The 72,089-nt window shown below is 35.3% G+C and overlaps 5 protein-coding genes across 5 annotated transcripts; 3 read left to right on the forward strand and 2 right to left on the reverse strand.

The window, feature by feature from the left end:
* Positions 1-10,745: 10,745 nt before the first annotated feature.
* On the reverse strand, positions 10,746-10,919 carry K441DRAFT_583394 (uncharacterized protein; the record flags this gene model as incomplete). The annotated part of the gene is made up of 1 exon (XM_067644496.1): positions 10,746-10,919. A coding segment is annotated over one exon (174 nt), but the record flags the coding sequence as incomplete, so codon positions are not given.
* A 961-nt stretch (positions 10,920-11,880) lies between these two features.
* K441DRAFT_667428 (uncharacterized protein) lies at positions 11,881-13,000 on the forward strand. Its single transcript, XM_067649832.1, has one exon. The coding sequence runs from the start codon at positions 12,102-12,104 to the stop codon at positions 12,735-12,737; it is 636 nt and encodes a 211-aa protein (XP_067499070.1). The 5' UTR covers positions 11,881-12,101; the 3' UTR covers positions 12,738-13,000.
* Positions 13,001-25,360: 12,360 nt separating this feature from the next.
* Positions 25,361-25,576, reverse strand: K441DRAFT_583567 (uncharacterized protein; the record flags this gene model as incomplete). The annotated part of the gene is made up of 1 exon (XM_067644502.1): positions 25,361-25,576. A coding segment is annotated over one exon (216 nt), but the record flags the coding sequence as incomplete, so codon positions are not given.
* A 3,908-nt stretch (positions 25,577-29,484) lies between these two features.
* Positions 29,485-31,447, forward strand: K441DRAFT_667430 (uncharacterized protein). Its single transcript, XM_067649833.1, has 2 exons — positions 29,485-30,839; positions 30,900-31,447. The coding sequence occupies exons 1-2, from the start codon at positions 29,583-29,585 to the stop codon at positions 30,978-30,980; spliced, it is 1,338 nt and encodes a 445-aa protein (XP_067499072.1). The 5' UTR covers positions 29,485-29,582; the 3' UTR covers positions 30,981-31,447.
* Positions 31,448-47,088: 15,641 nt separating this feature from the next.
* On the forward strand, positions 47,089-48,003 carry K441DRAFT_619285 (BTB/POZ domain-containing protein). The gene is made up of 3 exons (XM_067645868.1): positions 47,089-47,145; positions 47,191-47,317; positions 47,373-48,003. The coding sequence occupies exons 1-3, from the start codon at positions 47,099-47,101 to the stop codon at positions 47,916-47,918; spliced, it is 720 nt and encodes a 239-aa protein (XP_067499073.1). The 5' UTR covers positions 47,089-47,098; the 3' UTR covers positions 47,919-48,003.
* Positions 48,004-72,089: the final 24,086 nt, after the last annotated feature.

The following is a 72,089-nucleotide window of genomic DNA, read 5'->3' on the forward strand; positions in this document are numbered from 1 at the left end:
GGCAACGGATAGGTTACTATTAAGCTTTATAGCAGTAAATTAAATATAAGACCCTATAATAAATTATTTAGGGAACTTAGAGACTATTAAGAGTTATAGGACGCGTATATTTAGCGTTAGAAGTAAAGCGAACATTATAGGATAATTAAACGTTTGCCTTAGTGCACTCTAAATAAGAAAAGGGTTGTTAAGATAAAGGACTCGCTAACGCAATATAAACTAATCCCTCTTTCGTATAATAAGAATATAGAGATAGCATTATTTTACTAAGCGATAATATTACAGCAACAGTGCGGGCACGACGTTGCGCTTATAAAGAAGAAGAGGCTTTAGGTATTATAAGTAACAATATTAACTAAATTAATTAGATAGGTATTACACCTCTAGTAAATAACTTAGAGATATTAGGTATCTTTAAGGACAAAGATAGAGAGAAGGGAGATAGTATTATAAACGCTTTAAGTATAATGTTATAACTACTTAAAGAAGAGTTAGAAGAAGCTAGTTAGTTAATATAGGCATAGTCTAGGATAAAACTCGTGGAACTATATAACGAAGAATGGTAAGTAAGTCACGTGATGTTATACGTAGTATATAATATATATAATACGTATAATATATATATTATATATAAAGAGGATTTTATAGGAGTACGGTTATATATTTAAGGACCCTTAGTCCCTACCTAAATAGTTCCTTCCTTGTAATAATTCTTAGAATATAATTAGAGTTAATCTATTAGGCAACCACTCCACTAGTTATTATTATGTTGTTAACTTACTTGCAATACCTATATACCTAGCCCATTAACGAGTCCACCGTAGTTCCTACTATAAGGCTCCATTATAGATACGCTCTTAAGCTCCCTTATATATTTCCATCTTATATATAAATTCTTAACTAGATCTAGATCTAATTACTCTATAACCTTACCGTTTATAGGCTTAAACTTATATTCCTTTTACCAAAGCTTTTACGCAGCCTTAATTAATCGCTTAATTATACCCAAGTGGCGCTTATTAATTATTTTCTAGCTCTTATTAAGATAGGCCTTTTAAAGCGTTAAATTAAGTAGTAAAGCTGCCGCGTATACTAGAGTTTTATTAGTTAAGGTATAGTACTTATTAAAAGCAAACCACATCATTAAAAGAGACGCTAAGAGGTAAGCGTTAGAGGCGTACTCCTACTATATCTCTTTTATATATTTAATAAGGAAATCTATACTCTAAAGAACCTTATCTAGAGTTATTAAATCGCCTTCTAAGGCCTTTATTATATCTTTAAACAGTAGCAGGATCGCAATCATCTCACGGATTATATCCTATTCGTCACAACTAAGAGTATTAGCACTTATCTCTTTATAATATAGATCTAGAAAGACTTAAATTATAGTCTTAAGTTTAATTGCTAACTCTAGCATAAAAAGCCATAAGTTCCACCTTATATTATTGTCGCGGTTTAGCATCTTTTTAGCTAGCTTTAAAAAGGCTTAATATCGCTTGGTCAAACGCCTTAGCCACACGGCGATATTATATATCTTACTCAGGGCTCCAATCTCTCGCCACTTCATCTGCGTGGCTTCGTCTTAGCTATACTTATATTCCAATTTAAGATATAGTTATTACTCCTCCCGCTAGAGTTCCTCTACTACTCAAATTGTAATTTTAACGGCTTTAGTATCTTTATAGAAAAGGAAGGCTTATACTATAAGGTTAATAATATAGCCAATGCAGCGGATTTAGTACTGCGTGGCGTTCTAAGTAGGGAAGCGCTTTTATAGAATTCAACAGAGCTTATTATTGCTGCCGTAATTATTACCTAAATTAGGTGTATTTAGTAGAGAACTTAATAGCAGGAGAGGCAGGAAGTAAAGCTTACTAGTAAGATATCCAATTTAACTCTTAAGAATCTCATACTCCTTAATTACCTTAATCATTACCTCTGCCTACTATTTACTTTCGTGCACCTCTTTATACTCTCTTAACGCGATTATCACTTTTAATAGCTAATTAAGTTTATTTATAAAGTAAGCAGTAACTACTTAATAAGCTGTCTTATTTAGAGCTGTCTAGCAGTCGGTAGTAAAGTATATTTTTAACTTGGCTTTTTTAAGCCTTAACTTAATGCGATCCTTATAAATAATAAACGTCTTACTAATTAGGACCGGTATACTCCTACGTAATTTATATAGAGGCCCACCCTTATTAGTTAATATATAGTTATAGATTTATAAAAAGGCTCTAAACTCTAGTCACTTAATAATTATATAAGGAAGATTTTGGGTAATAATTAAGTAAATAAGGGCATTTATAAAGGCCTTTTTATTAACTGCTTCTTATAGGATTCTTAACGTTTTTAGATCTTGCCTAGTTACTATAGCTTTAGCCTGCTTATTAAACAATACGGTAAGTATAGCTTTAGTATTAATATTAACTTCAAATTGCTTTAGTTAAGTAAGGATTCTATATAAGTTTCTTAGGTAATAACAGAAAGCAGTAGCACTAGATAGAAATTTTATAACACCTTAATCTAAGCACCGCTTACAGTAGAAGAGCTCTTATTTAAATTTCCCTTTTACTAGTAAGCCCTTTAGAGCCTTATTAAGCGCGTATAACCAAAGAGCATCATCCTTACGCTCGCGCCGTCGTTTTATAGGTAGTGTACCAATCTCGTGGTAAGAATCCTCGCGGGCAGCCGTTACATCGTCAAACTCGCGCGAATCGTGATTACTTAGTGTTGAACTAGTAGTGTCTGCTTCTCGAGGTCTCTTTTAGGTGGTAGTTGGCTCGCAGGTATTAGCTTAGGGGGATATAGCTTAGGGAGTAGGTGGCGAAGATAAGGCAGATTAGTAGTAAATAAAAGGGTAAGGGGGGTATCACGACGCGTTATATATGCTAGATCTTCTATAAGCCCGCACAGACGTATATTATATATATTTTAATTAGTTTAGCGCCAGGCACGGATATCTAGAGCACCCCTGGCGATAATCGCCAAAATCCAGTTCTTAACACCAAGTCTCTATCACCACTACATAGTGGTCTTACCGCGGGTGATTATATAGTTATATCTACATAACATAATCACTAGGTGCGATTATAATTAGGTTAGTTATGTTCCTATATAATACAACATAATCGTAACTAACTAACTGATTATTGCCATCACTACCTACTTGTAATGGCTAAGTGCAGAGGCGATAGTAGGGAGCCGTCGCAGCGCGTATAGTGCACTGTCGTTGCGGCTCTGTGGTGTTGAGCCCACGACGTGTACGAAGCACCGCCCTTAATAACACCAGAAGTCTTCCTGCCCCCGCTTAGGGTTCCCGTTCTACTATCTAGGGGGGCAACCAATTAATAGAAACTAGGATATGAAAACTACCTAACGTATAACTACCTAGCTCGTAGCTAGGGCCGAAACTGGTCTTATTAAGCTAGCGGATATAGACGTGTCCTAAGCGTACGATAGAACACCCTTAGGCTTATACTAGCTCTAAGATCATAATAGGAACACGGTAAAGGCGTAGGGAACCTCTTCTTATAAGAACTTATTAAGGTTAACGCGTTATAAACACCTTATATAAAACTTATTAAGGCCTTAAGGCTACCATAAAGAACTTATTAAAGCCCCTTTATAAGGGCTTATCTAGTATAACTAGGTAACTTAAAAGAGGGTCTTAATAGGCGTAGTACGCGCGACCTAGATAGTAATAGTAATAGCGATAGCAACTAGATGGCTTAACGAGGTAGGTTACCGTAAGTAGTAATACGGGTAAAGCTCTAGGTAGTAGAAATATAGGCTAGCTTTAACGGCCCTATAGCATTAAGGGTGACTTATAAGAGGGTTTTAATAGGTATAGTATACGTAACCTAATATATATATATATATATATAAAGAGGAGGCTCTAGAGGAAATATAGGTAGTTAGATAAGAACTTAATAGTTAGAGATATAGGCTAGCTTATAAAGAAGGGGGATATAAGCTTAGTTAGTAGAATAGGGTAGAGTAGGTCGCCTAATATAGAATCTAATCTATAGCCCGTTTTACAAGATATAGTCGGCCTATTATAAGGGGACTTCTATAGGTAACGCGAAACGGGAGCTAGTAGTATATAGGGTATTACGCCCCTATATTACTACTAGCCTCCTATAGAGCGTAGTACGTAGTAGCTACTACTAGTTTTAAGGACCTTGCCCCTTAACTAGGCTCCAACCCTTAGTATACCTAGTAGGTAGATAGGATTACGTTTTAGCTAAACAGACTACTACGTAGCTCGAGAGAACTTCAATACAGAGTGCGATAGTGCAGATGCTTCTATAAAGAACGTCAATTTAACTACAAAGCAAGACAAAGATTCGGCTGCCATTTCGGAACGAGGGTATACAATCTAGCTCTCGGAATATTATTTATTGTCTGTAACGTTTGCAGTCAAGGTTCCCTTGCAACGGTACAATTCGTCCTACTGTTATCGATAAAATTCAGCCGAATGGAACCAATTGAATTAAGTTGGGATGGGGGTCGCAGCTCGGCAAGGTCACGGAAAAGCTCAGCGAGGTCACAAAGTTCAACGGGGTCAGAACTTTAAGTTTGACTTTGTGACCCTGCTCAACTTCTAACCCTGCTTAGCTTCCGACCCCGCCGAGTTTATGCATATACAGCGCATATACAAATAAAAAATTTAATATATAGAATTTAAAGTATTTAAAGTATTTAATAAATAACAAATATAATAAAACACTTAATATGCATATGCAGAGCATATATATACCCTAGCTGTAGTATAAAATACGCAAGCTAAGTTATTAAAACATGGCCCGTGCATACGCGTCGTATATCCATAATAACAGTAGTCGCACTATAACTTCTCCATAACACCACCACAGCATATACCACAGGTATGTCCTATATAACCTATATATAAGCGTTGCATATGCTAACATAGTGCTAGTTAAATTTAACCACTAAACTTTATTCTTGTATACGCCCTACTTACGCTTACTATAAGCCTCTTAATCGTTAATTTCAACAATCCGCAGGTGGCCGGCGCTAATAACCCCAACACCTTCGGCTACTACCATAGTAAGCATATATTTTATATATGCCTATAAGAAGCATATACTAATAGAAGTATATAGGCCTAATCCCTAACCCTAACCCCGACTAGGTAACACTAGGTTAGTTATAAAGAACATATATATAAGGTATATGCTTATAATAGACAAAGCACGCGCCGCAGCTTTAGTAGCTGGTGAAAGGCGTAAGTAAACTAAGCGCTGTATATCTATAGCATATGCTAACCTTATACAGCCCCAGCTGTAATAGTATAGGATAATGTAAGTAGGTGCTAGAAAAGCTTAATATAAAGAGTATATATATACTAAGCGTAAACTAGACCCACCTAATCTTGCGTCCGTGTTGTCTGCTGTTAACTCTATAGTGTAGGTCGCATATCTATACCTTCTACATAGCATATGGTAATAATAAATATAGCTGCGATATTACGGTGAATGGCACGTAGATATACGGCCAGGTCTTTACCGCCTAGCTAAGCGTATATTCCGCATACGCATAGCATCTGCTTTATCCACTAATATAGTTATAATACCGCCGCTATATCCGCAATAAGCACAGCGGTGCCTGTACGTATTACCGTATAATAGCAGCTAAGGTATACGCTCACCATATGCAGTAACTAACCCTCCTACCACTAATATGTTAGCCGCGGAGCTAATTACGGGAGAGAAGTATATGCCTAGTACATACTATGTATATACAACGCTAATGCAATATAGCGCCCTAAAGTGTTTTGTTCTCTCTGGCGGCTGGCGGGATGCTAGGTACCTATATAAGCCTAGGTAGGTTATATATATATAATATATATACAGTACTAACACTAAATATAGCCGTGGCCCTTTAGGGTTAAGAATTGCGGAGTATATAGACGCCTGCACTTTAATTGCGTATGCTTACTCTATACCTAGTATATACCTAGCCTAAACTAACTAGATATAGTACCTAAGACTAGGGGTTTACCACCTAATATAGCAGGCAATTCTATTATAAGGTAAGAGTACTAGTATAGCTTCTATATATGCGCACCATACCCTAATATATCTATCTATCTATATATCTATATACTTATTCCCCCTAAGTTTAATTTTAGACCTAATGGTACTTATAGGCCTAAGGGTAGCGTATGTGAGGGACAACTACGGCCACTACTGGGACTACTGCCCGATTCGGAAATGAATACTTATCTCTATATTTAGGACACTAGCAAAGTCCAACTTTATATAGGCCCTACGCATACGTTACCAATACTACTACTTGGTTATATTACTAGCTTATACGCGTATATACTACATATATGCAAACCCCTAATATCTTCTACTAACTATAGATTAATATATGCTTATACTAGGCGTATACTAATATAAGAGAAATAGCGTATTGGCCCGTCTACCCCTTCTACCGGCTTAAAGCGCAAGGTTAGTATTTTACCTATATATATTCGGCATATACTAACTATATACGCAGCGTGGCCCGACCCCCCCGGGCGACTGCGAGGAGTCTCCCTTACTATCCACCCGCTGCTAAAAGGGTAAGTTTTCCTTGCATATACCCTATATATATACTACTAATATTTAGCAGCAGGGGGCAGAAAACCAGCCGGCCGTTATTATAGTAGTAGTAAGAGCTCCGGTAAGTCTAGTTCCTTCTATTGCGTATATTATGCTTATGCTTTATATAAGCCACGGGCAGAACCCGCTAGTTATCCCGCCTCTTCTATATAATGCGGAAAGCTAGTCTTAAACTTTAAGTCCTAGTATACGCTAGGCCTATACACTATATGTGTAGTATGCAGTACATATAGTTAGAGTTTTAGTAAAGTTTATTTAGCGGATAGGCTAGGCATATACCTAATATAGGGCACGGGCCGATAGGCCTATATCAATTAATTCTTTATTTATGGTTACAGAACTCTATGTGACATTTACTATATATATACCTTGCATATACACCTATATACTAACACTATGCTCCTATGCCCACTTCTTAAGCTCTGCTAGTTCCTTTGCTTTATTATATACGTCTTTAGCCTATTTTAATTCGTTAATTTATCGCTCCATATTTTCTATACGTAGCGTATATACCTCCTTTTCTAGCTCCTCTATAAATAGGTAAGACCTATACCTCTTACCCGCAGCCTAGGGTGTTTAACTTTAAGATATTAGTGGTGGCATATACGCTATATATGCGGTAGACACGCGCAATATATCCAATACTAATGCAATATCATTATCTACTGTACTTATCTATAATATATTCTGTCTACTAAATATAGTAGGTTTAGGGGTGTTAAATAGGTTCCGAGAATTCCAGGGAAGATTTAGCCCAGGATTTCTAGCTCGCCGCTTAGCTGCTTTCCGCTATTTCTACGCTGCCTAAGCTTAGTATATACTTTATATTTATATTATATATATATATATATTGTTTCCGTAGCTATACTACTATCCGCTTTAAGTTGTAATAATTTTTCTATATATTATCTATTCCCGCCTCTTTATATAGCTCTTATATATTAAACATTTCTTATATATAGAGTTTAAGCCTTTACCAAAATATTAGAATATGTAGTGCATATATAGAGCGTATACATTTACCGTAGCACTACGGCAAGTATATATAACTTTCGACCGGTAAAGTTATTATCTTAAAAGTAACTACTTTTACCAATTCTAGTATACTTCCGTGCATATGCCCACCACTTATAAGGGACCTTTAATTTTTCCTTTACAAGCCCGGCTAGTATCCATATTTTCTTCTTATTGTTTATTTAAGACGTAAGCTCCGGATATAGTGTACATATACTTTATATACGCGCAATTAGTATCTACTTTATCTCCGCTTCCTATATCTGCTCTATAATATATCTTGCTTTATAAGTTAGAAAGCGCTTAGCAAAGTTCCGTTTAACGTATACTAGGCAGAATACAAGCATATACTAAAGGTGTTCATCCTATTTACGGGATGGGTTAAGTGTATATAGGTAGTCCCTAAAGCCTATATATTATAAGCATATACTAGGCGTATATAAAGCGTATACCTAATATATACTTACCGCCAGCTTATTTCTTACACATATCAACAGTAGCTATACAAAGTCCGGTTCCGTAAATATATGCAAATTATATAGATAATTAAGCAGCATTACCTAAAACCTTAAATACTAGCTCAAATATCTTTACGTACGCAGCACGTGTTTCTAGGTTAAGAAAGGCGTATACCCACACCTTAATTCCTATTATCAGTATTAGCGTATATATAGCATATGCGTAATATAGGGCATACATACATTTAGAATTCTTATCCTATCCTACAATTAAGAATAAATTCATTTTACCTTAAACTATCTTAAATAATAGGTCCATTTCCATACATATTACGCGTTAGAATGCCTTAGCTTACGCGTACGTACAACATACGATAAGGAAATGCTCGTCGTTAAAGTTATAAATTGCCCGAATCTATTACTCGGTATTCTCTTTATGTTAATTAATAGAGAACTCGCGTAGTACACCTACTCTGCTTAGTCTTTATATATGCTTAGCATATATCTAACCTATACTCACCTATATATACCATCCCCTCTAGGAATTATACCATCCTCTCCTTTCTAATTAGAGTAGTAATTCAATCCTTAATATTAAGACTACTATACACTGCACGTAGTGTCTGCACCCTATACTTCCTATATAAAATATAGTACTGCGGTAATAGGATAAATCGACCTATATAATAGTAAGTGTTTTATTTACATATACTATACATATACAGGGCATACGTGTAGTAAGGCTTAGGACTTCCACCTGCCTTATCACCTCAACTACGTCATTAGCAAGGTCAATTAGTAGCTTTATTAGGTACGGTAGATAATATATATAAGAATTCCGTGTAATAAGGCAAATATAAGGATATTGTGTTATATTAACAGGAATATAACAATCTAACTATACACCGCATGCGCGGCCTACTACCCTACCTTAGCCTTACGGGTGGTCAAATCCTATATATACTTAGCATATATATAGTATATACAACATATATACATTACTTACCACAATATTTTCGCTTTAATGTTGCATATCTAATATAGGTACATTCTCGTTTAATTTCCTAAACTCTATATTTAATAAGTAAACAAAGGTATTAAATATCTACCTAGGCAGTCGTCGGTAATAAAGGCCAGGCAGTATACTATGCTTTAGTATTACTGCTGCTAGAACAACCGATAAACTCTACCTGTATATAATAAGCATATATTATGCATACGCTAGCCATATACGTACTCTATGCCGAAAAAACATTATTAGTCTGCTTTCACTATATACACGTTCTTATATACTAGGGTATATACACTACCGCCATAATTGTAGAATACTATAGTAGTAGCTATATATTATAAGCATATGCCTAATATACATAGACGACGCTTACTTCTCTATACTTTACTTAAGCTTTTTATTAATTTCTACTGCCTAGTATAAATGACTACTACGCTTTTAAAGGTCGTTAATTAATTTAAGCTTAACCTAATTATATACCGAGTATATACGGAGTATATCCTTATAGGCGTACTTACAGTGTCTAATGCCGCTATATTTAAATGCTTAATAAAATGCTTTTCCACTCTCCCAATTATTGGTTTCTCTAAGGAGTTATAGTTGTATAATCTTAGTATTACCAGTTTAATAGAATAAAAATTAAATCTACTAGAGGTATAAATACGGCATATGCCTAGCATATATATGGCTTACCTTTAATATATACTGCTTAATAACATCGCGTACTATCTCTTTATCTACATCTATAGATAGTAAAGGTGTTACTTTATAAATAAAGTATACAATTCCTTTTTTTCTGGTTACTGGATATTCTAGCATTATAATATAGTCTATTACCTCTTAGATAACAACTTAATACTTACCATTAAAGCTAATAAGTGCTCTATAGTCTCAGAGTGTGCTCTAGCTATTCTAAGCATATGTATAGCCTATACATAGTATCGTACATAGTCTTACCTTAGAGAGACCCATATAAAATAAAAGCCGCTATTACATACTATCTTAACCCTCACCCTCCTCAGCTTCCTTATCTTCAATTCTCTCTCTATTAATTATATCATCTTAAGAACTATCGTCTTCGTATTCAATATTAGGTATGCTCTAGAGTACCTACATATACTTAGCATATACGTAGCATATAGTAGTGCAAACTTACTAGTAAGCCGTTTAGCCACGCTGCTATACTCTCGTTTGCTTTAATATTGTTTTTAGTTATTATTAATATAGCAAGGCGCATATAAATGCGCGTTTATATACGTATATGTGTATGTATATATTTATATATCTATATATCTACATGTCTACGTATCTGCGTGCGTATGCGTAGCATATGCCCTAGGTATTTGGTTTATGCGGTCGCTTAAGTTAAATATGGCTACCGATGCGCGTTCTGTATGGGTAAAAGTGTGACCCCGCCGACCTTTTGCCGGTGGTTCCATCGGTAACCCCGTTCAACTTTCGCCGACCCCATCGGTGACCTTGTTCAACTTTTCCGTGACCTTGGTCAGCTGCACCCCGGTTGGGATGCCCAATTGTTATTTTGCCAGTGCACGGATCACTTGATGGTAAGGCGCTACGGGATACCCAGATTAGATAATTGGCATGCTAAGTACTGTAGAGGACCTAGAGCAGTCCAATCGCAATATCGCCCTTTATCTTCGCAATAACCCTGATATCTGCTTCCAGGTCTATCTTAATATGGATTTTGAGACTACCCTTCACTTCCTCACTGGACCCCGCCACTTTTTTGCTGGTTTCATTTTTGCTGGTTTCATTTTTGCCGGTCTCATTTTTGCCGGTCTCGGAGAGAGCGTTCACATCAGGATCTTTGGACACTAGCGTTCCATCATTGGGAGTGGCGTCTTTGGTCTGTGATAAACGACCACCTAGAGCGTTCTCGGAGGCGACATTTGAATTCGAGCTGTATTGTTCTGTCAGAGGAAAGGACGGGGACAATGACTACGAGATGCTCTTACGCGCCAGGCATGCTGAATTCTTGCTTCCTAATCCCGATAACAGGATAGCAGTTTTACCAAACCCTTGTAAAAAAAAAAGCTTGCCGGAATGACTAATTTGCCAAATCTGCACCAATTTCATCAGATTCCTCTCAATCATGACTCTCAGTTACAACTTAAAGCTTGTTTGCGTATTGAGGCGTAGAAGAGTAAACCAAGTTGTAAAGAGAAGCAGCATTTCACTTACGACGGAAGATATGCCTAAAGAGAGCACTCCGTAGACTTTTTCCCTTAATGACCCGCAACGTTCCAGGTATCCAAGGGTATCTCCAGCGCTGCTTTTGTAGCTGAAGGCCCAGCATCTTGAGTGTCACGTGAGATAGACATAGCTTCATAGTATGACGCAAAGTCCTCTTGAAAGAAACATGACAATGCACGCAATTCACAGACCTGCAGCATATTGCACTACTTCAAGTAAGTTCCGACAACCAAAACTCCCCCACCGTGCAGCCAGAGCCCGTAATGGGCTGCCTGCGCGCATCTAATTTGTGCTAGGATGAAATCTTGGAACCGATTGACAGCTGGTCGACGATCCGTTAAGCGAAGTATCGGCATTCACCAGGCATACGTAACCTGGAATTACTGCTGATCCAGGACAGAAACAGTGATATTTCCGGGTGCTCAGCGGTTCTTTGGGTCACAATGCCCAAAGACTATTAAAACGCTAACCCAACAGACCATGAAGTTTTGCCCAATTCATCCTGGAGATGCTCTACCCGAGATGAGGGAGGTATTAAGTAACATTTGCCGGCAATCCCTGTACAGCATCTTCGATCTTGCGTCGATCTTCTACCAGATACCGGAAACCTTGGGGCTGGGTGAGGGTCTATTAACCAGAGTCTGAGTTTGCGGATTTGTCTTGGAAGTTTCACAGTTGTGAAAATTATAACTATCTTCCATTAGCTGAATACCGCCCTGTCAGATTTTCCTCCTTGAACGCGTCTCCTCGGCTACAGTCTACGCAATGGTTCTAGGTCTCATTTCTCTCGCTGCTATGGTGCCCCTCACGGCAACTTCTGTCCTCTCACTTCAAAGCCAAGCCGAAACACGCCGAAGCCAGGGCGTGGACAATGCGTGGAAGACGAACAAATCTCATCTACGGGCTCGCGCATCCAATCGTACCCCGAAAGACAGGAAACCACTGTTCGATGGCAGCAAAGTAGTGCTTCATGACGGGTTACTCTATGTTGAGCTCCAGTCAAGTGCGGTGAAACGTCATCCTTTCACCGGCTACTTCCTGGCTTATCCCGACTCGGACTACGATGGCCTAGTTAGTACCATTTCAAAGGAGCCACCCCAGCTTAACTGGATCTTCCTCGACACATCGAGCCTACAGATTCGGCACGGCCTGCGAACCGAGGCTGAGACAGGAATTACCGGTCCCTTTGGAGCGGTTATGGTGGCGCCATCGGAGGAGAGGAGGATTTTGCTGGAGGGTTGGGAGGGCTTTATTGCGGTCGAAAGCAATCAGCCGGGATTATGGGGTCTGTATTTTGATCGGTATGATGACGCCTTGAAGGGGAGGGTACCTGAAGGGCGACGCACTGTTGAACTTGAGTTGGTCCACGAAGACATTGAGGGAGACTCGCAGCAGAGCTAGAATTGGATGGAAGCAGTTAGAGGCAGAAATGGGGGTATTCAGCTGACCAGGGGAGAAGAAGAGCAACAGCAGCTGCTTTTCGCGCTGTGAAAAAGAATTTGCGGATCGCCAACGACCAATCGTTCATAATCTTGTGGAGTTCAGGGACAGCTGACATGGATTGGATATAGAGTAATGTCGTGGCTGGCATGGTGGCTGGCATGGTGGCTGGCGGCGCTCTTCCCAAGAGGATTGGCGCGACCAACAACCGCGCAAAATTTGACCGCATCTTCTCTCTGAAGTATTGATCGCCGTACTCCTCCTGCAATTGCCAGAGCTTAATGCAGCATGATGAAGCCTGGTGGAGCCTGACGATACTCAGTAGCCTCTTGGAGCGACGCGCGTATTGAGATTCCAAAGCCGTCTGATTTCCCGCGTTGAAAGCCGTCTTACCACTCCGCTCTCCCCCCAACCCCACGCATTCACACGCTCAGCAGATCCACACTAATCGAGATCGTTCATGCAATAAATCTCACGCCGTACCGGGACCGCGGTATGTTTTGCGGACCCTGACTAACCAATAATATAGGCCAATTCAGCCCAGCCTCAAACCTTTCTGAATGTCCGGCTGCTATGCACCGTGACTGTCCCATACGCCGCTGTACGACTTGCAAATACGGAAACTATCAGCAACTCTACCACTTAGGGTAGATAAACGAGGATGATTTGAGAGCTATGACCAATCTCATAGTAACGCTATTCGACTTGGCAACCGATTCAGAGACCGTTCTTCCTACGGCACGCCGGGCGCACGACAGCGTCTGCCCCGGATGTTGCACCACTCTCACGGCTATTGAATGTTGGCCAATGCAATAAATCTCCGGAGAAGGGATGGAAACACGATGGGCGCATTTCCTCATGCTGGCTGCAGCAGGTAGTGCGAGTGCGGCTTAGAGCATGCCGATTTTGGTGAGAGACTAGGCTAGGAAGCCGTGCTTAGTTTCATGCAGGAGCTGGCGTCGAGCCTTGTGAAATATAAAGTTTCGTGGTTGTAATTGACCGGTTTTTCTGGCTAAATGAGGATCCGCGAATCACTTGCCGCGTACTATGGTATCCGGCCAAAGTTTTCATTTTTGTGGGTCCGTCAGGGGTTATTCGTCTAAACCCTATTAAGATAATACTTTTCCACCAGCAATACCGCCCTTTACCATTTCGTATACGCGCGAGGCACGCGTACCGTGTTCCTTTGCCTCCAGATATACCTCCAGATCCAGCTCAGCTATGCCTCCAGCAACACCCCCAGCGGCAACCCCAACACCAGCTCTAGTACTAGCACTGGCAGCACCTCCAGCACCGGCAGCACCTAGGCGACGCCAGGCCTGGGACTCTATTACAGTGGAGCAGTTACAAGAGCTAATAGATTCTATGCAGCAGCGCTGCCAGGATGTAGTTAATGCGCAAGGCGGGTATACGAAATGGTAAAGGGCGGTATTGCTGGTGGAAAAGTATTATCTTAATAGGTTTAGACGAATAACCCCCGACGGACCCACAAAAATGAAAACTTTGGCCGGATACTATAGTAGAGTTAGTATACAAATTAGTTACAGACGCCGTCAACTAAAGTATTATTATGGTATCAGGGTTATATTTTGTAGGTGTCGCAAACAGCCAGGGGGCCCTGCCAACGTCCCACAATTCGTTACACCAATTAACTACCTGGTCTCTATATAATTAATATACCTTTATTTACGCATCTTTAGCCAAATATCCTTAATCTTTATTAACGATTATTAATTATAGAGCCCTCCCCCTAAATCGCTCCTTAAACCACTATAGAAAGTCTAAGCCTATCTCCGGAGAATAACGGGCGGGTATACGTCAGGAAAAAATTTACCAGCATTTTTACAGCATTTAGTGGCATATTGCGGCCAAATGCGCAATCCGCGCACTGTAACGTGTAGCGTATAGTATAGACTAAGGAGCGGCATACTGCCGCATTTAATAGAAACTAATAATATAGTGCAGCTAATTGCGCATTTGTAGCTACCTAGGCAAGTAGTGCCTTTATTTTATTAAGCTTTTTCTGCACTTAATGCGCAATTAATATATAATGCCCTCCTCGCGCATTCTGTATATCTTGCTTACTTTAAGCAATAAATAAGCGTTACTCTTCTCGCACGGTTATTATTAAATACTTATCCTACGCACTTAATAGTATTTACTCAGTCTACGCGGTTGGTGCAAAATAAATTATAATATGGCGACGGTTCTTTTCTACCTACCTACTTACTAACCTATCTACCTACCTGCCTGCCTGCCTACCTATCTACCTATACCTACCTATCTATACCTACGTGTCTATGCCTACGTGTCTGTACCTACGTGTCTATGTCTACGTGTCTGTACTTACGTGTCTATATCTATATGTCTATACCTACCTATCTATGCTACCTTAATTTAATTGATCGATCGAATTGTTTATAGTATTCGCTAGCTAGTCGTCCGAACGGTTGTCGTCTGGCTCTAGCAGCGGTCGTTTAGCAACGGCGACGGTCGTCTAGCTCTGAACCGTCGTCTAGCGATAGCGTTAGTCGTCTAGCTCTGGCGACGGTCGTCTAGCTCTAGCGACGGTCGTCTAGCTCTGACGACGGTTGTCTGGTTCTAGGGACAGTCGTCTAGTTCTGGTAACAGTCGTCTAGTTCTGGCGACGGTCGTCTACTAGCCGCCATTCTGGTGCCTTCCTAGGTAGGAAGGATATAAGGAAGGAAGGGTAAAAAATAAGGTGGCTACCTAGGTGTATATAGGTTATCTCATAAATCAGACCCCTAGGGAGAAATTACGCCACGGCGTGGCGCTAAGGGCTAGCGCTACGCTTATAAAGTCCTACGAAGTCCTGAGCTAATTAGATTATCTTACCCTAGTCCTATAGAGTCCTGCAAACTCCTAGACCAATTATATTACACTAAAAGAAATTTCTCCTTAAAGAGTCTAAGAGCTTATAGGCGCCCTTTATATGCGAAATTAATGTTTCTTATTAGGCAATAACTCTTCTATTATAACGCTGTATTTTATACCCTAAATTAACTCTAAAACACTTATAACTAGATCTAATTAAAAGCAATTTACTTTCTTAATCTAACTATTACGGCACCGTTACAGACCCTAGTTAGGGGCTCGTTTGGAGACTTGGCGCCTGTATATAGACATGTCCTTTCCTCGACCTTCTCTACTCCTTAGCTTAGTATCTTTGTAATACAGCATTCGTTTAAGCTTCGGTTTAGAGGCATTTGTTCGAGCCGTAACATTATACTAAGCTTACCCACCTGGGGGGGACTTCATTCGTTTTGAAGCTCCCTCTTTACCTCGCCTGGGAAGGCCTGGATAATCTCTTACCCCCGTTCCGCGTGTTTTAAGGGGACACGCATTAAACACCCCTAGCTGCGCGTCGTCGACGCGTTGAGTCGCTATTATTGATACTGGGAGCCGGTATTTAAGCAGCAAGAAGGTCTCCTGTGGATAAGGACGACTGCCTGGAAAGGTAAGAATATCTTACCCCCCCTTAACCTTTTCGACTAATATAGAGTTGTACGAGCTATAGAGACGACCTCGGTTAAGACTTAGCCTAGTACTGCGGAGAATAATATAGTGATCCTATTACTAAGCCCAGCACTAATCCCGTAGTGTTGGCTAAGATAAGCCAAGATATAACCCAAGCCGTGCTATTAGGCGGTAGGTGTATATTATCCGCAAAGTCCTTTAGTATATATTAGGTTTGGGCCAACGGCCAAGACAAGCTAACTTATAACCCGCGCCGTGCCATTAGGCGGTAGGTATATATTATCCGCGAAGTCCTCTAAAACGAATTCTACCCATATCCTCTGGCTACTACTACGCTGTAATAACCACCCTAATTAATACTAAGCTATATAAGGAGAGACGAAATTAATTAGGAAGGACCTAACGCTTACACCGTACTGCTACCCTAACCCACACCGACCGAACGATCGCCAATATGCCTGCGATTAAACCAGATAACCGTTACGCCAATATACCTACGATACAACTCTCCGACTTGTCTATAAACGCCCTATAGACACCCGTTAAGTTCTTATTAATAACCACCGTACCTAATCAACCCGAACCTTACTATTAACCTAGGTAGTCCCTCGATCTTACGGCCGAATATATCTGTAACACGATCCTATATATAAGGGTACTAGGAGCTTAGGGGAGAATTTAAGTAATTTATAGCACTCTTAATTAGGAGAACAGATTAGGAGATTTATTCCAATTTATAGCACTCTCTAATAGCTCTGTGGATGAGCCTGTTTATTAATATAACCTCTTATAAACTATCAACGCGTTTCTCTTAATAGCTATTTATATAACCTTCTATAAATAAGATAGCCTACTATTACAAAAGTATGTCTTGCCAGTCGTTAATAAGAATCGAAATATTAATACGTACCTTCTTAATACCTCTTTTAATACCTAAATCTAACAATAATAGCGCTAATACGCCTGCTATTGCGACTTCAATAATAACCGTATAAGTTTATCAACGATTAACTGCCTCCCTTATTGATTCGATCGTCTTCTTCGCCTATAGTAATCCTTTTTAACTAACACTAAGCTACGCATACTAAGGAACGACCACGATTAATACTAAGTTATATAAGCTTTACCTTAGGCATTTATACACTTTAACAACAAGGTTAATACTAAACTGTATAAGCTTTAATAACGAAATCGATTTGGATAAACTGGATAATAATTATACCGTTACGCCTGTAATACGCCTATAATTTAAATACGGCCTAAATGTGCTTTAAATGTAAACCAACTAACTAATTATGCCGTTATGCCTACGATCCACCAACTAAACGATCGCGCTGATATACCTGCGACCTATTAACCAACCGATAGACGAGCTCTGCGTTCGACCACTATTGTCACCCAACGCTTATACCATACTGCTACCTAAATTAATAAGCTCCGCGCCAATACGCCTATAGAACTACGACCTGCTAAAAAGACCTCGCGTTAATATGCCTACGAGCGAACCTAATAGCCTCTTGCGCCGATACGCCTGCGAGCTAAACCCCGTCGCTAGCACTGTACTACTACTTAAACCAACAAAACCTCGTGCCGATATGCCTGTAAGCCAAACTATAAACCAGACAATAATAGCGCCGATATGCCTACTATTATAATAGACCCCTACTACTTTACCTACAGCTAACTAACCCTTACTACTTAATTAGCAGCTAACTAACCCTTACTGCTCTGCCTGCAGCTAATCCCAATTTAACTATTACTGCTCTGCCTATAGCACTATAACTAACTTCTACTGCCCTACTTATAGTAATAACTATATATAAGGAGAGCTTTGCTCCTTAGAATATGACACCTAACGCTTACACCGTACTACTACCCTAAGCGAATAAGGACTATGCCGCTACGCCTATAGTACGACCAAATAATAGCGCTGATATGCCTGCTATTACCTAATACTAGTACCATACTGCTATTAAACGAATAAGAGCTTATGCCGATATATATGCGAGCTATAACTCCCTAACCCTCCTACCCTTATTAAAACTTTTTTACCTACATTTTTATAAGAGGGGGATTAGGGGGGCTTTTTTTTATGGCTTGGGGCGCGCTATAATAAAAGGGGGGATAGTAGAGCTAGGAGGTACCAGAGTTTTAAAGGAGGAATAACGACTAACGGAGGGCTCCTAGCGATATACCTCCCGCAGCAGCAAGAGCTGCAGGACGGCTGCCTGCCCTATGTTAACTGGGTATAGCAATATACCCCTTATAGGAGCTGTAGGACGGCTGCCTACCCTACGTTAACTAGGTATAGTAATATACCCCTATAATAGCAGGAGCTGCAGGACTGCTGTAAGTTCTAGGTTAACCGACATCGCGATTAAGCGCCTAGATGCCAAATTTTTTTTTTCTCTTTCTTTTCTAATAAGGGGCTTATATAAAGCCTAAGGGCAGGCTTTCTTAAAGGAGGGGGTAATATCACGGCACCGTTATAGACCCTAGTTAGGGGCTCGCTTAGAGACTTAGCGCCTATATATAGACGTGTCCTTTCCTCGACCTTCTCTACTCCTTAGCTTAGTATCTTTATAATATAGCATTTATTCAAGCTTTGGTTTAGAGGCATTTATTCAAGCCGTAACACTAACTAAGAAGTAATAAACGCTGCTGGTAGAATCTATACACCCCTATTTAATAACTTATAAAGTCCTTTATCCAGTACCCCTTTTAGCCCTCTTTTATTTCCCGACGGATACCCTAACGGATACCCTAATAGGTATTTTAATAGCGATATAGACTACCTTAATAATAAGCTTAATAGCGACGCTATTAAGGCTCTTTAGCCTTTCTCTAATGAAACTTTTTCTTTTATCCGTAGTTAATATAATATAAGTTTTAAGGAACGGCAGCCTATGCAATTTAAGCTATAATAGGTGGCTAATACACTACGCCGCGTTTAGTGGAGCTTTTAAACCTTTATGCCCGATTAGGCTAAGGCGGAAGAGGGTAAAGAGGTTATAATTTAGAACTTCCGATATACCTATTTATAAGAGCGACGGCGTATACTAATACATGCTATGGGCGATTTATATATAAGGGGCATCTGCTAGCGTCCTTCTCTAGCAGATTATTTTGCTATAAAGCTTAATAATCTTATCTATTAGCCCTACTTTGCTTAATTTAATTATAATACAGACCTAGAAATGCTAGACTTTAAGCTAGCCTTTAGGACTATAAAGGAGGTTGCCCTAATATAGCATGCTGTTCTTTTAAGACTTATAAACAATTAGCGCGCCTACTAGGCCAGTTATAATGCTACGCCTTAGTCTAATGTGTTATTTAGGCGATTGTTTACTATTACTAATATAGTATATTATTCTTGGGCCAAAAAGCGATCTAGCTTTCTCTCTTTAATACTAGATATTTATTTAATAGGCTCTAGTATAAAGCGGCGAGTAATTAAGACCCTATTAGGGTTTAGGGAGTATTATAGTTATTATTAGGCTAATTAGTTAATGGGTAAGATTGTTAAGGAGGTAGAGGTATAATATCTAACTTTAAACTCCTAGGCTAATTAGCTAACTTTTTTAGAGATAACTTAAGCTTTAAGCGTTAAATAAGTGGGTAGTAATTATCTATAATAATATTAACTTTAAGGATAAGAAGCGTAACTAGGTTATAGGCTATATAGATACTATATAGTTAATAATAACAGCGGCTATTATTCTTTACCCTAAACTACTACTTTTAGGTTTATGTTAATCTATATATAATCTAATAATACTACTTAGGCTTAATAATATATTGGTTGCCCCTAGTATATCTAGTAAATATAGTAGGATTGGGTTAAATATTACGCGAAGCCTTATATTAAATATAATTAAAAGACTTTATATAGCTAGTATTAACTCTATATTTAGAGATAGTAATTGCTATTCTAAAATGCTAAGTATGTATTATCTTAATATAAATCAGACTAAGTTCTAGCAATTTAAGACTATACTTAAGGATAAGGGTACGATTAAAGGTGCTTATAGCGTCTATAAAAGTATATTTCTAAACTAGCTTAGTTTATAGGTACCAGAAGACCCTAAAGTTAGACCTATCCGTAATAACTTCTATAATTAACTCTGGCTTATCTATAGAGACTAACTTATAGTAATCTATATTAGGGCTACTAAAAATAAATAAACCTAGGCTCGCCGACTATATAACTGACGGGATTGGCTTCTTAGTATACCTATATGGTTCTATATCTAGATAAACCTACTAAATACTATTATCCGTATATATTGGACACCTATTATTTTTTAAAGAGGCTTATTATTGCTTATAAGCTAATACTACTATATAGGGTTGCATTTAGTGTAGTTAGGAGAACGCTAAATATTATCTAATGGAACTAATTGTTGCGCAGGGCTTTACGGCGCGCGTAGTTGCATTATTCTATATAGTAATGCAACGTAAGGGCTACCTTATTGCCTCTGGTAGAGACTTTTTTAAGCAAATAGACCACATTACTAATGCTATTAGTTCTCTTATACCAGATTAATTTTTAAAACTTATTAAAGACGTCCGTCTAGCCGCCTTTATATTAAATATATAGAATAGTAATGGCTCTAATAAGTAACTATATAATGATATTAAATTCCAGATAATATATTGTATGCTTTAGGGAGTTAAGCTATTTCTAAGTATTTAGTATACTATTAAATATGCTAAGGCACTTTATTAACCCTCTTATTGCCTACTTTTTTAGCGCGTCTTAGCTTAACTATAGCCACAAGATATTATTCTATTAATAAAATCTCTCCTTAATAAACACTCCTAAATTATAGTATGTAATACTATCCTCTAGGCTTATTAACTAGCTTAGTAGGGTTACTATATATAAAGCAATCAACCTTAGGCTTAAGTATTTTAATAATAGCTATAAGATTAAGATAAAGTGTTATATGAACTTAACCTATAATATAGATATTATATTTAACCGAGCATATCTATCTAATATTTAGGTTAGGGCGTTACGTAAAAAAGTAGAGGCTATATTTAGCGAGTATATGCCTAGGACTTATATTACTGCTATCATACTACCGGATATGTTTTTATTTATACCCTCTTTACTTTAAATCTAGCTAAACCGCGGAGTGTTAAAGAATTGGCTAGTAAGAAGTTTTTTTAATTCTTATAATATCTTATAAGAAGGTATTAAGGTGCTAGCAGATAAAGTTAATTAGTTTAACTAGTAGTACGTCTGATAATTAGATATATTTAGGGGGTTGAACCCTTCTAATACCCTAGATAGTCTTAATGGATTTACTAATATAGAAGATTATACTAATTAGGTTAGGGAGGGGTTAGATAGAGTTATTAATCTAATAATTAACCTTATAGGAATTGAAGTAGCTAACTAATCTCTAGACTCCTGTAAACTTTTATAAACTCCTATAAACTCCTAAACTAATTAAACACCTATATTTATTAATGCTCTAAACTAGTATACCTATAATAACTCCCTTAGGTTAAATTTACCTAGTCTTTAAACTTCTAGGCTAATTAGATACCTATATTTTTATTTAACTAGGCTAACTAATCTATATATAACCTTTTATACAACCTTTTATATAAACTTTTATATAAACTTTTATATATAAGACAACGACAGAACCCGGCAACTATATTTAACTACTATCTACCTATACTACTTACTGGGCAACTCTGAGGCTTCTATAACGCCTTATAGTTAGGCCCGTATTAAATAGTGCCGTTATTTAGGATTACTCCCTTAAATTAACATAGCTGGATTAAAGCTTGCCTATAAAGGATGCCTTATAGTTTAGCCTATATTAAATAGTATTATTATCTAAGTTTTACCCTTTAGATTAGCGCAGCCGGATTAAAGCTTACCTATAAAAAAAATGCTATAAAAGCCACTACTTTAGCGTACTAGAGTGCCAGAAAGTAACACTAACCCTTTTTTCCCCTTATGATATAATACCACTACTGCTAGGACCTAGTAGTGGACTACTAGACGGCTTATACGCCGCTAAAGACATTAGCCTAGGAGGTAGGGGCAAGGGATCCTTAGGGTTCTTACGCTTTTACTTTAAGAGGCTATACCTACTAGAACGGGCCGCTACTTAGTAGCGAGCGCAGGTATTCCTAGGCCTGCTTACTTATTATATACCCTTTTTAGAGTATACCTAATACTCCTTACCTAAGGCTTAGTAGGTAGTATATTACTTACTACCTACTAACTCTACCCCTAACTCCGTCTCTATTATCCAGCCAATATAGCCCTAGTCTTTCCGCTTATTTAGCCCTATAGCCGCTAACCCCGCCGCCAACTATAACTACTATTTGCCTTAGGTAGTAGGGGCGTACGCGGTAATCGCCTTACCGTAGGGGGCTTAAGCCTATAATAGGCGGGCGGGGTTAGTGTACTAGGCAAGAGCAAACCCGGTAGTAGTAAGGGCTAGCAGCAAAAGGGCCGGTAATAGGGGGAGGGCTAAGGTAGGAGTAAGGGCTAGGGTAGGAGCGAGGGTTAGGGTAGGAGCAGAAGTAGGAGCCGGAGCTAGGGCCGGTAATAGTAATAGTAGTAGTAGTCTATAAATATATATAAGCTAAGTATATACTATATAGTTATTAATACTTACGGCTCCTTTCCTAACTCCCTACCACTAAACCATTTATCCTTATTATCGTCGTTATTGTTATTGTCGGCGGCGGCAGCGCTGGCGGCAGTGCTGCTGTTGCTGTTATTGCTATTACTATTACTGTTACTACTGCTACTACTATTAGAAGGGGAGGGTAGCGGTAAGGGTAAGAGCGAGGGCACCTATTAAAACTAGTTAGTTATATCTTATAGTTAATAGTTAGAGTTCTAATACTAACTACATTTTAATCTAAATTCTGCTAGACCGAAGCTAGCAATAATAAAGAAGGGCCGTAGCTCGTAGTGTTCTTTCTTTATTAAGAAGGATATTAGGGAAATACGTACGTACCTAGAGAGTAGGAGGAGATATTTTAAAAGCTTTAATAGGAGATAGTTAATAGGTGTAAGTGTAAAGAACAGTTTTAAAGTAGTTAAAGATATTATTACACGAAATTAGAAATTTAATTTATATTTACTTAAATTTTCTTAAATTTTCTTAAAATTTTAAACTACTATAAACTCCTGGGCCAATTAAAACAATATACTATCTTCTACGAACTCCTATAAACTCCTATAAACTTCTAGGCTAATTAAATATATTCTATATATTAATATAAAAGTTCTCTATACCCTTTAGAGTCGCTTACCTTATATACCCTCTCTTTAAAATAGGTATAAAGGTTAGTATTTTATTAGTATTTAAATCTTTCTTTATTAACGGCAACCAACATATTAATAGAGTAGTAGGCTCTATACTTTTACGCCTCTGTCTTTATCTTTTTTAACTAGGAGTAGTGATTTTTTATATATCTAATATATTAATAACTGGCTACTAGATATTTAACTAGCTACTATTAGGGCTATACCTAGTAATACTTCTAAAGTGCGAGCTTGTTTAAGCTATTTTATAATACGCTAAATACCTTCTAGTATACTATTAAGTAGGATAAGTAAGGTTAGTAATAGTAATACTAGCATATTAATAACTCCATTAACTTATTCTTCTAGTTATAAGGTTAATGGCGGTATACTAACTCTTACTATATTTAATAACGTATGCTTATTTGCTCTGGCCGTCTTAATTATATATAACTATATAGCCCTTAACACCTCTCGTCTTATAACTTATATGGCAAGAGTATTATTCCTTTTATAAATAGTTACGGCGTAATTAGATACACTAGTATGAGATTCCTAACTATGCTAACCTTATAGCTCCTATAGCTGCTACTATTACTTTCTTATATATTTTATATCCTTTATCTTAGTATATAAATCGTTAACCTCCTTAATAAAGTCCTAATGTCGCTCTACTAACAGTTGCCTAGATTTCTCTCTATAAGGCTATATTTAAAGTAAAGGAGCTTTAGTATAGAGATAATTAAAGGTTGGCATCTCCTAAAAGTCCGGTCCTAGTTTATACGTATAAGTAAGCTTCTAGCGGTATAGGGATGCGCCTATATATATTACTATATAATGCTTCTACCTATATAGTTGCCTATTTATTAATAAGAGTTAGGGTAAGGTAAGCTTACGTACTATTTCTTAGCTAAGTAATTAGTTATAGGATATCTAGAGCCTAAGTAAGAGTTAGAAGTAGTGCTAAATTATAATAACTATAATATTAATCTAGTGGTATGTAGGTAACCTAAACTTATAGTAGTAACTTATCCTCGCTAACGTAAGTTAAAAAGGCCTTTTAATAGTATATACCGTTAATTATTTCCATCTATATAGTTAATAGCCTAGCATAATAAGATATCTCTGCCTTACTCTAAAATCTAATTATTATAGCTTTATTAATAGAAGTAGGAGCTTAGCTTAAAGCTAATATCTAAGAGGAAACACTTTCCGTATTACTTATGTTGCTAGGCGTATAGCCGTTGCCTAGTTAACTATATATTATTACTTAATTAGCTAGTAGTTAATTCTAATATAGCCTATAAGCGGTCTTCTAAGGTGCGTCTAGTTATAGCTATTGCTGTTTAATTTCTGGTCTATTAACACCTTTTATATTAAAGGCCCAATATAGCAAAAATATATAACCTTTACTAGTCTAACCATAGCCCCGTCTATCGCAACTAAAACGCTACTAATAATTTATAAGACTCTTTATAATTAGAAACTTCTAAAGCGCTACCTATTTAATATCTAGGATATTAATACCTATACTAAGAGAGGTTATTACTACTATAATCCTTATAGCCGATAAGAATTTCTTAAACTCTTTATATTAAGTAGTACGATTATGCTTTTAAATATATACAGTATATACCTAGACTATATTAGTAACGCAATAAGCTTTACTATTAGCATTAGTAGTATACTATTTATTAGGTATAAAGGTTAAAGTCTTTATAAGGAGTGCTCTTTAGAAGTATACCACTGCATCCTAAACAGACCGACGACCGTCTATAAAGATAATCATCTTTAGTATTTACTCCAGGCCTGCGGTATCTAAATCTATATATACGTTTAATAAGAAGTATAGTGCGTCCCATAAATCTACCTTGCCTTTACTAAGCGGTAGTACGTAGATTAAGACATTGGGGCGATTTATAGAAGTTTTAATAACCTTAGTTAAGTATATATGGTCACCTATAAAGCGAAAACCGGCGTTACTAAGAACTAGTTGTTCTGCCTCCTTATAAAGTATAGTAAAATAACTAAACTAAATTATATCCTAACGAAGTATTGTCTATAGCTCGCCTAACATTATAAACATTAGTTAGAATAATTCCTATTACTTTACTAGATAATACTTATTAATTATAATAAGTCTAATCCTAGCCTATAGTTCTAAGCTCTTTAATATATCTCGGAAAGACTTTAATAAGGCCTACTTAGGACTAAGAAGTATATGTGTATACATACCATCCTTTACTTTTTTAATTAGGGCCCTATTTAGGTTCCTACTCTTAGCAGTAATAAGGTACGGATTAGAACTATTAAGCTTCCGGATATTATCTAACTATTTATTACTAAGCTTACTTAGTAAAACTAACTAGATAGTAATCCTACCCATTAAGATTAAAAAAGTATATTACTAAAACCAAATATTAGACGTCTTAAGGTGCGTATTTATTTAAAACAAGGGGTTTAAGGGTGGCCTCCTAGGTTTATATGCTAGAGTATTCGTTTAAGATATGCTTTTAGAACGGCCATTTATAATAGAATATTTTCCTTACGCTAAGCTTCCCTAATAATAGATAGCAATTCTTCTAGGTTTATTAAACTAATTGCTGTAATACAACCTAGTTATAGTATTAGGCGTAGACAAACCTCTACCCCGCCCGCCCTAGTCTTCCGCTAACCCTTATACCATTTCTTCCTATAATTATAATTTTGTTTAGGCATCTAATTAGCCTAAAAGTTTATAGGAGTTTATAGGAGTTAAAAATAATATAAATTGGCTATACTCTAATCGGTAATAGGTGGATATAGAAGAGTAATACTAGTAACGCGCCCTAGGGTTCTAGATATAAGCAATTTAACTAGCCTAAGAGTTTGTAAAAGTTTATAGGAGTTTATAAAGGTTATGGGACTTAGCTAGTAATAAAAACAGACGTAATATAGTTGTGGTGTAAATAGTTATAGAAGGAGCGGTTTATAGGTATTATGAAGATTCCTTTTAAAAACGCGGTTAAGGTTTTGCACGATATATCTCGTACCTTTAACTGCGTTATAATTAGCCTTTATATATATAGAATTAAAGATTATTACCTTAAGATTAAAATACATTGAATAAAGCATTAATGACTATTGGTGAGGGCCTTAGTAGAGCCAGTTAAAGTTAAAATACGCGATTTAAAACATTTATTTCGCACTAAAGCAACGCCTATAAGCTCTTAAACGCTTTGTAGAAGATTTTATTAGGTAATAGGGGTACGTAGGGGGCTAAAATTAGTGCGCTGTTCTAATTAGTCTAGGAATTAGTAGGAGTTCGGGCGCTATTCTAATTAGCTTAAGAGTTTGCAAGCGTATTAGATGGTCTATATATTATCCTATATTACGGAACAAATCTTTTATAAAGTGTCTAATTTATAAGATAATATATAGGGGATATACTTAGCAGAGGCACGTATAGAGGCTATTGGGAATATAGCGGGGACCTAATGTAGAGCTTTGCGCAAAGCCTTGTATAGAGCTTTATACAGAGCTTCCTGCAAAGCCTCTATATATAGAGCCTCCTACAGAGCCTCTATATGTAGAGTTTCCTATAAAGCCTTATACAGAGCCTTATATAAAGCTTTATATAGAACTTCGTGTAGAGCTTTGTATAGAGCTTTATATAGAGCTTTATATAGAGCTTTATATAGAGCTTTATACAGAGCTTTATAGTAGATTATAGTAACTAAAGTTATTAGTATAATATAGTTATAGCATTGGAATTAATTAATTTTAGTATATTATTACAGCTAAAAATTAGGGTCTGCTTAACTTGTTTAAGTCGCGATTTTAATAATTTGCGGTAATTTGTAGTGATTTGCTATAAATATACAGACGGGGTAGGTAGGTGTATAAGTAGCCTATATATTTGTAGCAAATTGCTATAAGTTGCCGTAAATCGCAGGTTTCGTAGACCCTAATTTTCGGCTACTTAAAAAAAAAATCCTAATAAACCTATACTAAAGTAGAGTAAAGGGAATTTTAAAGGATTAAAAAATAAGCCAATACCTATAATAAGAACTGCGGTATATATATAGGGTAAAGCCTAATTTATTAATATCTTATATAAGATATACCCCAATATAACCTAGCTATACTAGCGGCTTATAGGTAAGGCTATGGCGTACGCTAATAATAAAGCTTAATTTAAAAAGCACCCTTCCTAGACCTAGTCCGCTACTCCATACTAGCTTAATAGATCATTTATATTAAAAAAAAGGGCTATTTAACTAAGGTCTTTTACTACCTACTAGTAAACCGCCAGTAGTAATCTATACTAATAACTTATATACTATTCTATATATATACTATATAAATAAAATATAAGGCTAAAGTATAGGTTAGTGGCAGATTTAACGGGTATATAGCCTTACTATCTATAAATCTAGCTATATATAAGTAATTTATAACCTATCTATAAATTATATATGGCGCTACGCCGGTATAGCGTAGGGCTAAAGTATAGTTAGGTATAAATAGTTTCTAAAGTAGTAGTAACTAATTTATTAAGGGTAATCGAGTTCTAGGGATCTGAGCTTACTTTTTAGTATATAGCCGGCCAATTCGTTAGTTTAGAAGGAAGGACTTTATATTTATAGAATCTATAATAGATACGAAATATTATTAAGTCTTTAAATATAGAATCTGTTCTAATTTAATAGATAGCTTAATAAATATTAAGTTTAGTAAAGACCTTTACTTAACTTAAACCTATAAAAGTTTTATTAATTAAAGGAAAAAAGTAATAATTCTTTTAAATAATAGTGTTTAGCTTTTAGTAGTTAATAGAAAAATAAACGCTACTATTAGCCTTTTTTGTAAAAGGATAAGAAAAGTAAAAGGAGCTTAAATCGGCTTAATAAACTCTTTATTAAGATTATTAATTAAATATTACTTTAAGCTTATCTCTAGTTTACTTATTCAGGAGGCTATAGTTTTAAAAGTTATTAAGTTTTAATTAAATCTTATAATTATATATCTAGTAAAGAGGTAACTAATCTAAAGCCGCTTTTAAGAATACGTTTAACTAGCTCTTTATTAGTTTCTTTAGCTAGTCTTTTTTCTCTCTTAATAATTATCTAGTTATTTTTATATAAGCTAGTTATAAAGACCTTACTATTCTTTTAATATATATTATAGTAATATCTACTATAAGGAGGTCGCGTAACTTTAGGGGGTTACTTAGCTTTAGGGGTTCTAGGGTATTAGCGTTGTCGTTCCTTCCCTTAACTCCTATTATATATTCTAAAGGCTAGGATACTTGCTATGACAACGGGTACAAACTTAGCCTTATACATCGTAAAAGGCATAGGTGGTATAGCAAACTCGAACACCTAAGGATTCTCCGCAAAATGCTAACAAGATAAAGCGAACTGCTCCTTAACTTTGTGTTTTTAGATTGATAGGAGTTAGTTTATAGCAACGGGTACATTATCCCTCTGAAACTAGATATGAAAATAATAACCAAATATCTCTCTACAAGCCTTTTAAATACAACTAAGGTATCTCTAACTTTCTTATTGACAGAACCATGCTATGTAAGACAGTATGTCCCCACCGGAAAGCTCAACCGCATAGTTCAGCACTGCCGGTTCTTCTCACTCCGAGCCAGGATAAGAATTGAGTAGGCAGCACTCCATTAGATGCATGAATTCAGACTGGAAGTCATAAGTGGAGGAAAATGCAAAACAAAAAACTTCCATAATTTGCATAGCATGTGGACTTTTGTTCAAGTAATACACAGAACTCTATCTTTGAGGTGAACTGGTGCGGGTACCACATGCAAGGAACCATTCCAAACTCGGAAGGTTTAGCGATGTTGAAGCACGTGCTTCGCCTTCGCCTCCCATTGCGTGCTCCACTTTCCACCCTCAATCGCAGCGTTGGGGAGCAGCAAAAGCAATAACCACCATGTATATAACTCTCACAGCGAGCCCCATCAATGTCGTCTAGAGACGGACATGCATACTCTTTGCCCAATTACTGTGGCCATGACCCCTGCTGGTTTACTCCCCTCCCTACTCGCTGCCGTCCAAGCCAGCTTGTCGGTGCTGCTGGTCATATTCTATGGAATTCTTACAGCCCGATTCAAGCTCTTGGAAACTTCTTCCGCAAAGTCCATATCCAAAGTGTGCGTTAAGGTGTTTCTACCTGCGCTATTGCTTACCAAGATCGGTTCGGAGTTACACTCTGGATCCGCACATCGTTATCTAATCATCCTCATATGGGCTTTTCTCTGCCATATCGTTTCGTTCTTAGTCGGAATAGCCGCACACTTGGTGCTTAAATTCCCCGACTGGATCACAGCAGCGATAATGTTCAACAACACGACCAGCTACCCGCTTCTGCTCATTCAATCTTTAGACGAAACTGGTATTCTCAGTCACCTCGTTGTGACGGATGAATCGACGAGAGACGCCATCGAGCGCGCAAAATCCTACTTCCTTGTCTTTGCTACAGTTTCAAGCTGCCTCACTTTTGCAGTAGGCCCACGGTTAATTGACACTGAGCACGCGCCAGATCCGCCGGACGACAAAGATGGATTGGAAGATGATAATGAAGTTGAGGATGGGAATACTCCAACGGACGGTGCCAATGAAGAGACTTCTTTAATTCCACCGCGCACTCGCATGGCATCAGTAGTATCCGTATCCTTTTTCCCATCACGACCGCGCGAGAATTCAGTCGTCTATGATCGCCGTCCCTCCTTCGTCGATAAGCGGCGCTGGTTGGACTTTCATCCCCGAACCCGCTGGTGGCTCCTATTTTTGAATGACTTCCTAAATGCACCTCTAATAGGAGCTGTCTTAGGGGCTATTATTGGTCTCATACCTGTGCTCCACCGCGCCTTCTTCAACGATACATCCGATGGCGGCTGGTTTAGCGCCTGGCTAACAGTATCTCTTGAAAATGTAGGCCAGCTTTTCGTCCCACTTCCACTGATCGTCGCTGGTGTTTCTCTATACACTTCCAGGGCCAGCGCAATGCACGCGTCTACCCATACTGCAAGCACGCCATGGCTGACCACTATATTTGTCCTCATGGTGCGATTCGTGGTATGGCCAATTGTGTCTATTGCGGTTATCTACACGTTAGCGAATAGGACAGACATACTGAGTGACGACCCAATGTTGTGGTTTACGATGATGCTGATGCCGACTGGACCGCCAGCTATGAAACTTATTACGATGGTGCAGGTCAGTGATGCGGACGAAGAAGAAGAGCATAAGATCGCTAAACTTTTAACGGTACATTAGCCTCACAACCCGTAAGGAGGTTGGAGCTAGATTGTACTAACAGTAGTCTAGATATCGTACATGATTTCTCCTATACTTGCTTTCACAGTCGTAGGAAGTCTGCGCGCAAGCCAGGCTGTACTTGGGGCTTAAAATTTACATGTGCGAGGCTCTGTTTTAAAGCCTAAAATCTTATGTTTCTCACGTATCACTCTTGGTTAAAAAAAAATCATACATTCACTGAATGAATACATCAGACTTCAGGAGCATCTATACTTCTCCCTGGCGACACATATAGTTCTGAATATTAATATGCTGTATACTCTCCTATTTTTCGGCGTGGGTCATTTGTAAGCTGAACTGCAGACTTTTTCTTTAATATTCATACCAAAGCAACTACTCGTTACCCATTTTGGCGATATTGGGTATTACGCTGGCAGCTCAAGGGGAGGAGATGAATTTGATTGACTATTTTGCCTCAAATGTAGAGGAATATCTCCATTTTTTCTGATAATTATTGTATAGCTGCTATTTTTGGAGAGGAGGGCATAGGCTGTGCTTATCAAATAGGCTGCTGTTATACGGCGGTGCTCTGAGGGTTTAAATTGATCAAATAATCTCTGCATCTATATTCTTAGTTGCGAGTCTTAAATAGAGTTACAGCAGTTGGGTCTGAATGCAGCCAACAGCGGCTAGAATTGCGTTACAGAACAACCTGGGCAGGGATGCATATAATCAATGAAACCATAATCGCCCCCTAGATTACGATTCTGCAAAATCGCTGGTATTGATTTTGATTGATTGTATTGATTAAACCTGTCAAGACTTCACGTGAGGAGCACGCGGTGTTAAGAAACCATTCTTGTAGTGCTAAGCGGTAGTTAACTAATCTATCTAAGGGCCTGGCTATTAAATTATTTTATTATACATCGGCAAAATATTGTCCCCTATCAATGGCCTCAATAGTCGGTGGTTGACGCAATTGGCGCGCAGTTGAGGGCATTTGGCAACTCGACGCAATTGACGGTTTCGTTAATTTACCTTTTTACTTATAAAAGTATTAAAGTCTTTTAAGGTATATTATCGTATAGTATAATACAACTTCCCTAAGTAAACTTTTTATAAAAATATTTTTTATATAAATATTTTTTAGTAGTGTTACTAGGGGGCTTATTAGAGCTTAAGCGAAAAGAAGTAAAAATAAGAAAATTAAAAAATCTATTAAGTTGCGTGTTAGGTTGCGTGTTAAATACGCTAATTGCGTAGGCTGCGCGTAGGCTGTGTGCCAAAAACGTTAAATGCGTCAACTACGTTAACTACGTTAACGACAGCTATTTGGCAGCCAATTGGCCGAGTTAGCAGTATCTGATTTTGACTTGACGGGTAGTTTAAATTTCAGCCTGCTAGTATTTTCCCAATGTACCAAGATTACACTATATATATTTGGGGATTTATGTAAAAGAACTATATCCTCCTCTACTAAGCTTAGCTTTCCCCTAAAAGCCAATTATAAATTAATATATTAAGTAATAGAGTTATCTTGCTTATATATATTATTCTATATAGCTATACTTAATATCTTACTAGTTACTTACTTACCTTTTATAGTTTATTTAGTAGCTAAGTAGTATAAAGGTTATTACCTTATATAATAATACTAAATATAGTATTCTAAAATAACTTTAAACTTCTTCTAATTTTTTATTTAATTTTTTTTAACTTATATCTATTATATTATACTATATATAACACTACATTTATTTATTCTGTTGATATCTAATACGGTCCCTATTTAGGTTTATATAGACTACTACTATAATATAGGTGTTAGAAACACAGGGTAACTCACCAATAACGACTACTTAAGTAGGGTTACAGTAATATTGGTTGATTCTTATTAATAGAAATAAGGAAAGGGGTAAGGAACTTAAGGTTCCTCACCACGCTAGGGCCACGTTAACACGTAACGGCAATATGCTTCATGCGACGGCAACTTGCCTTATTCTTAACACTAGCAACTCTTCTTTTTATGGTTGCCATATATATATACAAACAGACAGTATATAACAATACCAAACAATATGCAATAAAACTAGATAATATGCAATAAAACCAGACGATATACAACAATACGGCAGTTGGTAGAATTTAGTAAATAACGCGAAGACGGGTAGGCCATTAAGACGCTAGTAGTAAGCGAGCTAATAGCAATTTTCTATACCGGGTATAGAAAATCCTAATTAGTTAGCAGAAGTCTATACCACTACCTAAATTAATTAGGCGTGGCGCTCTTAGCAAGGATCTAACTAATTAAACAACTTTAACCGGCGGTTAAAGTTCCATAAAATCTTAACTTCTCTAAATTTCCCTCTTAACCTAACCTTTAACTTATATATATAGAGTATTTATATTAATAAACATCTCTAGTGCCTTATTTAGGTTTACCTTTATTATCGCATTTACTAGGTTATCTTAGCCATTAATCCATTAGATTTTAAAAAGTTCTTAACGCTTATAGGACTACTAAAGTGCCATAATATTAATTATAAGACGCTTCTCCTTTATAGTACTAAGCTTAACTAAACACTTATAGAGGGAATATAAGTCGGTATATACGATTATAGGGATAGTAGGAAGTTTAAGCCGGTCTATAATTATCTTAAGGGTAGTTCCAATTATAATTGCTATATTAACTCCGTTGACCATTTTATATATCTTTAACACTAGAACGCTTTAAGTAACGCGCTTACTTTTAGTTAAGCTCCAATAAATAAGGTTACCGTAGATTATAAAGTTATTCTCTCCGGTAAATTCATTTATAATAATAATCTTATATCCTAGCTAGGAGCTAAAATCTTTATTATTTATAAACGATCTATTAACGAATACGAAGAGCTTAGCGGTAGGAAGGTTAATAGGCACGTAAAGTAATCCCCTGTTAAGATAGTTTATTTGCTAAAAAAGACGCTTATTTAGGGCAAGAACGTTATCCTTAGTTAATTCCTAGTATTAAGCAGTAACAGAGAGATTAAAGGAAGCCTTAGGTTAATAGATAAAAGCTACATAAGCTCTATAAGCGCGTTACTCTATATATCCTTACTTTAGAGAATTAATATTAATAACGTTAATATTTTTACCTTAACCCTTCTAGCGTAGAGCAATAGAGCCCTTATTTAGGGAGAGGATATATTTATTAAAGAGTAATAGTATTACTAAGTTAAGTCTTTCCTTTAGCTTTACTATAAGGTTTGCCTTTACTAGCTTATCTTCTTTAAGAGCTAAGAATTAGTTGTCTTCTAAGATAATTATATCATCTGTTTATATGCTAATAATTCCAAATAGAGTTCCTATAGTTATAATAAGGAAGCAGGGATCAAATATAGAAGTAGTTATTAAAAGCTTTTTCTTATAGTGCTTGCTATAGGTAGCCTACTAATAAGTTCCTACCTCTGCGATTCTATATAATGGCTTAAGTACAACCATAATTATATCCTCAGGATATTAGTGGCGAATTTGCTCTAAAAGGTATACTAGTATTAAGCACTAAAGGCGCGTCTCTAATTAGGTATAGGCCTAAGTAATATCTTATAGGTAAACCACCATCCTATTCTTCATTAAGGAGGGAGCTAGCATAATAATAACTTATTAACTAGCTTGTTAAATTATAGGGGATTATATAAGGATTACTTCCTTACTATTATTATTATAACCTTAAATAACTAGCCTTAACTTCTTAAATGGGGTATTAGTAGCTTTACCTTTAATCTTATTAACCATTCTTAACTTAAATATACGGACTCTATCAAACTTAGTAGGGTCATATTTCTTAAATTTAAAGACTCCTCTTATAATAAGACCGTTAATCTCCTGCTTATTAGATGCTTAGAAAGGAGCTCCTAAAGTTATAATACGGCCTTTCTTTTAGAGCTATTTTACAAGTTTAAAGTTAGCCTTCTCTTTAGCTATTATAAAGGCCATTAATAGTTTATCTCTATTCTTAATAGCGGTAATAAATTGCTCTTCAAAATTAATAAGATATTAGCAATTTTATAATCCCTTTAGGCGACCTCTACCGCGTCGTAGTTGCGGTATATTTACTACAATTATATTAGAATTGCCTTCGCCTTCTAAAGCACGTTAATTATAATTCTCCTCTAGGGTATTCTCTAGGGTATCCTATAAAGGCTTAGAGCTATTATCCCTATAGTAGGGCTTAATAACGGTTAAGCAGAATTAAGTAGGTCTATAGGGTATCTAAAGAGTATAAGTTTAACTATTAATTATAATAAGTTTATATGGGCCTAACTATCCTCCCTTTTCACGCCATACGCGTACCTCTAATTAAAGTGGCAGATTAAGCGTAGTTAAGGTATTTAGGCCATTTCTTATTTCTAGTGCGTTGTTAACCTAGCGCGTAGCATAGAGACGTTATACCTCCTTTATTGCCTTATAAATAGCCTTAGCTTATTACGCAATAGAGGGAGATAGTAGAGAATTATTAGTCATTTAAGGGTAGGCGCTAAAGACTAGTAACGTAGGTATAAGCCCATCTGGGCCAGCGGTATCATTAATAGCCTTAACAGCCATCTATAGGATAAGCTCTTTACTAGCACCCTCTAGTTCTAAAGAAATAATCTTATATATACGGCGTAATGGTATATAATATCGTTCTACTTTTCTAATACTATTATATGCCTTAACGAGGACTTCCTTAACCTTAATTATTATTGCCTTTACCTATTATTAAAACTCTATAGATAAGAAGTTCTTTCCTATATTATAAACGATTTAATTAGGGGGTCCTAGGTAGACATTAATCCAGTATAATTAAAGAGTATCCTATATGTTCCTAGCTAATATATCTTTTAAAAAGCGTATGGCTTAGAAGGAGGTTAAGAAGTTAACAACTTAGAGTACTGGCTTGCCGCTAAGATATATAATATCCATAATAATGTAGAAGTTAAAGTTATAGTTGTCTTTAAGAGTAAACTTAAATCGGCTAGGGGACTTCTAGTTTATTTAGCAGTAGTAGCAGTACTTTATAAGATATTTAATTACCTTAACCTTAACTTTATAACCTACTCGCTAAAGGACCCTAAGTAATTAATAAACAGATAGGTGGCCAAAACAACGGTATAGTTAACGTAACTCTAACTCGGTTAGGTGGCTTTAAGTAATACTCCTTTCTAGCTATTAAAGGAGCAACTAAGGGTAACCCTACTTGCGTACAACGGGCACCCAATTATCTCCCTAAATAAGCATATTCTTAAGGTTATTAAGCTTAACACCCAATTTATCTATATCTTAGATATAGAATAGGAATAGGGTGTTTATGGGGATAATATAGAAAGTAATATATCCTAACGGGGTTTGGACCTTAATTATGCTAAGAGAGATTACAGTACCCTTACCAAAGCGAATTGTATATTAGCCTGCTGTTAATTAGTTAATTTAAACAGAGCTATTAAGCTGCTAAAGAGCTTGAACTTAAGGCTCTCCTACTATAGATACTCCTACGGCTCTAGTATCTGGCATAATGCTATAGAAAACATTTACTAAGTATCTGTCGTTAAAGGAAAACGCGAAACTTTTCTTTAGCTTATTAAAGATATCTAACTTTATAATAGAATAGAGCGTAGATTAGTTATTAAGGATAGCAACGGTTTATATGCCATTTACCTCACTATACTTAGTAAAGTATTAGTCAGGAGAGTAGTTCTTAATTTCCATATTTATAAGGAGCTATTCAGCCTTATTAACCTTACCCTTAAGATCTTCTTTGCCTTTATATTAAACCAGGAAGTTTTAAAAGTAGGCTATAATAACCTCTTAATTTCCAACGTTTTATATACTCTAGCGAAACCTATTATATACCTCCTTTTGTCTATTAAGAGGGTGTCTAGTTAACTAGTAATTTGGCTTCTTATAAATATAGTACTTCTTCTAATAATTGCTCCGAAGTAAACCTCTACAAGGACCTCTATAATTGCCTTATAGTTAACATTAATCGTACCCTTTACTATATCCCCTACCACGTCCACTATATATTTAATCAGTCCAGTTATAATCGTATTAGTTAGCCAGGTCAATTAAGATAGGTTAAAGTTAGGCATTAAATTACTATACTTCTTAAGAGCATAAAGTGGTGCCAATAGAGGATCTTAATTAAGTATATACTCCTTCATAAGTACTTATAGGGTTAAAGAGAGCAAAATTGCATTTTTTAATACCTCAGCATACGCTAATAACTTAATCACGTAGGCTAAGGTCCTCTTAATATAATTTAAATAAACTACGCTAAATTATCTAAAGTTAATTAAAGAGCTTTTAAAGACAATTAAGCCAAGAGACACCTAGGTTCATAGCAATAATTCTTAAAAAGGTAGTCTCTCTCTACTCCAACATATATTGCTGCTTATTCTCTTCTATTTTAAAGTGGCATCTTATCTTATATATTATTCGGTTAAAATTATATCCTTTTCCTGCCAAATAATTATAATAGAAGGTACTGGCGCGGCCCTTAAGTATAACAGAATAGGCGTTATAATATTAGTTAGGTTCTAGTCTAACCTTCTAGCAACAGTTATAGAAGATACGCAGCTTCGAATTAAGGATATTATATAGTTCCCCGCTAAACTTCTTCTCCTAGTCCGCATAGAGCTTTATAAGCTCTATAAGCATTTTTAAGGTGCCTCTAAGTAGTATTAGACCACGTTAAAATTGCATTAGAGATTAAGGTAGGGATTGCTTTATAGGCTGCAGTAGAGATATAGGGCTCGGTAGAACACGGCGTGGTACCTAATCTTCCTATAATAGAGTTCAAAGGTTATTAAATCGCGAAGCAAGGGGATCTTGCGTTTACTCTTAAGGGGTAGTAGTTAACGTTGCTGGTTAAATTAGTAGATCCTAGGGAGCTAAAGATAGAGGTAGAAGCAATAAATGCGGAACGTAAGAACTTGTGCCTAGAGTAATAGAATTAGAGCGCGTCTCTATTAGCGTATTATTTAGATTTTATTATAAGTTAAGCTTCCTCTTAGTATATAGTTAGTGCTTAACCTCTTATAGAGTCCATTCGTGCTCTTCTTTTACGTTAATAACTTACTTCTAGATATTGTCTTTAATAGCACCCCCATCTATAGGGATAAATACTCTATTCTCCTAAAGGAAGTTACAGAAGTCTTATATAACGTCCTTCTTCGCGAGAGCCTATATTTCCTTTATCCATCTAATAAAGTCCTCCTTTATATAACATTATAGCTTAATATTGTTATATTCGCTATCTATATAGTATACTATACAGTATACTAAGAATCCATTTAGGTCCTATTCCTTAGCGTTTACAGGGTTAATGTCTATATCTTACGTCTCCGGGTTAATGCTTTTCTTATACTTCTTTAGGTAGGTTAACGCTATAGTAGGTATAGAATTAACGGGGTGTCATACGTCGAAGGTAGGTAGGGTTTTTTTTTTTTTTTTTAGCTTTGTAGAATCTCGTAGGTTTACTATTAAAAGGTAGGCAATTAAGATATTATCGACGTATTTCGGACGTTAACTTTAGGACCGTAGGTTTAGTAACACTTTTAACCTAAAGTACTTAACCAAATCTTTGTATGCGTAGTTGTTTAACACGTTTTAGACGTTAATTTTAGGACTATAGGTTTAGTAATACTTCTAACCTAAAGTACTTAACCAAATTTTTGTAAATGTAGTTATTCTATATAATAAACGCAACTTAGTATCTCCTAGTACTTAATAATACTTCTATTACTAGTTTTCCGCAAGTTTAAGGTAGCATAGTATTGCCGGGATCCATTCCATATAAGCGCATATGGCACCCCTATATAAGACTATCTCTTCTATTCGAAAACCTAGCTGCTCTATAGTTAACTATATATTTAACCACTAATTAGTATTAGTGTCGGTATACTCGCTTTATTAACGTGCACAAATATCACTTATAGTGGTACGTATGCGGTGTTAAAGTTAGTAGTTAATTGATATCTAGAAATAGGGGTTTGCTCTAAGGTTAGATTAGCTAGTCTTGCTTTGTGGTCTTGTAACCATGTTATATAACTAACATTCCGACACTAGAGTAACTCTAAGAAGAAGGCTAATCTATACTCTAAAGCCAAGTCTATTTCTAGACTATTTGTAGCATATACATAATAGCTAAAGATCTAATTAATACGCAATAGTTTCCACGCTCCTCTTATAGGTCCGTAATTATACAACTAGTATTACGGCTTATACTAATACCTCTAAATAGAAGCTTATAGAATGCTGTATTACGGGGACACTAAGCTAAGGAAAAGAAGGAGAAGGATTATTAGGGGTAACAGGTTAACATATCGCGAGGGCCGCCAAGGCGCTAGTAGTAAGCAAGCCAATAGCGATTTTCTATCCTGGGGATGGAAAATCCTAATTAGCTAGTTAAATTTAGGGTCCGCAGAATATGGCGGGTGGCGTGCCCTAGCACTGTTACAACCTGAAAACCACCTTCTATTGCTCCTTACGCTCCACCTAACCTACAGCCTATATATCGACCTAGTTTATATTAATAAGTCGCTATAGGGCAACGCAAGGCTTCCCCTTAGTCATCGCGTCCGCAGGGTTAGCTTTACTATTGATCCATTTAACCTCCGTAATCTGCCGACGTTTATAAGCTTATCGCAGGCACATTACATTAATTATTAATCGCTTCTTTTATATAGTTCCAAGTCGTATAAAACAGTTATATAGCAACTTAGAATCGGTGCAAAGTATAAGCGGGAGGTTAATCTATAGGACCTTATCTACCATAGACTTGATAGCGACGGCGATATTAAAGCCATAAGCTATTTTATAGAGTTTAGAAGCCAGAACGCTTCTAGTAACTCTTTTACACTTAATTAAGCTCTAATNGANAANNTTNGCCTTCTTAGTTANNTTAGCTAGTNTAATAATGTAGCTAATTTNTNAAGANAGGTCCTTATTNTTNGTAAAGGAAGNNTCTATAAAGACTAAGAGCTATAGGGTCTTAGCCTCTAATTTAATAAACTTAAGACCTCTGTATAAGTTTTAAATCTACCAACTTAGGCGCTTATTTAACTCCTTTACGTCTACCTCTTTAGGATTAGTTACCTAGGTAGCAAAGGATAAGTTAAATAAAGCCTCTGGTTAACAGATTAAGGCAATATAGGCTCCTCTAGCGCGTTAAGTGATATACTAGTCCTTTAGCGTAAGTAGGCCGCGCGTAATTTCTTTAGAGCTAATGCTATCTACTAGCGTAGTATTAACCACACTAAGGTTCTTACACTAGCGCTTTTGCGTTAGCGTAATACTCTTGTCTTATGCCAATTAAATAAGTCCTCTATTAAACTTAACTAGTATATTAGTGGTCAGTTGCTCTCGCTCCTTAGCCATAAATTTAGCCTTATATAGTTCGCTTTATTTAGCCTTTATAAAGGTGTTATCTATAAGGAACAGCGTATTATTAGTCTGTAAGCTAACGATTTTAAAAGGTTTATTGCTGTAAAGCAAGTAAGGGTTGTATATAGACTGGTCCATTCGCAGCTAATTAATATAGTATAAATAGTAGGTCTTAAACCAGTAGTTTCCAGCTTTAGGCACTTTATAAAGTAGCTTTACAACCTTTAGAATAGAGTCCTTATTAATTCCCAATTGTTTATTTAGCTCGTGTGGTGGTTATACGTAAAACTCGCGGTTTAGGTTCGTAGTAGACTGGATATAGGCTTATAAGATGTCTCGGAGGTAGAGTTATATCTACGGTAGCGTAGCAGCGATACAGAGAATCAGCCGCTGGCTAACTCGTTAAATTGTTAGTGACTGAGTAAGAACTAGCTCTTTCTCTAAATCGTTATAGGCCTATATAACAAGTCGTGATTTCTTAAAGGCTTTATTAGTTCCTTTATTCTTAATCTTGTTAACAAACCGTGAATTAAAGAGTTTAACCCCCTTTAGTATATCGTGTAGCTTAATAATCTTAAAGACGCCTTTCTTAAGTAGGCCTATAACCTCCTTTTGCTATAAAGCGCTAAACTAGGTATTGCCATCGTTCTGTAAGTAAATAGTAGTGTTAGCTATATCTGCGGTATTGTTATCCTGCAAGTAAATAGCGATGTTGGCTATGTCTGCAATATCACCTATAAGGGCATCTATGTCTATTGTAGCGTCCGTAATAGCCGTGTCTGCGACGGCCGTAAGCAATAGGTATTTATGGGGGCGACCTCTGCCTCGCTTTGGCGGTAGCTATAGTTTAGCTAGTGTAGGTACTAGTTCAGCTAATTTAATAGACTCTTGTAGTTTAACTAAGTTTTATAGGTCTAGTAGATAAGGTTTTACGACTATAGAGCGGAAGGTTGTAGGCCTATTTAGTAGCTTTACGGTATAGGTCTTACCGTTAACGGTAAGTAGCATATATAGCCCGTCCCAATAACCGCTTTGGCTAGTATTGCCTTCTCTCTAGACTAAGATAGGCGAACTAGGTGGGAGGCCGTGAATAGCGTTAGTTCGTTATCTATTTCGCGTATTAAGAGCGTTAGCGATCTATTATTTAGCTTAAAGCTTCTAGATTTCCACCATTGCTTTCTTAATAGCCGCAGCTCGCTGTGCGACTGAAGGTAATGGTGCGTCCGATTTAACCATTTAGGGGTAGGCTCTAAAGACTAGGAGTGTAGGGACTAGGCCTTCTAAGCTAGCCGTGTTATTAATAGCTTTAAAAGCCATTTATAGGGCCATCTCCTTACTGATTTCAGGGATTTCAGATATAATAATTTGGTAGGCTCGTCGTAGCGGACTATAGTAGCGCTCTACCATTCTAATGGAATTGTGTAATTTAACTAGAACTAACTTTATAGTTACTCCTATAGTAGTAGCGTAGTGCTTAAACTCCTTACTAATAAAGTTCTTCTTAGCGTCTATGGTGATTAAGTCTAGTAGTCCTAAATAGCTATCGATCTAGTATATTTATAGAACGTCCTAAGTATACTTGGCGCTAATATCTTGTAGCTATCTACCAGTTTAAAATTAAGTTACTTCGTTAACTACGTGTAGTAGGGGGGAGCCGCTAATATATATAATGTTAACGATAATATTATAGTTAAAATTAACGTCGTCTTGTAAGGTAAAGCGAAATCTACTTAGAGATCTGCTAAACTTCTAGCAGTAGTAGTAGAGTCTGGTTAGCTCTTTAATGGCGGATCTATTAGTATTATAGCCGTAGCCAGTCTTATTAAGAAGCTTTTGCAGTCTATTAACTGATAGGTGACCAAATTAACGGTGTAGACGTTGTAGCTCTACGTTAGTTAAGTAGTAAGGGTTCGCGTTAAAGGACTTAACTAGATAAGACTGTAAAGAGAAGCTCTATATGAGAAACGGGTGGCCAAATCGTCTAACTACTAGCACCTTTTTAGTGTAAGTAATAATGACGTCCTTTAGGTTATCGTATTTAATATAGAGTCTATTTATATCTGCTAAGTAAAGTAGGAAAGAAGTATCTACTTTAACGATATGGAATTATACCTTGCCTATAGGGCTGTTAACGTCTATAGTTCCGATAGACGTAGAGGCTCTAATCCCAAATTGGATAGTTACTTGGCCCTTAGTTAACGTGTTAAGACTTATAGACTTGTCTACGGCCTATAGGGCTTAGAATTGGCCGTAGCCAGCTATAGACTTACGCGAAGCACCTATATCGATTATAATTCCTATAAAGACCGTCGAGGTGTATTGTAACGCTATGGTTATAGTCGTATTACAGGCGAATGGGTTAGTCTCTGTGTAAGGTTTCGTGGTAGACTCCGTAGTAAGTTTTAAAGCTATAAGTAGGTGTATACAAGCCTTATTAGCTAGCTCTACGCTTATAGAGATTACTTTCTCTATAGTAAGTGTTCTAAAGGTGGTAATATAGGCAGAACTATCGTTAGGTTCTCTGGCATTGCTCCTAGAGTTATTAGCGTCTTATATGTAGGCTTTAAAGTCTAAGTTATCCTCTTTATCTCTTTCGCAGGCGGCGACGTATTATTTAAAGTAGTTATTAAAGTTGCCCTTATTGCGGCCCTTAATATTAATAAAACGTCTCTTATAATCGTCTCTGGATTAATTACGCTCCTCCTCTATATATTTCTATAAACGGCAGTCCTCCTTCTTATAGACGTAGCACTTAGCCTTTAGTCCGCCGTTAGTTCTATAGGGGCGATTACTGCCGTAGCGATTAGTGTTTTGGTCTTAATTTTGGTTATTTTAATAGTAACGTTAATCCGTAAAAAAGGTTTGGTAAGACGATCTTATTAAGGCCTATAGGGGGTGTTCTTTTTCCTATGTAATAATGGAGAATTATAGCTTACTGATTAACTAAAAGAGGTCTTTTAAGGGGTTAGAGACAGTAATACGGCATGCTAGCACTCCCTGGTAAGTAGTGACTAACTTATTTATAAGAATGCGGTTCGTACGAAAGTCTAGGTATAGTCTATAATATTACTTTAGCAGTTTATCTATAAGCAGTTAGAAGTTCTAATAAATTAACTTATTAGGGTTCTCGTCTATAACTCCTTAGAGGGTTATGCTGTTCCACTCCGTAAGGTTCTTATAGTAGTATTCTGGCCCTTTAAAGAACTATTATATGTGGTTGCAGGCTTCCGTAAAAGGTCTTAACTCAAGGTTGCTGTTATAGTAGTGGTCCTAAGCAAGCCCTTTTAGTATACTAGGGAATGCTACTACGTAGCCTTCTAGTGGTAAGCCAGATCTCTTATAGATATTATAGAAGATAGTCAGCTTAAAGTCAAAGCTGTTATTAACTCTATTATACTTTTAGTCGTTTGTGTAGATCTTTGTAATTATGGCCACCTCCTTGCTATATCTAGGTCCTTACTCCGCACTAGGCACAGCTGGTTTAGGTAGTATATATATTTGTAGCTACTACGGCTACTACTCTCTTAGCTATAGTAGTTGGTTAATAAGAGTGTAAATTTGGTTGTAGTTGGAGGATTAAGGACTGGGAGGGGTAGTAGGGGTAGCGGGGGTAGCAATTAGAGTAGCTGGCAGTGTAGCAACCGGAGTAGCTGGTAGTACGGCAGCTGGGATAGCTGGTAGAGTTAGTGGAGTAGCTAATAGTAGGGCTAGAGGTATAACAAGCTTATCTAAGGTTGAATTAAGTTGGTTTTATAGAGTTGTTATAATTATTAGTTTTACCTCTGTAAGGGCCACAATAAGCTCCTTATCCGTCCATTTATAAAACTCTTCTTTATTAGCAATATCCATTAGCACCTTGCTAAGGGAGTATCTCTTATCTTGCTTAGTAATATATACTCCTTTCTTAACTAGGTATTAACGGATTCCCATTTTAGTATTAGATTGTACTCGTTTAAAGGTCTCTAGCGTAAAGTTCTTAAAGTCTTCCTAAAACACTATCTACAGTGCAAAGTCTATAAGGTTGGATTGTGTGTATAGGTGCATCTTGGTCTCTACATACTCCGTTAGGTCGTTATCCGTAGCTGTCTCTAAGTTAATTCCGTAGCCGTATTTAGTAATTCTTTCCTTTTAGTTAATTTCCATATTATCGTGTCTTTGTGTATAAGGGTAGGTGTAAGGATAGGTATAAGGGTAGTCGTTAGTTTGAAGAAGTTAAGGTTTAAAGTAAGGATGTAAAGGTGTGTATATATCCTATTGACGAATCTACAGTTCTTAGAAACTGTAGACGATTCTTAGCAAAGATACAGTCCTTTAGGCGATCTGACGCGTTAACAGTTAAGTTAATACGTGGTTTTAAGCTTTGAGGGTCCTCTAGGCGATCTAATACGTCAACAGTTAAGCTAATACGTGGTTTCGAGCTTTGAGGGTAACGTAGCTCTCTCTAAATAAAGGTACGATTCTCTAGGCGATCTAACGCATCAGTAAGCTAATACATGGTCTTGAGCTTTAAGGGTAATATAGTTTTCTCCTTTAACTAAAATAGGGCGATAGCTCTGCGATCTAACGCGTTAGCAGTTAAGCTAATGCGTGGTTTTAAGCTTTGCTATTGCGTATTTCCTAATCTATACGTCTACTAATCAGTATCGGTATACTCGCTTTATCAACGTGCATAAATATCACTTATAGTGGTACGTATGCGGTATTAAAGTTAGTAGTTAATTAATGTCTAGAAATAGGGGTTTACTCCAAGGTCAGATTAGCTAGTCTCGCTTCATGGTCTTATAACCACGTCACATAACTAACATTCCGACAATTAGAAACATAGGGTGACTTACTAATAACGACTACTTAAGTAGGGTTACAGTAATATTAGTTAATTCTTATTAATAGGAATAAGGAAAGGGGTAAGGAACTTAAGGTTCCTCACCACGCTAGGGCCACGTCAACACGTAACGGCAATATGCTTCATACGACGGCAACTTACCTTATTCCTAACAATAGGTATAAAAAACCTCTAAGGGAGACGTAAGTAGTAATATAGAGTGTACTCCTCTAGGTAATACGTCCGTACTACATTAACGGGAGGAAAAACACCCTTAGGCCGCTACTCTAAAACTCCAGTATAAGAGTGTTCTAATTGCCTATCTTGCCCTATTTACTATTTATACCATATCTCTTTTTAAATTTAAAAATACTAAAGATTAATATAATCCTGCCCTTGCTCCTATTTAAATGCCCTATATATATATACTCGCCTATAGTCCTTTTACTTATAGTATAATTTCTGCCCTAAAGAAGTAATAGGACGAATATAGATCTATATCTAGGTGTCTTATCCTAGGGCCTTAACCTAGGCCCCCTATTTCCTATCTCCTATATTTAATAAGTGCGCTTAGCTTAGTACTAGCAGTAGTAGGGGTATACAACGTCCCTATACCTAAGTACTTATACTACTAATGGTACTAGAATATAGCTAGATTAATTAAAGTATAGAGAAAGACGGAATACCGCGCGGTAAGTCTAGGCTATTAGGTAAAGTCTTATTATAGACTTCCCAGAGCGTATATAGCTTAGTTACCGTGCCGTATAGGTGCCGTATAGTACCGTATATATTATATTGTATTATCTACCATATAGGAGGAAGGGGGACGCATATTATAAATGCCGTAATTTAAGTCAGATTTCAATATATAGACGTACTAGTCGTTTTTAAGCTCTCCCGTTAGGGCTTACCCTTTTAGCAAAAAAATTTCTACATTACTACTACGTCCTAGCAACCCGCGCTGCGCTATTATATATATATATATCTACGTTTACTCTAGTAGTCTATAGCACGATTTTAATAGAACGCTAATAACTATCTACTAGGTTCCTAGGCTCTACTATATAAAGGTATAAAGGTTGATTTTTTAGAGCCCCTATATATAATACTACGTATATAGTCTCTAGGCCGTAGCCCTATAGCCCTATATATATAAATCCTCTTTAGGCAGCTTAATATATACTAGTAGCTATATCCTAGTAGTTTATAAACCTTTAAGCTAGGGGTTTACCACTTTCTAATAGAATACTAGGTTATTAACAACCATCAAACAATAAGAAAATAATAAAAAAGATTATAAAAAACCCTAACGCCTATCTCTATCCTTTTTATAATTTATTTTTATCCTTTTATACCCCTATTATCTATTTACTAAAAACCTAGTAAGAGTTGCCTCCTTTTAAGGATCCTGCTGCTCTTAGCCACTTTTTAGTAGCTATTTCTATCTTATCTAGAAATAGAAATAGCGTGTTTTTTCCTTTTTTTATTATATAAAATAACTTCTTTAGAGAGAGAAGAGAGTATATCTTAGGAACGAACTATATATTTAGAAATTTACTTTATTAAGTAGAAAGAAAGTTAAAAATATACTAGAATTAAAAAAATAGTTAGGAAAACCCGGTTTGTTAGTAATAAGGATCCACCTAGCGTATTGCGATCTTTACGCTAAATTAAAGAAACTGAAAATTAGTAATAAAATTTTATCCCTTTGAACTTTTTTAATAAATTTTTTAGAAAACTTTTCTAGAGTATACTTGCTTTATATTAAAGTTTTAAATTTTAAAAAAGCTATTTTATTGCCTCTAAAATTGAGAAAACGTGTTAAAAATTGTCTCGCTTGTGGGGGGTGGCACGTTACGTCAACTCATAGTAAGAATTGTGCAACCAAACCATTGGTAGAGGTCGGTGTTCCTGCACCCAGTTACATCGTGACACGAATTCGTGCTTGAATGGCTTGACTCCATATACAAGAAAGATATCTTTTGCCTCTCACCCTGATCATTCACCTCAACTACTACCGCAACTACATTAGCATTTCTTCATGGCTGCTAGCAGTCCAGTGGCCTACTTCCAGGCAGCTCTGAAAGAGTATACACCGAGGCCCTGGTTTTTATATACGTACTAATTTCCCAGGTATTTCAATTCTTCCAACTTCTCAGACGTTATTATCCGTTGTGAGGGAAAGGAATACAAGGCCCACCGATTGGTGTTATGTGCTCAATCGAAATGGTTCTCCAACGCATGTAATGGGGACTGGAAAGTACGCCTGGTATGAACAATTTCATCTCGTATGTAATATTAACAAACGTGACCAGGAGGCAGCCGAGGGCACGATAGAACTCCCAGACGATGATCTCCCGATCGTTGAAGCAATGCTCAATTTTTTGTATCACTTCGACTACCAGGCTAGTACCTCGCCTATGATCTTCAATGCCAAAGTGTACGGCATTGCGGACAAGTACAACATCCCGACTCTGAAGTCAAAAGCAATCGAAAAGTCTCGAAAGAGCGTTGAAACATGCTGGAGTATGGACGACTTCCCGCATGCCATCAGAGAGATATACAGCTCGACTCCTGGCAATGATCGAGGACTTCGTGACTTGGTTGTAAAGATTGCTTGCGAGCATATGGAAACACTTTCAGAGCAGCCGGAGTTTAGGATTCTGCTTGAAGAAGCTTATGGCTTCGCAGCTGACGTTGTGCTTTTCATGGCTAAAGGTAGTTTCGAACGTATCAAAACGCATAAATGTCCAAATTGTGGCAAAACCTGGGAAGGAGTAGCTCCTTCCGGCCCTAATTATTATTGTCTGCGTTGTGGTAGCTACCGTTCAGATTGGGAAGCACACGTTGTACATAGATAGGGATAATTGTCTATGAGGAAGGGTTTAACCTTCGGTAACTCCTTTACCTCAGAAGCTCAGACCAAGAAATCGATTGCGGATATAGGAATATCCGCACCGTCCGCTAAGCTAATTTAGGACGGTAATCGTTTTCTTGGTCTAAGAGACTTTGGCGAGATTTGTAGTCAGACCTACAGAGGATAGATTATCCTATCCGGTCGGGCAGATAATAATCCTATTTAAGGATAGCCTGGATATTGGATAATATCTAGATAACATCTAGATATCTGCAAAATTTTAACTATAAAACTAAACCTTTACTCCATATTATATAACGCCATAAATATAGCTAGTACTAGTAAAATTTACCCTAAAAACTTTAACGATAATAATTCCTTTAAAGTTGATATACTTTCTACCCTTTTAAGCGGCGTTAAGACTAAAGCTAATACTGGTTTAATTCTAACTATTTATATAATATAGATCTTAAGATAAGTCTCCTTAATTTATAAACATACTTGCACGGTAATAAAGGAAGAAAAGGCTTATATAAAGAAACGCTACTTTTATAAATACTATCCTCCTTAAGACCTAAAAGAACACTATTTCTTAACCGTTAGATTATAAGGCCATTTTAAAAAAATAAAATATTAAATAGAATCTGGTAGAGAACTAGGAGCGTACGACAGTAAAAGATTAAGGGAAGAGATCTCTTTTAGAACTATATTAGAAGCTTTTAGTAAGAGGAGAAGTTTAAGGCCCTAAGGGTAAGGTTCTAAAGCGTATAACGTAACTCACTAGGTTATAACGGACCACCTAGTTATAACGGAAATCTAACCGCCCTTAGAACACTAAAATACTACCAAATACTAATTTGCAGGCAAATCGCTAGTAAAAACCATCGCAAAGTATTATTTCATTATTAAACTTAAATAAAGCCTTAAATATATATAGGAGAGTCTATATCGACTTTTTACGGTGTATTACTTAAAAGGCTTATATAACCGCGAGTAGGCGGGTTAAAGTCCTCCTTTAAGGCCTCTTCGTTGCTTAAGGCGCTATCTTCCTTATTATCCTTATCGTCCTCCTCTTTATCCTCCTCCTTATTGGGCAGCTCGTCTGGTTAAGTAGCTGCCTCCTTAATCCTCTTTAAGATCGCAATAAGTTCCTTATAGTGTGCTAAAGCAGTAAAGGTAGTATTAAGTAACACCTTAGCTTGTTCTTAAAGCTATTTAGCAGTAACTTATATAAATGCTATATCTTTAGCAGCCTAAGTTACTGCTTATAGAGCGTCCTCGGTAAGCTTCCTTCTATATATACTAGCTGCAGTCTAAAAGGCCTTCTATGCCTTCTTTACTGCCTTTCCTGCCTTACCAGCCTCCCTCTAATGTTAATTAGTAACCTTCTTAAGCTTTATAGCAGTAATACGAGCCTTCCCCCTAACCTTAACTTGCTCCTTAGCAATTACAGCAGTAGCCTAGCGGCCTCTTTTAGCTTACTCTTGCGTAATCTCAGTATGTTTTTTAAGCTCCTTAGTAGCCCTTTTAGTAGTAACAACTGCCCTTATTACCTTAGTAGTAAGCACTAATTCGCAAGAGAGTATAGCACGCTTCCTTTGCTTCCTCTTACTCCTCTCTGCAGTGTGGTTATAAAGGTTATTAGCTTCAACCTCTATTAACTCTATACCCTCCTCCAACAATTATAGCCGCCTTATTAACTTCCTAATAATAACCTCAGCCGCCTTAGGTATAATTTTAGAGTAAAAAATTATATAGGCATATTAAGCTTAATTAGTATAAGTTTAGGGCGTATAAGGATATAAAGAGGAGAATAAAAGCGTTACTAGTATATCTTAAGGTGGTATAGATAGTTGTTTAGATAAAGGCTGCTTAGTACAGCGCCTTAGCGCTTATTTAGGGTTAAGAGGTAAAAGACCTACGGCTTTAAAAGCGCTATTAATTAACTTAGTAGTATAGACTTAAGGCCGAATCTCACCAATAATCTTTAGGAAGTACTCCTTATTAATACCGGTAATTCCATTTAATATATATTTATTAACTTTTACTAAATATAAACGCTTAAGGACTGAAAATATAACCAAATTGAGAGGCTAGAGGAGGTAGGTAAAGTGCGGTAGTAGGCAAATTAGAATAATCTTATATAACCAGTAAAACTTAATAAACTTAAGATTAATATAGCTACTGTGGCCATCCATAATAAGAAGTTAATAGCTATAGTATTAAGAGTCTTCCTTATTATTTTAACTTGCCTACTATGCCTCTGGTCATTGAGTATATTACTTAAAGTATTACAGCTAGGCTATACCGAATTGCTAATTTAACTAGCCATTTTTACTTATTCTGATTGCACAGTCGCCTACAGCTTCTATAGCTTCCTCCTATAGGCTTTCTATATACTAGCGTCCCTTAAAAACAAAGAACGGTGGTATAATTTGGCCATATATACCAATTAAGTTAATATATAATACCCACTCTCTAGAGCTATTAACCGTCTTAAAATTAGTAATATTACCTTACAGTATAACTACTTTAGCACTATAAGGAAAGCCTATAGCATAGCTAGTCTTATCTATATTCTAAATATCTAAATCGGCAACATTATACTCGGTCTTAGCGTTAGTATAGTTATTAAAGAACTGCTATATACAACCAGGATTATTAGCAGTAAGAGCTTATTTTATATTAAGTAAGCGTATATAGTAAGTATATAGTTCTTCCTACCGTTTTAGAAACTTATATATCTAATTTTCGCCTAAAGGATTAATTAAAAGGTAGCATAGAAGGTTAGTATATTCGCGCTACAGAATAAGGTTAGAAAAGGCTTAAATAACGCGATATTAATATGGAAACCTGGCTTTAGCAAGATATATATAGTGTTAAATTATCGCATCCTTACCAGCGGGAGTTATATAATATTGGTTGGTATAGGCAACTTTATAAGACGTTTGCTTTCCATTAAGGCGACGGCAAAAAATGTTTTAATTAACTTTGTGCGCGACTGCACAGGCTTCCTTACTTTTATAGTAGTTATATTTTTCCCTTATTAAGGGTTTTCAGGAGTTTAAAGTAGGGGTTAGATAGATAGATAATATATAGTGATATACTAACACCTCTCTAATATCTCTCCAAACCCCTTCTAAGACAAGCCCTTATAATCTCCCTACTATAAGGTAATAGCGATTAGGGGCTAACTGTAAGAAGAAGGGAAGCAATATAAGGGATATTATTGCGGTTACCTTAGGTTGCCCTTAGGAAAACCCTAGACGCCCCTTAAATAGTCGCCAGTTACGTGCTAAAGGCATATACCTATAGTATATAGTCTCTATAATCCTAGAGGCCCTACCTCCTTAAGAATTCGTCTTTCTTACTAATCTATCTTGTTCCAAAATCGTGTCCTTATAGCCCCCTATCTATAAAGTCCCCTTATAGATGCGGCCTTATATAACTAGATATATAAGGTTATTATTACCTATATTAATATAAAAGTAGTATTTAGTTTTAGGCGACACAGAAATATAATTTAAAAAATCTTAAATATTAGGCGTTACTATATTTATTAAAGAAGTGTCGCGTATACCTATATAGCGTTTGCTTTATAGTAGAGACGGATATAAATACCTTAGTTACTTAACTAAATTATACCGCTATTAACTTACCTAAAGCCTTAATAATTAGATAGTTAGCATAAATCTAGCTATAGGACTTTAATATTAGATATATACTAAGGAAAAAAAATAGCCTAGCTAATGGACTTTTATAACGGCTACTTAATAGTAAATAATCTAATAAGCCGACTAAGGATATTAAAGAGTTTATTAACTATAAGTTAAGTGCCTTAAAATATATAGCTGCCCCTCTTAAAATAGAAGTGGGTCTGCTATTAGAAGACTTATATTTAAAGAAATCTTAGAGAATTATAAAGTAGCTTATAACCTTATAATATTTAAAAGAGATAAATAATATACACTAGGGTTCCTAGTGCGTAATTAATAGCTCTTTTACTAATAGTTTAAAAAAATACTAAGATAAAGGATAGTTAATAACAAGGATGCTTAGTAGGAGATTATTAAAAGCCTTTATAATTAAAGTAGATATTATAAATAAGAGAGAACGTATTAAGGGTCTTAAATTAATATTAGTGGCTAGGGCTATAGGATGAGATATTATAGTATATTAAGTCGTGTTTATAATACTAGGAATAATAGCTAAAATAAAAAGAAGAAGTAATATATCCTATATAGGAGTCCACCTTATAGCAATAAGTAATAGTAGATATTATATTTATACCACTAAACCGCCTTAGATTCTAGTACCTGGCTATTATATAAATATATATATCTAAATAGGTAGAAGCTTATTCCCTTTAAAATAAGAATATAAAAAGTATAGCAAAGTTCCTCTATAAGGATATTATCCACTAATAGGGAGTATTTAAATAGCTATCTATAGATAGTAGAGGAGAGAATGCTAATATTACTACTATACTTGCAGAGATTTATAATATTAAGAGGGTTATAGCTTTTATATATTACGCTTAAATATAAGACTTTATAGAGTAAGGCTATAAACCAATAATAGACGCTTTAGCGAAGATAGAAAGCCTATAGCTAAATAATTTTTATACCATTTATAGGTAAATAGTATAACTATTAAGCAGTTTACGGGAATAATACTAGTAAGAGTTATATACAGGTATAAGTATATCCTCTTTATTAAACTCTATATGCCTACCTAATAAACGCTATTTTAGTAAACTGTCCAGACCACTATAAAGCTACTAGAACTTTATATAAAGTAGTTTAACTAAAGAGGCGCGGATATACGAGAGGGTATAAAACGGCAACGGGTAGTAAATAAAGAGTATTTTAATAATACCTATTATATTTACTAGGATAGATTTAAGGTTAAAGATATAGTTATACTTTATAATATATAGCTTAAGTAAGACTATTTTAGTAGTTATAAGTTAAATCTAAAATAGCTAGGCCCGTTCCGCATATATAATAGTTGCCCTTATAAAGGATAGTACTTAATTAAGGATCTTAACGGCATAATATTCCATAATTGAACTCCAGGAAATAAATTAAAGAAGTTTTATTAATAATAAATATCTAAAGTCCGCTAAAAAAGACTAGCTTAACTGGTTAGGTAGAACTATACTATAAAAAAATAACAGCAGAGCTAGAATATAAGAAAGATACTATATAAAATCCACTGGTGTTATAATGCCGCGTAGTTTAAGAAGTGCGCATTTTAGAAACATTATTTAATAAAACTAAGTATAAAACATATAACTAGGAGATAGTTAAGTTCTAAAGTAGGGGAGAGTAGGTAGATAATAGCCATATAATCTATCTATTTATTTACTGTATTTCCTAAAGTTCTTTCTATTACGCTTTCTTATTTACTTTTTTTAGTTATAGGAATCTAATACGTGTTAATAGTAAGGCAAGGGTAAAAAAATTTGCGCATAACCATTTAGTACTACCCATTACAAAGATATTAGTTCCGCTTACCGCCTTTATTAAGCTAATAGTAATTTTCTATCCTAGGGATAAAAAATTATAATTAGTCTATTTAATAATTAGAGCTAGTAGAACTCTATACTACTACCTAAATTTAATAGACTATTTAAATTAGAAACCCCCATTTAGAACTTTACCTTTTTACCCTTTATAAACCTTAAATATAGCCGCGATTAATTAAAGCATACATTAAATAAAATTAATAATAGTATATTTATTATATCTTTATTTAGTAGACCTCTAATACTATATAAAGGAGCTAAGTAATAGATTAATAACGTTATTATAGAAGTTAGAGACTTTATAGTTAATTAGTATTAGGTAATACTCCTCTAAATCTATAATAAGATTCTGCTCATTTAAGAAAACTATATAGATACTATTAGTATAATAGTTAATTTCGTTAACCAGGATAATAGGTTATAAGTATCTTTAGAAAAACGCGTTTTTATTAATTTTTAAGAATATCTCTAATATTAGTAAAATAGCAAAAGATTAAAGAAAGTAGTATAATAAAACTAAAGAAACTATCCAAAAGTCTTAGAGATAAGGTATTCTTAATAAACTACTTAAATATATAGTCTTTTACTACTTCCTTTCTACCGCCTAAAAGCTTACTATCTACCTACTTTATAAAGTAATAGCGCGAGTTAAGAAGGCCCTAATTAATAGGCTTAATTATCTAGAATGCGGCATTAAGAATATTACTTAACTATAGTTAACTGATCTTACGCTTACGCCTAAAATATTAGAAAAGGTAATATTAGACTAGGTAGTAAATAAGTATAATTTAGGGAGATACTTAACTAGCTTTTATATTCTAAATAAGGACCTACTACTAAAAAGTAAGAAACTGGCTACTATAGAACTAGAAGTTGCTAATATCAGAATTAGATAAATAGGAGAGAGCTTAACTCTTATACTACAAATATATTCGCGATATGCTTTTAACGTAATAAATTTATTAGCCTTTTAGCCGCTAACACCTATTTAAGGAGGAGGCGTTAGTATTACACTAAGCCCACCCTAATAAGGATTACCTATATTAGTTAACTCGCCTTTATCACCTATAAATAAAAGTATTTTTATAGCTAAAAGGCCTATTAGCTTATTCCAGTAGCTACTAGTATCCTCTTTAAAAGAAATTTAAGGAGAGAACTAATAGTTACTTACCTAGAAGTAGGAGAGCTAGGGGTAGAATTAATATTTAATAAGAATATTATTAAGCTAGGAGATAATAAGGAGTATACTAAGAAGGCTATAGATATTATAGAAATACTCTATATAAAACGAGGATGTAACTATAAGAATAATATACTTACCCATTTTAAAACGTCCCTAAACTAAACTATTAAAATTAAACTAATTAAGGTTATAAAGTTCTTATATAGTTAATACAGAGCAGCTAGTTCTAATCCAGAGATATGTGATATTTATTAAATATATATATAAGTAATAAAAGGGCGTATAGGGTTAGTAACAAAGAGTCTAAATTATACCGTACTATATTACTAACTCCGCTTAATATATTATGCTTATAACTGCCTTAACACTTTAAAGACGGATCTTACTATATACTCTTAGTTTAAAAAAGCTTATAATCCTCTAGTTCCGTCTAACTCCTTAGAACTATATAAATTTATTTATAACTTAGCACTAAGGTTTTCCTATAATTAAATGACTTTGCTTAATTAGATACTACTATTAAATAACTAAAATATATAGAAGTAAGAAGAATCCGTAGTTTTAATCATATTTAGATAGTAGTAGGATTTTAGTATCTTAGTAATAATTAATAAAGAAATGCGTATATACCGCTATTATTAGTATCTAATTAATAGGCGGCTAAATTACGGCTAGTTAAGAATAATAGTTTATAGTCTTTACTAGCAGCTAATAAGGCAAGATCCTTAGTATTACTGTCTCTATTATGCTTTTAGGCCTAATAGCTAGTAGTAACTTATCTCCTACTCTTATTATACAAAATTCGCGGTTAAGGGAGACTCTATAGCTTTCCGCTATATTAATATTAATATTCCCTCTCTCTTAGAGAGCGGATGCAGTGCTAATATAATCTAAAAAAGCGTTTCTCTAATAAGACTAAGGATAATTATATAATTATTCTATTTAGTATATACTATTACCTAAAATTATAATAGGAAGATTTTAAGGCATAAGGATTAACTAAGGGCGATGAATTTATATATAGGATCTCTAACTAAAACTAGACTACTAAGAACGTAAGAAAGTATATAACTAACTAGGTAGCTTAGCTATATAAGAAAGAAGACGTATATATAACTATACCTTACCTTTTTTATAGAGTAAAAGGACCTTTAACTAGGACCTAGCGAATAATACTACTATAGTTTATTAGCATTTAGAATAATTAAAATAACCTTAAGGTTATAGAAGGAGGGACCTAGGTAGAGCTAGTAGATACTTACTAAGGCTTAAAAGTACTACTCTATACGCTATCTAAATATACTAATCTTTACAGTATAATTCTATATTGCTTCCCTATTATAGTTAAGCTTACTATTATTAGCGCCTTATTTAACGCCTTTCTAGGTAAATAACAATGGGATTCTCTAATAGTAATTTAAAATTATAATCTTTTTTAATAATAATAGGAATAAAATTAGGGGGTAGTAAAATTTAGCCCCCTAGATTTAATATCTAGATTAGGTATAGCTTTAGGAGAGCCTAGGCCTTATAGTTATATTAATCGGTCTAAAACCCTAGAGTCTTTAATAACTTAGACAAAACTAACAGATATATAGTTTTCCTTTAATATACTCTTTTCTTCTCTCTTTATTAACTGCTTATATGCTAACTAATTTAAACCGACTACACCGTAACTTTCTATCTATAAAAGCCCGTACCCTTCTATAATATAAGGAAGGGTAAAAAAATAAAATAGCTATAAAAAGGTAACTTGGTAGAGGTATATATAGGCTATTAAAAATATAGTAAAGACCTAATAGCACTATATGTTATATTAGGGGGTGTTATATTAAGGGGGGTATATAGGAGGTGTCTATAAGGACACAATTATAGAATAGGATAGATTAATAAGAGAGATTAATCCTTAAGAAGGTAAGGCCTTTAGTATATAACCGGCAACTATTTAAGGGGCGTCTAAGGGTTGTTTTAAAGGCAACCTAAGGTGTCCGGAATAATATCCCTTACAGTGTTGCTTTTGGGAGGGGGGGGGTAAAAGGGGTATTACTTAGGGGGTATCCTACTAGGAACCTAATAGGATAATTAGAAAATACTAGTTTTTCATTAAAACCCTAATAGGACCCTATTAGGATAATTAGGAAAATTAAAGATTCTAATAAAAGCCTATTAGAACGATTAGGAAGATTAGGAAAATTAAAATCTTACTAAAAGTCTGCTAGAAGCCTATTAAAATAATTAAAATCCTATTAATAGGTCTCTAGGATCTTAGTACCCTAACAAAATAATAATATAGTAGTTATTAACCTATTAGTTTATATATTTATAAAATGGGGTTTAAACTACTTTAACGCCTAGCTGGTTAAGAATAACCCTATATACGCTACTTTGTTAATTAGTTTTACTACAGTCCCTCGTCAAAAGTGTCCGTCCGAGCGCCTTTTTTAGACAACCCACCTTGCTAAATTACTATATAACAACCATATAATTAATTCTAAAGCTATAAAAAAATATTTTAAGTTTATATTTTATATAAAATCTAGCTATTAGACCATTTTTTAAAATTTAAAATCTATAACTCCTTTAGAAATCCCATTAATTCTTTACTAAAATCTCAAATCTATAATATATATTTTCTATTGCTAAATATTAAATTTATTTTTTAAAAATTTAATATCTTATAGATATTTAGGTTTACTATAACTTTTTTTATTTAAATTTTTATTTTAAAAGTGTGAAAGTTTATTATAACCCTTTATACCCTCATTTTTTCAAATTTGTATGGGAAATTGCATTTTTTTACTCTTTTTTAAGTTTATAACCTTATAACAAATTTTAATACTTTTTAAATAAAAATTTAAGTAGAGGGAGTTTTAATAAAAGAAAATCCCTATAAGATATTAAATTTTTAAGAAATATTTTTAATATCTAGTAATAGAAAATATATACTAAATGTAGTAAGTTTTAGTAGGAAGTTGGTAAAACCTAGAGACTTTTAATAAAGAACTATAGATTTTAAATACTAAAAAAGTATCGCAATTACTAGATTATATATCTATAAGTAGCTTTAGATATTTTTTTAAGCTCTAGAATTAATTATGTGACTTCTATATAGTATTTTGGCAAAAAGTGTCATTTTTCGCGTGACCTCGGGACGGACACTTTTGACGAGGGACTGTAGCTTAGATCTTTTATAGTAAATTATTAATTGCATCTATATAAGAAACCCCTTTAGCTTATACCTTTCTCTCTTTATATCTTATAACTGCTTAGCTAATACTAGTTATATTAGCCAAATATTTATACCTTTTAATAGTACTAATAGCTCCTAATAGCTCTTATTAGCGCTGTTAGGAGCTTTAAAAGATACTTATACGTTAGGAAAAAAATTTACCAGCATTTTTGCAGCATTTGGCAGCATTTGGCGGCCAAATGCGCATTCCGCGCACTATAACGTGTAGCGTATAGTATTAACTTAGGTGCGGTATACTGCTGTACTCAATAATGCGGTGCAGCATACTGCCGCATACTGCTGTATTTAATAATGCGGTGCAGTATACTGCCGTATTTAATAATATAGTGTAGTATACTGCCGTATTTAACAATACGGTATAGCTAATTACGCATTTTACACTTAATGCCCTCCTCGCGCATTCTATATATAATGCCCTTCTTACACATTCTATATATCTTACTCACTTTAAGCAATAAATATTGCTCTTTTTACGCAGTTAGTGTAAAATAAATTATATTATTTTAGATAATTTAATTTAATATAGCGACGGTTCTTTTTTACCTACCTACCTACCTGCCTACCTGCCTGCCTACTTACCTACCTACCTACTTACCTACCTGCCTACCTACCTACCTACCTACCTACCTACCTACCTGCCTATCTACCTGCTTACCTACCTGCCTGCCTACCTACCTGTTTATACCTACCTATCTATACCTACCTATCTATACCTACCTGTCTATACCTACCTATTTATATCTACGTGTCTATGCCTACGTATCTATGCTACCTTAATTCAATCAATTAATAGAATTATTTACAGTGTTCGCTGGCTGGTCGTCTAAACGGTTGTCGTCTAGCCCTAGCAGCGGTCGTCTAGCTCTAGCGACGGTCGTCTAGTTCTAGCGACGGTTATCTAGTTCTAGCGACAGTCCTCTACTAGCTGCCGTTCTGGTGCCTTCCTAGGTAGGGAGGATGTAAGAAAGGAAGAATGGGTAAAAAATAAGGTGGCTATATAGGGGTATACTTGGCAGAGGCACGTGTAGAGGCTATTGGGAATATAGCGGGGACCCAATACGGAGCTTCGTGTAGAGCCTCCGTACGTAGAGCTTTGTGTAGAGCCTCTATACGCAGAGCTTCGCGTAGAGCCTTGTGCAGAGCCTCTGTACGTAGAGCTTTATATAGAGCCTTATATAGAGCCTCGTGCAGAGCTTTATGTAAGAGCTTTGTATAGAGCTTTATATAGAGCTTTGTATAGAGCTTTGTGCAGAGCTTTATACAGAGCTTCGTGCAGAGCTTTGTGCAGAGCTTCGTGCAGAGCTTTGTGCAGAGCTTCGTGTAGAGCTTCGTGCAGAGCTTCGTGCAGAGCTTTATGCAGAGCTTCGTGTAGAACTTCGTATAGAACTTCGTGCAGAACTTCGTGCAGAACTTCGTGCAGAGCTTTATATAGAACTTCGTGCAGAGCTTCGTGTAGAACTTCGTGTAGAGCTTCGTGTAGAACTTCGTGTAGAGCTTTGTATAGAACTTCGTGCAGAGCTTTGTGTAGAACTTCGTATAGAACTTCGTATAGAGCTTTATATAGAACTTTGTGCAGAGCTTTATATAGAGCTTCGTATAGAGCTTTATATAGAGCTTTATATAGAACTTTGTACAGAGCTTTATATAGAACTTTGTATAGAGTTTTATATAGAGCTTCGTGCGGAGCTTCGTGCGGAACTTCGTGTGGAACTTTATATAGAACTTTATATAGAACTTTATACGGAGGCATTTTCTAGCATTTAGCAGCTAAATGCTAATACTTAATTATAAATGCGGTATTTAGCGGCTAAATGCTAGTACTTAGTAATAAATGCTGCATTTAGCTACTAAATGCTAATACTTAATTATAAATGCGGCCTTTAGCGGCTAAATGCTAGTACTTAGTAATAAATGCCGCATTTAGCTGCTAAATGCTAGGGAATGCTAGAAATGCTAGGAAATGCTAAAATGGCAGAAAAGTAAAATTAGATGCTGGTAAATTTTTTCCTAACGTATTTAGTATTCTATTAGAAACCTTTAGGACCTCTAAAACCTCTAGGGCTATTAGGACTATTAAGACTATTAAAATAATAATAAAAATTATAGATTTAAAAATAAAGCATATTAATACTTTAGTATTTATAGCTAGGTAAAAAATATATAATCTAAATAATCTAAAATAATCTTTCCTGCCTACTACCTACGTCAGGAAAAAATTTACTAGCATTTAATTTTACTTTTCTGCCATTTTAGCATTTTTTAGCATTTCTAGCATTTCCTAGCATTTAGCTGCTAAATGCCGCATTCAGAATCAAGTGTTAGCATTTAGCTGCTAAATGCTGCAATTAGAATTAAGTATTAGCATTTAGCTACTAAATGCCGCATTTATAATTAAGTGTTAGTATTTAGCTACTAAGTGCTAACTATAAGATTACTAAGCATATATAAAAGTATAATTTTTATAATTTTTATATTTTATATACACTTTATTAATATTACTAAGCATATATAAATATATAATTTTTATAAATTTAATATTTTATATACGCTTTATTAATATTACTAAGCATATAAAAATATATAATTTTTATAAATTTAATATTATTAATAAAAANTTNATATTTTATATTTTATATATATTTTATTAATATTAGTAAGTATANGGGGNNGGGNNGNATTATAAAAAAATTTACTAGTATCTTAAATTAGGTTTATGCTAATTAAGTAATTTTAGTATTTAGCCGCATTTAGTTGTATTTTGCGGCTATATACTACACCGCTAATAATAATACTATAATTTGCGGCTAAACGCCGCCTTAATAATAAAAGTGCTATAAGCTGCAGCTTAATGCTCTCTTAGAAATAATAATACTAGAAATATTTTAGTTAACTAAGTTTACTATATACGCTACGCTACTACCTATAAGTTACTAGAAGATACGTCCCTTAGCCCACGTATACGCCACTATATAATTATAATAGGTTTCGCTATATAGCGGCTATATATAGTATTCGGAACTATCTATAGTTATATTATACTCTTATAATCGTTACCAGCATTAGATAGTCTTAGTGTCTTCCTTTTTACCTTAGCCTACTTTTAAGCTCGAATCGGCCTTCTCCTTATACACCAACTTATACAGTAATAACGTAAATTTAGTTAACTTTAATATTCTTTACTTAATACTCGACTTCTAATTAGCTATAATAGTACTATAGTAGACGGGCTTAGTCTATCCTTATTAATCTATTTAAGTAAACAGTTACTTTACCTCTAAGAGCTTATGGCTTAGCTTAACTATAATAGTGTAATTTACGCGCTATAGGTTAATAGACAGCCTAATTAATATAAAGGTATAAAGTAGGATCTACTTAGAGTTATTAGTATTAAAGGTTTACCTAGCCTCGGCCTTTTTAATATTAGATATGCCGGCTATATAGTGGAGTACCTTATCTTTACTATATTCTTTATATAGCCTATTAAACTAATAAGCTAGTGTAAGAGGTAAGCAAGTAGTAATAATAATCTTACATACTAAACCATTTGTTCGTTTTTTAATATAAACGTAATTATAGATTTTTTTAGCTTAAAAGAACTTTACATTCTATTGAAAATAGTGGTTAAGTATATTAGTAAACTCCTTACTAAGTGGGTTAGTAGTCTACTTAGCGATAATTGGGTCCTTAAGTATGCAACTCTAAGTTTTTAGGCGTTTATTATTAGACTCGTTAGACTTATTAGACTTAATTATAATAGGGGTATACTGGTCCTAGTATTAGATAACCTAGGCTACACTTACTGCCGTTTTCGCGTTAGTGTATAACTCGGCTTGGGTAAGTTTTAGTATTTCGGGTTTAGTATTTAAATCGCTGCTATCTTCCTCCTATATAGCTAGAAGTTCCTTATATCGGCGCCTCTACTCTATTCTTACTTAGTCCTCTATAGCTATAATTATAGCCGCCTTAGTATTATTAGGGTCGGCCTATAACGTAACTAATTTAAGACAGCTATTCTTTAGGATAAGCTTTTACTGGTTAAACTAGAGTGTTAACTCCCCTCTATATATCTAAAACATTAGAATAACTATGCGGAAAAATATAGCTAGTTCACCGAATTTCCTATCTACTATTGCTCTGGCTAGGTTAGTCTTTATATCCTTATAGAGACGGTTAAATTTTTTCTTCTTTAGCTAGATGTTTTCTTCTTTAAGCTTAAGTAGTACTTTAAACTCCGTTCCCTTTAGCTTATTAGCTTCTTCCTACTTTAGCCTCTTTAATCCTACTATAATAAACCGTATTAGTTACATTAGGTTTCCGTTATTAGGCGTGCTAGATATACCCTATATAGTAGGGCTATAATTATATATAATACGGTACTTCTTAACCATATCCTTAATAAACGATATTAAGACTCTACCGGTTGCGTCTAGGTGGCATTTATCCTAAAGGATATGCCTAACCTATATTGCACTCTTTAATTTCTAATACGTTCTAGGGGATTAGCTATTTAGATATTTCTATATATTAGTTTATATGGTAATAAACCCGCGTATTAGTTATATAGTAATATAATTTCGCGTAGTAATTAGAAGGAATTAGGTTAAGTATTTTAGCGCTAATAGTTCCGTTATATTAGGGGCAGGGCTATAATTATTCTTAAACCTAGCTTTACCCTATAGGTGTAATAGGAGAGCCTTACTAACTAGATATATATCATTATTATTCTCCTATTATTCCTTATTAGTCTACTTAAGAGCCTTACGGATTTACGGCTATTTATCCTTTTTTAGTTTACTAAATATCTTAACTTTATTATAGCTAGGGGTAAGAATTGTAATCTAGGGTAGGTTGGGGCGCTTTATAATCGCGCCATCTTATAACATTGCACTTACGTCCTTTAGGAATCCTAGTAGGCCCGAGGTTGGCGTAAAAACGACTAAGCAGCCTCGCTGTAGGTCTATAGGGTATAGCTTCTTAGGGTTGTCTTCGCAGTAGTATATAATTGGCTGCTTTACTACCTATAGGCATTTTAAATCCGGTAGATGTATTTTAGGTAGGTAGTAGGTCATATCCCTAGCAGCTTAGGCCTCTTAAACGTTTATTACGTTCTAATAATAAAAGTAGTTCATTAGCTATTAAGTAATTATTTATATAGTCTTGCCCGCGCTAGGTTTGTCTGTACAAATACTGCCTCCTTTAATTATCCTCTTTTACTTAAATATCTAAGCTATATATACCACTTAGTATAGGCTAAATTTAAAGCCTAATGCAAGGCCCTAATTAGGGAGTTCAATTAGGGCGGTTTTAGAAAGTGCTTTTAATAAGACAAGTAGGAAATACTCTAAAGTAAGTAGAAGATCCGCCTCCGTTACGTACGCTAGTACGCTATTTAGGTTATCCTTCCCGGCCTTATAGAGCTAGGCTAAGAAAGTTTACTAGTTAAGTTCTTCCTCTACGTCTATATCTTAGTTATTATTATTAACTAAATTCTTATCTTAGTTGCTATTATTAACCAAATCCTTATCTTTATCTCCACTCTCTATATCCTTAGAGTTAGTATAATATAGGAACTAATTATCGTATCCACCGGTATATTACGGCAATTTGCTGTCCTCTATAGTAATATCTTAAGGGATATTAATAGTTGGTAATGCAGTAATAGGGTCGTCTATTATATTATCAGGCTAGTATATACCTTTAGGTTTGGTAATAAATTGCGGCGATTTACCGTTATCTGCGGCAATTTCTCTAGTACCGCTATTACTCGCTAATATAGGCTTATAGGTAGATAGGTTACGTCTTCCCTTTACTAATTACCTTCTACGCATAACTGGCTCGTTATTACTGTTTTCTATAAAGGTACTTACCGCTAATTTTACTTAAGGGCGTTTCCTACTTCTATTTAGGTTGGCCTTGCGACTATTTAACTTTTCGGGCGCGGCCGGCTCGCTTTTATTATTCTCCGCTAGGGCACTTATTGCCAATCTTAGTTAAGGCCACTTATTATATCTGCCCGATTTAGTCTTACTATTATTTAATTTCTTATATCTAATAGGCTCACCCTTACTATCTTTATTAGAGCTATATACTACTAATTTTAAATAACTTTACTTCTTACCTTCTTTTAATTTACTCTTACCGCTAACCTTATACGGCGTTAGGACTTACTAGCTGTTTTTTACGCTGCGTCTATTACGTCTAGGCGCCTTAGATTTAATAGCTAGCGGTATATTATTAGTGGCAGCGACTTAGGAGTTTAAGCTAGGAGGTAAGAGTAATGCTATAAGCACGGCCTCCTTTATGCCATTTCGCGCTATTTTGCTAAGAGCTGTAATAAGTGTACCTTCTAACTATATTGTAAGGTTTTTATATCTCCACAGCGATATATAGATATTCTTTTTAGGCGGACTGTTAATGTTAAGCTCTATATAGGCTCGTAGTTCCTCCTATAGCTTACCTAGAGCTATATATAGGTTTCTACTTATTAGATATAAGACTTAGACTACCCTAACTATTAACCTACCCGTTAAGCCTATAAATTAGATTTTAATCTCAATATCTTCTATATTAATTACGTTGCTTACCACTAGGGTTACTAGCTAAGGCGAAGGGATACCGTGTAGTAGGGTTATAGTAATATCTATAGGCTATATCGCATATAGCAGCTAAGGTGGCGTTATCTCATCTTATGCTTTGGTTTTTAGGGGTAATATATATTTACGCAGAGCATGCCCACTCTTAGAGGTACTTAGTACCCTCCTTACGCGATTAGAACGAGCACTTCTTATAATTTTTAGGATTATCTATAGTTTCTAATCCGGTAAAGCATTAGTAAATTGCAAGAGTTACTTATAAAACTCCTTAATATACCCTTCTTTTATTATTATAGAGTTGCCGCGATATATTACGTACTTAGGCTTAACTTTAATCGCGATATCTTTAACCTTCTCTTTTAGTCTATTGTAGTTTTTAATGCTTATTCTAAAGCCTTAGGCAATATCTATATCTTTAGTCGGCTTTAGGTTCGCCTTATACTACGCGTCTAGCTTTGCCTATAGTTGCGTCATTATTAAGTTGCTTATTTGGTTAGGTACGTGCAATATTACGGCATATATTAAGTAAAAGGTAACTATTAAAGTAAAAGGGCTTTATACGGTAGCTGGCTAGCGCTATATTAGTATAACTTTAGTATTAGACGTAGTTAGAGGTTAGTTATAGAAGAGATAGAAGGTAGAGTAAGTAAAGTTAATTAAGAAGAGGTAAAGAGGTAGATCTTGTAATTACCCGCACGTGCCCATATAGAGGTAAAATTGGCTATAATTTACTACTACTAGTTAAAGTAAATACGGCTAGACTTGGTACTATATAGTTAAATAAGGGTATAATTATATAACTTATAGGGACTACCTTACCTAGCCTGTTTAGGGCTAGGTGGTAGTTTAGTACCGCTAAACTCTTATAGTTTTTAATATAAGCGATTTATTAAGTGCCTGTAAAGGGGTAACTAATTATTATAGCATAGTAGACTATAGAAGGTTATAGGCGTTACTATATTTCTTATTATTATATGGAGTTAGTATATATGCGCGCCGCTAGAGTTAGAGGGCTAGCCTGCGTTTATATATGCAGGCTCTATCGCTATAAAGTATTTGCTATATAATAGGTAGTATTTTTAGTAGATAGTAACGTATTGCACTTATTATAGGCGTTACTATATTTCTTATTATTGTATAAAGTCGGTAGATATACGCGCTACTAAAGTTAGAGGGCTAGCCTACGTTTATATATACGGACTCTATTACTGCGAAGTGCTTAGTATATAATAGGTAGTACTTCTAGTAAATAGTAACGTATTACACTTACTTTATAATTGCTAGTGTTATTATTATACTGTATAGCACTTAAGGGCCTACTAAATAAGTTTATCCGGAATAATAATTATCTAGTATATAGGATTTACGTCTGTGTATAAATATCTAGTGCTTATTTAAACGCATATCTACCGCAAAAGGTAGTAGGAGGTTTTATATCTTATATTATAAGTTTATATAATTAATGGCATTTTATAGCATTTTGCGGCATTTTAGGGTATTTTAGGATAGTAGATATATTATATATACTAGTATCCAGCCGCTTAGCAACGTTAACTTATCTTACTATTTATCTATTTAGTATTATATAAGAGGTTAGTATTCTACTATAGTATTTATTATATTAAAGTCTCTTAAATTTAATATCTTTATTTTAGATCTGTCTAAAACTATATATAGTTTTATAATATCCCGCTCCCTACCTAGTACTCTAGTAAGAGATTATTTAGTTAATAATGCCTTTTCTCTTACTAATTAAGGGAGGAAAAGACTTATACTTTCTAGTAGTGGTAGGCTATACTTATTAGTAATATTTTTAACGGATTATAGTGTTTAAGTTTCCGTTTACCTATAATGTAATTAGCCTGCCTATAGTAAAGTGCTTTTGCTTTACTACTCGCTTCTCTTTTCCCTTACCCTTCTATATATTTATATACTCGCATTATAAACTATAAGAGCTTAATAGTGCTAGATTATCGCCTGGCCTATATTAAGAGATAGGCTAAGTAGGGTAGTCCCCGTAACTTACACTATACCGCGTCTTCCTCTATAGGTTGGTCTTATTACTATAGATTTACCCTTATACGCGTTTAACCTATAGAGTGTATAACCATATACTTTACCGCCAAGGCCTTACTTATATAATTTTATTAGGGCGCGCCTTATTTCCTTACCTTTACTAGTTAACCTAACTTTACTAACTACCTACCCTTACTCCTACCCTACTAGCATCTACCTCTATAACTAGTACCTCTATAGATCTATCTAAGCTATAAAGCCTTATAATATAGTAAGTTAGCTGCCTTATCTTTAGCCTTAGCTATATAATAGAGGGTTTGTATTTACTAATGCGTTTACATAGACTACTACTTAATATAGCCTACTACCAAAATAGACCTACCCACTAATTATTTTATAACTCGCGATGTTAACTACATCTATGACCATAAAAAGTTCGCTAAAGGCGTTATAGTTTTTAAGATTGCCTTAACTGTAGTAACTATAGGCTCTAGTGTCTCGTAAGGTAATAGTAAGGGCCCTGCGCTTAATGAGCCTTTTCTTTTAAAGCTTAGCAGTCTATACCTCTTAGCTAATAACGCTCTAAAATACTATCTCTGTTTATTTACCGGCCATATACGCGCCGATTGTCCTCTTAAGAAAGCCTCTTAACTTTATTATAGCTGTGGTGAGGCCGGTTATCTTAAAGCTAACTACCCTAACCCTATATATAATAATTATAGGAAAGCCGGTCATCTTAAGAGTAACTATCCTAGTATAACGTGTAACTAATATAGTGCTATAGGCTATAGAAAGCGAGACTGTCCCTAGCTATTAGGTAAGAAGAAGTAAACTTACCTAAACTATAGCTCCCTAGACTATTAAACTGTCTTTTATAGTTAAGTATATAAGAACTATAGAGTTATAGGGTATAATATTAATGATTATATAAGTAGACCTACTTCGATTTAGGTAATAGACGCCGTAACCGCTCTAGCAAGGTAGATATACTAGGTGCTGCCGCTTTAAGTATAGCTGCTACCTCTTTATTGCCTAAACCTCTCGATATAGCCGGCTTCTATCTAGTAGTAGATGGCCTAGTAGATAATCTAGACACCTACGTAGAGGATAGCGATTCCGTAATGGCCGAACCTTTAGATATACTCTAGCTTCCAAATAACGACCACCTTATAGTTTAGTTTGTTATATAAATTATTAAAGAGTATATTATAGTATATAGTATTACATTTTAGGTGTCTTACAAGACTAGTAAAATGCCTACTTATTGTTTATATAAGATGGCGTCTATCCAATTCACGGATGCCAACATCGCCGGCGACGTTAAGGTTAACACTACTAATGCTGCTTCTCTAGTTACTTAACGACTATTACGTCTAACCACGCTTAAATATCTTACTCACATTCTCCTACAAGATGCTATAACTCTACGACTTTACTATATTAGGTTCGTTATTGCCTCTAACAAACTTACACTAGATACGCGTACGTTGCTTAGTAAGTACTTCTTTATTAATAGGGACCTTGGCCTATTTACGCCGCAAATCTATAAAGCTTAGGATATGCTATTAAATAGTCCTATGGTTATTATCTACTTCTTTATACTAGGCACTAAATAGCTTAATAGTTATATCGCGAGCCTAAACGCGAGCCTATAATAACAGAGCGTTAATAATCCTTTAGGTTGCTAGTGGAAGAACTATAATATAAATATCTAGCTTGGTATATAGCTCTTAGTAAAGAACCAACCATCGTATAAAATCCCCGCGAGGTATTAGTTTAATAGCGTTCTTAAGTATTTTACGGTCTAGTTCTATACCATAATCACAAGCCTTAAGGCCGTTAATTAGAACCCCTAGGTACCCACTATTATTTATCTTATTACCTTTCTAGGTGGCGCGGACTAAGTCTACTACGCTACTATCTAAATAGTTAATAGTCTTACCCTTTATACCGACTCTATTATTAATATCTTATTCCTAAATAAAGACGCAGATAGCTAGGCTAGCTAAAAAGGAGTTATTATTAATACTACTCCCTTTAGCTCCAGCTATAACTACTATACTTTTATCTTTTAACTATAGGTGGGTTATAAGTTTATACTAAACCCTATATTTGCTCCGGAGCATATTTTAAGCAGCAATAACTTTATAATAGTTAGTAACCTAAATAAGGCCCTAATTACGGCATAGGGTATTAAATGTCTTATAACTAAGTATATCCCTAAGGTTAGAATCTCCTAAGAGATTAACACTCTACGCCACCTATAGTAAGGAGGTAATAGTTTCTATATTAAGCGCTAAATTATATTATCCAACAACTTTATAGATCTCCCGCGTATTAATTACTTTAACTGCAATATTACTAAGTATAGGAAGAACTTAGTCGATAATGCCCTTAAGGCTATTTTATTATTATTTAACGAAGAGTAAACAGGTGCCTATACTGCGCTTAAATATATAATAGGCGGTATTTTGCTAATATAAGGCCCCGGTGGTGTTAGGAAATTAACCTTCCTAACTATTTTAGTACAATACCAGTATTAACTTAGGTTGCTTTAGTAGGATCCTGCTAGAATCTAGGTCCTATTACCGCTTAATCGCCAACTAGATATACTAGCTAAGATAATTAATAATACGCTTATAGAGGACTATAAGGCACTAATTACATAAGGCCGTCCCGCTAAATTTCCTATTATCCTTTACCGCTATATACACTTAACGGAAACTAAGGTCTATAAATAGGATGCCGTTATACAGCGAATAGCGGTAGGTATTAATACTTGTCCTAAGTATTTTAAGGAATAGGATAACTATACTACGATTGACGAGGACGCGTCTATGCTAAATATAGCATTCCTACTCTACCGTACGTTTAAGGCTAGTAATGCCACTAACTTTAATAAGCGGTTGTAGGTTATAGATTTGTCTAAAGGTTAGTAGTTATTACGCCTTATAGGTGTCCTAGATAGCAACGGAAACCTATATCCTATTATAGACCCTAATATAACTAAATACGCCAAATTCCGCTAATACTTGTACTAATTTGCGCTTAGTAATAATATAACGCAAGATAATAAGATGGGATTAATACTTGTAGCTAATATAGTTATTATAAACCTGGCTAAGAAGGCTAATGTTATTTTTATAATACCTAATATAGTCTTACAGACTTATATATATTCTATTAGCGCTATACGCGCAGTTTTCTATAATAAGGCTAGGAAGGTGTTTAAGCTAAGCAGTTTTGCTAGGTTTGCCTAGAGTAGACCATATTTAATCTAAGGAGGTCTATAGATCTAGGCTGGCGACCCCATGCCTTAGGTTTTCCTTAGTGATATATACTAACTAAAACTAATCCTTAGTCCTAATTTTGATAATCCGTTCTACTATTAGAAATCTATCTCCCTCTATACGCGTCTCCTCGCGGCTAGTGCGGATATAGTATAGTTCTCGCTATAATATTAATTTGTTAAAGATATTATATATTTTATAAATACCGTCCTACTATACGGCCAGCTTTAAATAAGCCTAATAGTTAAGAACTAAGAGCAGTTAAAGCTAGCGGCGAGCTTTTTTAAGGATATACTGCGCTATAACCACCCTATTGCCTTCCTTGCCGTTAATAGTACTATATAGGTAAATAAGCTTAGCTAATTAACGTATAACCTAGTCCACGCTTAACGCGTATTTTAGGTAGCTATAGCGCTAATAGACTTTGGATTTAAGCTATTAGAGGTTGGCCTTGCTGTTCCATATATAGCCTAACTTACCGTCTACTCCGTAGCGCTATATACGCTTAAAGAATAGTACTACGCCTAGTAAGATGGCAGCAAGTGGCGGGAATTTGCGCTAGTAGTTAGCGAGATTAAGGTCTTTACTATTAACGGTATCTAAGGCGGCTAGGTAGAGTTATTAGTGTATAATATAATAGTTACTAGTCTACTAAATTTTATTTAGGACACGGCAAGGAACCTTCTTATAATTACTAGACTATAAGCGGGCCTTATTATTATTAGTAGTCCCTAAGTAGTCTATAATTATTATACTAGCGATAAGATCTTTATAAATACCGCGTATTATAAAATTAAGAAGTGGTGTAAGGATAATAAGGTATTTATTAACCTTAAGAATTTTAAGCGGAAAGAGCACTTCTAGTAACTTATCGCCCTATTTAATATTAATGAAACTATATAGCGTATCTACCGCTAGCGTACAGCCGATTATATACCCATTTTATATAGTATAGACGTTAACTTTAATATTACTATCCCTAACTTCGCGGGTGTAGTAAATATTAGCGGCACTAGTAATTATATTAAAGCGTAGAATAAGGCTAATAGAGAAGGCGCCAATAATAATGGCTGGGGCGGTGCCGGTAATAATAACGAGGATAACGATAATGGAGAGGATGTTAGTGGCGTTAAAATATAAGGAGGGTAGTAAGGATAGATGTTATAGACTTTATTAGTAGCGAGACCCTTAAATAGGGACACTAGATAGAAGTTAAGAGCGGTAATAGCTATAGGCCTTTAATATTTATAATTTTGCTATAGTACTAGGTAAAATACGGTATATTATAATATTATATATTATAGCTAAATAAGATCTCTAAAATAGATAAGCGCATTATAGTGAAAATAGCCCAATTTATAAAGCCTAGTAATCCTAGTTTCTATCCCTTTTAGGCTAGTGGTTAATTAATACTAATCTATAATCCAGATTTTAAGGGGTTATTTAGTTATAATTTATTACTTTTAAATCTAAACTAAAAGTCTGGTAGAAAGAACGCGTTCCTTTTTAATTTAATACGCGTCTATAGCTCTATAGGTTATATAGACGTATATAATCTAAAGCCTTTAAATTTAATCTAGAGTTTAAATAAGGAGCTTTAAGCTTCTGATTTAAACTGACGCTAAGACCTTAGTTTAGATTCTGTATATAGTAAAGTTACTAACTTTTTAGTAACTTTTAGCGTGTTTTTTAGAACATTAAAAATTTATAGCTAAAGTTAAGTTAAACTAGAATTTAACCAAATAATCGCCTTAGAATTAGATTAGAGCTCTAGATTAACTCTATTCTAAAGCCCTTATTCTAATTTAAACTTATAACTAAATATTCCCTAAGTACTTAACTAGTTAGATTGTAGTCTAGATATCTTGCTAGTAACCGCAACTATTATTAATTACTCTCCGTATAGTATAGGCCGCCTCTATTTTTACTAAACTATAATAACCTTAAATAGGATCTAATCCTTTTCTTGCTATAGCTGCTGCTAAGGCAACATAACCTAACACCCTCTTCTGCTTATATTAGGTATGCTATTCCTAGTATTAGTACACTATTACTATATCTTAAGAAACTTGTCGCTAATGCTATAGGCCCTTAGAATAATACCTGTCCTACTATACTAGCTACTAGCTAGTAAAACATAGAACAAATATAATATCTATATAGTTACCCCTAATAAAAGAGCCTGTAGTAAAGGTAATTCACTATACTACGTCTGGATAACCTAAGATTATATATATAGGCAATAATTTTAGGGCTTCCTAGTGCAATAGGAGGTCTCGCTATAAGGCAAACTTGACTAAAGTTACTATCTCC

Source organism: Cenococcum geophilum (genome assembly GCF_001692895.1).
Source record: "Cenococcum geophilum 1.58 unplaced genomic scaffold K441scaffold_55, whole genome shotgun sequence".
Classification (NCBI taxonomy): Eukaryota; Fungi; Ascomycota; class Dothideomycetes; order Gloniales; family Gloniaceae; genus Cenococcum; species Cenococcum geophilum.

Bases quoted from the DNA above. Each gene is read 5' to 3' on its own strand.
- K441DRAFT_667428 (XM_067649832.1), top strand. From the start codon at position 12,102: ATGGTTCTAGGTCTCATTTCTCTCGCTGCTATGGTGCCCCTCACGGCA.
- K441DRAFT_667430 (XM_067649833.1), top strand. From the start codon at position 29,583: ATGACCCCTGCTGGTTTACTCCCCTCCCTACTCGCTGCCGTCCAAGCC. The intron at 30,840-30,899 runs GTACATTAGCCT...ACAGTAGTCTAG, and splicing joins AGATCGCTAAACTTTTAACG to ATATCGTACATGATTTCTCC.
- K441DRAFT_619285 (XM_067645868.1), top strand. From the start codon at position 47,099: ATGGCTGCTAGCAGTCCAGTGGCCTACTTCCAGGCAGCTCTGAAAGA. The intron at 47,146-47,190 runs GTATACACCGAG...CTAATTTCCCAG, and splicing joins TTCCAGGCAGCTCTGAAAGA to GTATTTCAATTCTTCCAACT. The intron at 47,318-47,372 runs GTACGCCTGGTA...AAACGTGACCAG, and splicing joins CATGTAATGGGGACTGGAAA to GAGGCAGCCGAGGGCACGAT.